At 40.9% G+C, this 71,732-nt stretch overlaps 2 protein-coding genes and 1 long non-coding RNA gene across 6 annotated transcripts in view; 2 read left to right on the forward strand and 1 right to left on the reverse strand.

Moving 5' to 3' along the window:
- Window positions 1-10,184: 10,184 nt before the first annotated feature.
- FAAP100 (FA core complex associated protein 100) lies at window positions 10,185-36,934 on the forward strand. Of its 3 annotated transcripts, XM_074224926.1 has the most exons (11): window positions 10,185-10,250; window positions 11,365-11,559; window positions 12,255-12,373; window positions 13,713-14,671; window positions 16,404-16,560; window positions 17,677-18,470; window positions 18,983-19,119; window positions 21,470-21,586; window positions 28,190-28,276; window positions 35,467-35,609; window positions 36,451-36,934. In XM_074224926.1, the coding sequence occupies exons 2-10, from the start codon at window positions 11,395-11,397 to the stop codon at window positions 35,596-35,598; spliced, it is 2,667 nt and encodes an 888-aa protein (XP_074081027.1). In that variant the 5' UTR covers window positions 10,185-10,250; window positions 11,365-11,394; the 3' UTR covers window positions 35,599-35,609; window positions 36,451-36,934. The 3 variants fall into 3 exon arrangements, with proteins under 3 accessions (XP_074081027.1, XP_074081028.1, XP_074081029.1); XM_074224927.1 differs by lacking the exons at window positions 10,185-10,250; window positions 35,467-35,609; window positions 36,451-36,934 and adding an exon at window positions 25,352-25,454 and having other exon boundaries at window positions 10,484-11,559; XM_074224928.1 differs by lacking the exons at window positions 10,185-10,250; window positions 28,190-28,276; window positions 35,467-35,609; window positions 36,451-36,934 and having other exon boundaries at window positions 10,484-11,559; window positions 18,983-19,130; window positions 21,470-21,562.
- Window positions 36,935-36,937: 3 nt separating this feature from the next.
- LOC141514260 (uncharacterized) lies at window positions 36,938-37,492 on the forward strand. Its single transcript, XR_012475976.1, has 2 exons — window positions 36,938-37,213; window positions 37,320-37,492. It is a non-coding gene; the product is annotated as an uncharacterized LOC141514260 (long non-coding RNA).
- Window positions 37,493-69,327: 31,835 nt separating this feature from the next.
- The window catches only part of FSCN2 (fascin actin-bundling protein 2, retinal), a 15,723-nt gene continuing 13,318 nt past the window's right edge, over window positions 69,328-71,732 (reverse strand). The window contains exons 3-5 of one of the 2 annotated variants that reach the window (XM_074220635.1): window positions 71,279-71,400; window positions 70,629-70,796; window positions 69,328-69,611 (exon numbers count right to left, since the gene is read on the reverse strand). In XM_074220635.1, coding sequence (XP_074076736.1) covers window positions 69,406-69,611; window positions 70,629-70,796; window positions 71,279-71,400 — 496 coding nt within the window. In that variant the 3' untranslated portion in view covers window positions 69,328-69,405. Of the gene's footprint in view, window positions 69,612-70,628; window positions 70,838-71,274; window positions 71,401-71,732 lie in introns of both variants that reach the window. The other variant, XM_074220634.1, reaches the window with a different exon arrangement.

Consider the following 71,732-nt stretch of genomic DNA (forward strand, 5'->3'; position numbering starts at 1 on the left):
TGCCAGTCTCAGAAGTTCTATTTGCTTAGGGGTCAGTGGCTGTACCCCTTCTTTTTCCCCCACCACCTTAGCTGTCTATCATAGGAATGGTCTCTACATCTCCATCTCAAAGATGCCTTTTCTGCTTATTAGCATTATTATGCCTCAGGCTTCTCTTCTTCTACTGGTCAAAGTTCTGCACCAGATTTTATTTTTTCTTCCTTTCTAAACAAGAGTGGATTGTTGGAAAGGAGAGAAAGCAGATCTTAGTTTGAAAAAAATTTTTTTTAATAAAAAAAATTCTGCCCCACTTTATCCTCCCCTTCCCTTTGATATGTACTGCTTCTTTTAGCCCATTGAAGATCAGTTCTTGTGTGCCATGGAATGCTTATTAGATGTTTCCTTTTATATTTCTCACTTAGGCAGCATTAAAAAGAGTTGTTTAGACAGCATGGGGTGGCTCTTCCTTTCCCCTCTCAACTTAAGATTCCCAGCCTTCATACTCAACTGAGTTAGGAGGAGTGATTTTGTAAAAATAATACCTCAGGGTATCTATGCCACCTGATAAAAGGAATTCTGAAAGCAGTTTTGGTTTTCGGTAAGGATGGTTATTGCCCTCAAGAAGCTTATAGTCTACTAGCTGAATAAAATGTTATATGCATATTTAAACTGGCTATAAATTAAATGGGTTTCTTTAATGGCATAAAATCTTTATTGGAGAATGACTAAATCCAAGAAGCAAATAGTGCCTTTAGACATTATACCAAACTCAAAATTCTAGGAATCACATAAGAGTACAAGGTATAAGTTGATAGGGGCAAAAGAGAAAGGTATGTATAAGCAGTTTTCAGAACTTCTTGGAATCTGTGAACTTGATTTTTAAAAATAATTGGATAGCTATATCTCAATTTAATTGATTTCCTTTGTAATACTGTATATTTTATTTTATACATTAGAAACATTCTGAGAAGTAGTTCAAAGATTTCAGCTACAGAAGGGATCCATGACCTAAAAATGGTTAAAGACCCCTAAATTAGTGCTTTGTAGGAAAACTTGAGGAAACTGAGATTATTTTTAGATAGGAAAAGTCAGGGAAGGCTTCATGGAGATAGCATCAGAATTATGTCTTAATGAAAGAGAGGATTTTAACAGGCAGAGATATGAAAAGCTAGCCTATACAAATTCACAGGGGCAAGAAAAAGAAGGATGAGCATGAGTAGAAATAATGTGAAAGAATACTTAAATACTCATTTATTAAATTTTTCAAAGTATCATCCATTTCAAGTATGATTAAGTACTCTTCTCAAATTTTTCTAAAAAATTTCATCTCAACTCTTTCTCTAAAAGTTACACTAGTCCCTACCCTATGGGTCACAACATACTATCCACAAACTTTTAATTCAATCAGTCAGACTACAGAGATTTATAAAGTGCCTTCTATATGCTAGTTTGCTTCAGTTTCTTCATCTGTAAAATGAACTGGAGAAAGAAATGGTAAACTACTTCAGTATCTCTGCCAAGAAAATCCCAAATAGAATCATGGAGAATTGAATATGATTGAAACTCAATAACATCAACAAAAATGACACATTTTAGGCACTATACTAAACACTAGGCTATAAAGAGAGGCAAAAGACAGTCCCTTCCTTCAAGTTGCTCACAATCTAATGGGGAAGACAACATGTGCAAACAAGATATATATACAGAATAAATAAGAAATGATTAAAAGAGAGAGGGCACTAGAATTCAGAAGCATTGGAAAGCTTCCTGTAGAAGGGATTTAAGATGATATTTGGAAACCACGAAAGTCAAGAAGCAGAAATGAGGAGGGAAGCATTCCTGACTTGGGGGACGGCCTGTGAAAATGCTTTGAGCTGAGAGAGAGAATTTTGTTTGTGGGACAGCCAGGAGGCCAATGTCACTGGATTGAAGAGTACCTGTCAAGGAGTAAGATGCAAGAAGACTAGGGGTGGAGATGGGAGTCAGGTGGGAAGAGGAGCTGCATGGAGCTAGGAAAGTTTTGAATGTATTGTATACTGGGGTTGACAGGGAACCACTAGAATTTATTTCATAGAGGAGAAACATGTCAGAACTTTGGTTTAGGAAAATCACTTTGGGGGTTAAATAGAAGATGTATTGGAGAGGGGTCAATGTGAAAGACTTGGAGTGGATAGACACACAAGGACCTAAACCTGAGTGTCATATTAATGTCATAGGAGAGAAGGAGGTATATTGGAAAGATGCTGCAAAGATGAAGTCAAAAGACCTTGGCAACAGATTGAATATGAGGGATGAGTCCTGGATGATTTCTAGGTTTTGAGTCTGAGGGACTGGGATGGCATTGCCCAGGTTAGAAATAGAGAAGGTAGTAGTGGAGAGTTGGATGTCTATGGAATATCCAATTGAAATATCTGAAAGGTGGTTGGAAATGTGAATTAGAAGGTAAGTATATCCTGTCTCAGACACTTAATAATTACCTAGCTGTGTGGCCTTGGGCAAGCCACTTAACCCTGTTTGCCTTGCAAAAAAACTAAAAAAAAAAAAAAGAAGGTAAGTATATTTGATTGTCCTTCATGTCATCAGGGGGGTGATGCCATGACAAGTATATATGAATTGGATTTGAGTGTGAGGATGCTGTGCTAAGTCACCAGCCTCACTTTCTTCCCCGGAGCCATCTGAGTCCAGGGGCCAGATATGAATAAAGACAACTGCAGATAGAGGTCAGTATGAGTAGAATTGAGAATCATCAACATAGAGATTCTATGAGAGCTGATGTAGGACTGTTTGGTGGGCAGCTGGATTGTCACCCCATTCTTGCTTCCTGCCCCATAACCCCTTGACCCCAAAATGAAGGAAGGAGTCATTATCTGGAATTCTCAAAGGTCAGTCCTTCTTTAGTCTGTCTTTGTCTTGTCTGGACACTCCCCTGGACTTCCTATCACCACCTGGTGACTGAAGATAAGCCCTGTGGACAAACCACCATCAAATCTTTGGAGCTCCTGAAAGACGTTATGTCTATATGGCCCCCATGGAAATTGGCATGAATGATGTAAAGAATGAGAAGAAGCAGGGGTGGCTAGGTGGTGCAGTGGATAAAACACTGGCCCTGGAGTCAGGAGTATCTCAGTTCAAATCCGGTCTCAGACACTTAATAATTACCTAGCTGTGTGGCCTTGGGCAAGCCACTTAACCCCATCTGCCTTGCAAAAAACCTAAAAAAAAAAAAAAAAAAAAGAATGAGAAGAAGCTTGGGGACTTGGAAACCTCTTGATGTATAGCCCAAACCTCCCTTTCTGGGTTTTAGGATCCTTACTTGTAAAGACGATAGGATCTTTTTGTTATTAATGTTTTATTTGTTTTCCAATTATATGCAATAGTAGTTTCTACCTATCATTTTCTGTAAAGTTTTGAATTTTATAATTTTTCGTCTACCCTCCCTTCCCTCCTTCCACCCCACCCCCCACAGAAGGCAGTCTGATAATCTTTACATTATTTCCATGCTATATATTGATCAAAATTGAATATGTTGGGAGAGAAATCATATCCTTGAGGAGAAAATAAAATATTAGAGATAGCAAAATTATGAAGTACATAAGACACTTTTTTAAAAATATTGAAGGTAATAGACTTTGGTCTTTGTTTAAACTCAACAGTTCTTTCTCTGGGTTCAAATGGTACTCTCCATCTCAGGAGCTCTGAAATTTGTCCCTGATTATTGCATTGATGGAATGAGCAGGTCCATTAAAGTTGATCATTACCCTCATGATGCTGTTAGGGGGTACAATATTCTTCTGGTTCTGCTCATCTCACTCAACATCAGTTCATGCAAGTCTTTCCAGGCTTCTCTGAAATCCCATCCCTCTTGGTTTCTACTAGAACAATAGTGTTCCATAACATACATATGCCACAATTTGTTCAACCATTGCCCAATTGATGGACATTCATTCAATTTCCAATTCTTTGCTACCACAAACAGGAATGCTATAAATATTTTTGTACAAGTGATGTTTTTACCCTTTTGGCAATAGGAGCTTGATGGCAGCAACAATAATGTTGGACTGGAAGCAAAACCAAGACTAGGCAAAATCTGAAAACTTTGCTTCCTATGTGTGAATAGCCACAGGAATCCTTGAGTCTTCACTGTTCCAATGCAACTCGACATCCCAAAGTAAAATAAATAAAACCATTCTACCATGTAGAGCATAATTTTGTGAAATTGAAAGCATGTTCACCTATGAAAAGTAATATTAATTATAGGTTGCATCCTACATAACTGCCTGTTATTTGGCCCAGTCCTGATTCTGCCTAGGGAGAAAAATGTGGCCCATAGCCTAATACAAATATAGCAGTTCCTCTGAAATTTGTCAGAGGAAAACTTGGTCATCTCTCTCCTCTTTTGTTCTCTTGTTCTCTTTCTCTGCTTGTTCTTTCCCTCTTGAGAGCCTTACAACTCCCACTCTAGGGGGGGACATCCTGTCTTCCAGTTCTGATCTTGTTAGCTTTCTCTCTTCTCATGCTAGGAAAGGAGTACAATTCCAGGGGGCTTTAGTAATTTAGGTGCCTCTTGAAAGATAAGCAGTCTAAATCTTCCTTTTAGAAGAAAAGATTGTTACATATAAATTCAGAGGCTTGAGATCTCTTTCACATAATCACTGAATTCGAGAATCAAAAGGTGCCTCCATGATCATCTAATCCAGTTCTCTAATCTATACATGGAATCCCTAATCTGTTATACCTGACAGGTAGTTATCCAACCTTTGCTTGAAGACCTCCAAGGATGAGAAACCTACTACTTTTTGTGACAGCCCATTCTATTTTTGGATATGCCTGCTAGAAATTTTTTTCTGACATTTAGCCAAAGTTTTCCTCTTTTTAACTTTAACCCACTGCTCCTAGTTCTGTTCTCATTTGGCAGCCCTTCAAATACTTGAACCCATCTGTCATGGTATTCTTGAGTCTTTCCTTCTTCAGCCTAAACATAGATAGGTAGATAGATAGATAGATAGATAGATAGATAGATAGATAGATAGATAGATGGTTAAATAGATGGTTAGATAGATAGATGGATGCTAAATGGATAGATAGATCAAAAGAGAGACAGATAACAGAAAGGCAAGAAAATAGAATATTAGGTATACAAAGAGTCATTTGTACCCTCAAGAAACTTATACTTTAATGGGAGAAGATGACAAATATGGAAAACCTAGAAGAGGGAAGGGAGTGGTCCAGCATGTTGTAGAGATGACTTGGTTGCAAAGAAGACTGGCTACAGTCAAGATAAATGAAATCTCCTCTGTTATAGTCAGTGACTAGGGGAGGAGATTGCTTGAGGGAGGGGAAGATGATGAAGTTATTGACAGTACTTGAAATGGTAGAGAAGTGTCATGAAAGAGGGTCTAGTTAAGATAAGGTGAAAGTTTATCTATCAGAGCCTGAAGACCCATGACTTCAAATGATTCCAATATAACATGGAGTCAAGGTCCTTAGCCATCCCAGACATTCTACAGCTTATGAATGAATGAATGAAAAATAATTATTTAGCACTTATGAACCAAGCAAAGTGATGTGTTGGGGATACAAAGACTATAAGTAAAGATAGTATCTGACCTCAAGGAGCTTATATATTTACTAGGAGAAGGCACCCCATAGGTGAGAATGGAGGGAATATTTTGATTTAGAAAGGAATGGTAAATGGAGCTGTGGGGATGGGGGAGGTAAATTGACCAACTGTTCCTAGGAACAATGATAATATTGATTTGATTACAGTTCCAGAACTGAAAACTGTGAGCAGGGGGAATGATGGTGGAGTACAGGGGAAATTTATTTTTGAACCCAAGTATAAGACTTTACATTTATCTTGACTGAGTTAAATCTTACTAAATTCAGTCCAGGACTCTAGAGCCTGTCAAGATGCTCTGTCATTCATTGGTAGCTCTGCCTCCCAGCTTGGTGTCATATGCAAATTTAATAAGCAAGCCACTTATTCTTTTATCCAAGACTTCGATAAAAATGTTAAACAGTGTTGAACCAAACACAAATCACTGAATTTCTTCAGTGGAGCCCTCCTGCCACATTGATATTGAGCCATTAACAAGTATTTTTTTTTTGAGTCCCTTCTTTATCTAATGGCATTATTGTCTAATCTACCATCTCTCTAATTGCTCCATAAGAATAGTGTGATATATTTCATCACAAGTTTTGCTACATCCAGGCAAACCATTGCATTTCACTCATCTATTGGTTTAGAAACCATATTTAAAAAGGAAATCAAGTTAGTCTGGCATGGCTTATTCTTGAAATTCATGACTTATTCATGAATCAAGCTGGCTCTTTGTAATCATCACTTCCCTTTCAAGATATTTGCCAACCATCTTTTTAATGATCTGTCCTAAAATTTTTCCAGGAATCAAAGTCACAATTCTGCATAATCTGTTCTCTTGTGTTTTTACTTTTTGGGGGAATCATTTGTCAATCTCCTTTCTTGTGGTACCTCTCCTGTTGTCCACAATCTTTCAGATATCACTGACAGTAGCTCAGCAGTCACATCTGCTAGTTCTTTCATTACCTAGGGGTATCATTCCTCTAGGCCAGGTGGCTTGAATTCATCAAGGGCAGCCAGTCATTCTCCTACTCTCTCTTTATCCTGAGTATCTACATCTTGTTGGTCATTTTTGTCCTGTCATTTCTAATGCAAAGATTATTTTTTCCACCAATAAATATTTTTTAAGTACTTACCATCCTTAGAACTCAACCCTTCTCCCTGGTGTGTGGACATTTCTGTCTGCCCCAATCCCTCAGCTCTCCTCCCTATTTCATTGTCCCCTGCCCCCTTCTTCTCATCACCCTCTCCCCTCATTCCCTAATGCACTCTTCATTTTCTGTGACTCCTGACTCAATAGATATTGCATATCAGGATCCCTTGTCCCTGCCTGACCCTGAATGTCCTTATATTTTACCTTCTTCCACTGGTAAGGCAGGGAATAGAATGACAACTCCACAGTAAGCTCAAAGTCTAAGCCCTTTTTCTTTGCCCCCACATTACTAAGTCTTGGTTATTGACAACCTATGAAGTTTGAGGGCATTCCTCTTCCTAACCTCATCATACCTTTCTGTAACTCCTGCAGATATCACAGTTAGAAAGACAGATTTCCCCTCAATATACCTCACTTACTCTTGGAAAAGATGGGAACCAAGAGAGGCAAGTAGAAAAGACATTTCAGGACCTAAATATCAGTACACTCACTTTCTATTCTAAGGTAATACTACTCACCATCTCCTTAAATTGTCCCTGAATTCTCCTGACTATACATTTACTGAGTTTATTCCTTCTATCTGGTATCTCTGCCACCCTTCTCTCTACCTTTTAAAATCTTTCCCTTTTTTTTGCCATTCTCCAATCTCCCAGTGTCCAAATATCAAGACAGCTCAGGTACTTGCCATTCCCCATCCCCACCCTATAAAACCTTCTCTGATTCCCATCCCAAGTTTGAAATGAACCCTCCCATTTATAGATCTTTCCCTTCCCCACACTTTACCTTGTATACTTAACTACATATTGTTCTAAATGTGATGAGAGATGGACCAATGAGGATCCAATCCTCAGAGCAGGTTCTAACTGTTGCCAACCACTATGGGGAGTTTGGGTAAGCTTCTTTCTGGAAGCATATGATGATATGGAGTGGAGGGTCCATGCTCCCAATTCAGAAGATGTATTTTTTTGCTGTGGTGGTTTCATGTCCCCTCATTCCCAATCATTTTGATTGGTTACTGAGCTAGAATTGAGTGTATATGCAAAACTTCAATAGAAAATTCAACCTTCTGTTCTACCATAACATGTAAGGTCCTTTGAACTCTGAAGGGGCATTGGAAATTTTCCCTTTCCCTCCCAATAGGCCAGTTCATGCATATCTGCCTAAGCGAGCTTGTGTCTGTAATGGAGCCTATTTGTGTCTTCCGTCCTTTGCCACAGAGACTTTTGAGAACTTGAAAGGTCAGAAGAGCCACCATTGACTGAGCTTGGAAAACAACTAACCCTGAGGAGTAATCAACCTGATCTAATCTAACAGTGAAACTACCTGGCTGCCAAGACACCTTGTCTGTTGGCTATGCAGCACCTGGAAATGAGCTTGATGGTGGAAGCACTGGTAGTCACCACTTTAAATTTGTGCCCACTCTCCCAGGAAGTAAGATGGTAGAGGGTAAAGTGTGCCATGAGCCATGGATGTGTTTGTACTTCTAGTCTTGCTGTATTCTCTTAGTTAATATCCCTTTGTAAAAGCTAATTGATATGAGGAGATATCAATTGATTAAATTGTTAGTTCATCTCTGGTTAGATAATACCTGGGATATTGGAGATAACTCACCAGAATGGGGACTTGAGCTGACAATATGAGAATTCCACTGTCCTTCATGGGTACTCCTGGTGAGGGGGTCAATGTAGCCAATCTTTTTTCTACAGACCCAGCCTCCTGATGTTATGTGTGGCACTCCTGTCATTAATATAGACAGATAGCATCAATAGTTCACTATGTTTCAGTTAGTGTGCTAAGCAGGGGAATTGGAATGCAAGCAAGCAAGACAGCCTGCACTCAGGGAACTGATTGTAATGGGGGAAGGCAATAGATACACTGGAGAGGGTGTGGGGTAGATGAATGAATGAAGTGTTTATTAAGCCATTGAATATATGTAAAGCACTGTGCTCTTCCCCAGGGTTCTTTGATGCTTTAGCCTAGATTTGTCTTGCCTACCCTGTAAATGGCAGCTGCTTGGGAGTTGGAGATGGATGATTCCCTCTCCACCATTACTTCTCTGGGTAATAAGGGAAGCATAATGGGTGGCGTGGGGAAGAGGGTGTATACTCCCAGGATAACCTGTACTTATTTGTCTGTTGTTGACAGTCGCTCAGCAATTGGTGGTGGTAGTGATAAGAAAGACTGGTCTTTTCTCCCTTCAATAAGGGTTGCATGCAAGATGAAATGATGTGGAGATAGCTGAAAAGTGAGGTGGAAGTTTGGTTTTGGGCAAGGTAAATCAAAACTCGATGCACCAAAGACAGAGCAATGTTTGGGAAGAGGTAGCCAAAGCAGCATTGCATGGAGATGGGTGGTTTTAACTTTTCATGCTGGTTTCATGAGTTACTATTGTTGGAAACAAAATCAAACCAATTCCAAATCCATGACCTGGTGGCCAACATACTGGTGATAATAAGCTTCTTTTTTTTTTAAGGTTTTTGCAAGGCAATTAAGTGACTTGCCCAAGGCCACACAGTTAGGTGATTATTAAGTATCTAAGGTCACATTCGAACTCAGGCACTCCTGACTCCAGGGCCAGTGCTCTATCCACTGCACCACCTAGCCTCCCCCGGATTATAATCTTGATGGGATCAAAGATTTGACTTTGAAAGAGATTTGGGGGGGATCATCTCTTCCAAGTTCCTTCAATTTACAAATAAGGAAACTGAGGCAAGGAAAAAACCCAGGCCTAGGATAAGCGATTTGCCTAAAGCTTAAGAGGCAGGATTAGAATTCAGACCTCACCGGTCAGAATACCTACACCACAAGAGACAGAATCTTACTCAAGCTCTTTATCTCCTCAGAGAATTTTGTGAATTAAATAATTAATGTTGTTGAATCATCTAGAACTGGGTTCGTCTACCGATTCCCTCATGTTGCAAATGAGGAAACTGAGGCCGAGGGAAGCCAAGGGTCTTGCTCGAAGGTCAGGCAAGTAGCTGGCAGAACTTGAACTCGGGTCCTCTGACTGGAGTGCGGCGTCCATTCAGAAGTCCATGCTGCCCCAAGCCTCCGGCGCAAGTCTCCCCCCGCCTCCGGCCCGGGCTCCCCCCGCCTCCGGCCCGGGCTCCCCCCGCCTCCGGGTCGGGCTCCCCCCGCCTCCGGGCCGGGCTCCCCCCGCCTCCGGGCCGGGCTCCCCCCGCCTCCGGCCGAGGCTCCCCCCGCCTCCGGCCGAGGCTCCCCCCGCCTCCGGCCCGGGCTCCCCCCGCCTCCGGGTCTCCCTTTCCTCTGGGTTCCCCTCCCCCACCTCGGGCTGCCCCACCTGGGCCGCGGGGCGGGGCTCCGGAGGGGCGGGGCTTGACGCCCCGCCCCTCCCCGCCCCCGCGCTTTACGGCCCGCTCTAACTCCCGCGAAAAAGCCTTGTCGTAAAGAGGCGCGTCCCTCGCCCCTCCCGCCCTCCCTCCTCCCCGCCGCCCCGCTCCGCCTGCGCGGCCCGCGGCTCCTCCTCCTCCTCCTCCTCCTCCTCCTCCTCCTCCTCAGGTAATGGCCCCGCTGCAGCCGGAGCCGGGCGGCCGGGGGGAGGGGCGGGGGCGCGCGGCCGGGGGGGGGGCGGGGGCGCGCGGCCGGGGGGGGGCCCGGGAGCCCGCCCCGCCCCGCCCCGCCCCGCCCCGCGCCCCCGGCCCGCTGCCGCCCCGCGCCCCGCAGCGCTCCTGCCCGCTCCTCGGCCCCCAAACTTCCCGGCCCAGACCTGCCTCCACGCCCCCTCCCCTCCCTCCCCACCCCGGCGCAGCCCCGGCCCAGCCCCGGCCCCTCACCCCCAGCCCCACTCGCCTCCACGCCCCCCACTTCACCCCCTCTCCACTCCTTCCCGAACCCCTCGCTCCCTAATCCTCCCACCCCTGCCCCTGCTCCTGTTTCTCTCCTCTTGTGCCCTTCCATTCCCCGAACCTCTCCCCTAATCCTCCCAGACCCCCCTTGTCCCCCTCCTCATTCTCCAGTCTGATTCCCTCCTTCTCTAATCTCCCTTTTCATGCCCCATCCCCCTTCCCTTATCTCCCCACTCTGTACCCTCGCCCCTTCCTCTGCCCCATCTAATCCCCTTCCTTATCTTTCAACCCATCCCTCTCTCGTGATCCCCTAATTCTTCTTCACCCCATTCCTTTCCCCCCATTCTTTTATCTCTTTCCTCCTGTCCCCCTTTCATCCCTATCTTTCTCCTTCATCCCTTAATCCCCCTTTCTTATTCTCTCATTTTCTAATTCCCCTTCCTCATCGCTCCCCATCCCTTCCCCTCACTCCTTCATCCCCGTTCTTCTCAACCTCTTTATCCATCCCTTCCCATTTCCCAATCCCCCCCAATCATTACCTCATCCTTACCCTTCATTTTTCCCTTTCCCTTCTTTGCGCCTCATACTGGCATCTATCTTTATTCATCTCCCTTTTACCTTTCCCTCTCCTCCTTTCACCCTTTTGCTCTTTCCCCCAAGCTCTCCAGCCCCAGCTCCCTCCTGGATAAGAAAAACTGGCTTTCTGAGCCGGGCAGTGCCTGAACAAAGCCCAACCCCAGAGCACTCGCCCCAGCAGCCACAACAGAGATAGGAGACAGCCTCCCCCGCCTCATGTCCCATGCTTGTGCTTTCCCTCCCTTCACTAGGTTAGTACCAGGCAGCTGTATGGCAGGAGGATGGCAGAGGACAACCAAAGGGTGGACTATCTGGCTGGGTTTTGCTGCCCAGTTGGTGGTCTGGCTGCAGGCAAACCCAGAGTACTGTGCCATGAATCAGAAATCTACCTCTCCAATGGGAGCGAATTCGTTTATATCTACAACCAAGAGGGAAAGCTGCTAAATGTAAGTATTCCAGGTGCTCTGATGTACCTCCAGGGTTGATATGTTCTTCTTAGGATCTTAGATTTAGATTAGAGGCCATTGAATCTAACTCACTGATTTTACAGATGAGGAAACTAAGGCCTAGAGAGGGTCATACAGCTAATCAGTGCCAGAAGCACCCAGTTTTTTTGGCTCATATCTAGTGTTCTTTTCCATGGTACCCTGCTGTCTTTCAGTGGTCTTGAGAAATATGAGTAGAGTTTCCATATTTATAAAATAGCATAAAGATGAATATCTTTCTTGGTAATTACTGGATTCATATCCTTCTAGTGAATCACAGAACTAGCTCCCCTTTTGTCCCTAGTGAACCTCTCTGTACTCATGACCTCCAGCCATGCATTGAATGCATGTTCTGTGTTCTTAGTCAAGCATATGTTTAATCTTAAACATTTTTGCTCTTAATTCTTTCAAAAAAAATTTTAAGTAGGTTGTTTGTTTTATGGAAGAGAAAATTTTAGTCTTGTATCAAAATACCATGTTAGAAAAATGACTTAACCTAATCTCTTGCCCAAGTGGATAGCAACAGGGAGTGATATTGAACTTCGGGGTTATAGTAAGATAGATTTTTCTATGAGACTGATATGAAAAGACCAATCTAGAATTTTAAATCAGGTTATTTGTACATTGTCTAATGGGCTCATTGTCTTCACATCTAGGCTGTATATAGATTTCCTGATCAAGTCTGGCATCTGGAGCTCCTTGCCTTACGTAGGGAGCTCTATGTCCTCTGCGCTCGAAATGGCATTTACTGTTTGTCATTGGACTCTCAAAACAGGTGAGGTACAAGTATATCCTGGGAGTTGTAATGGTTCTGATGTGGCCAAAGAATTTACTTGGAAAAGTAGCAACTGCCTTTCTGATTCACACTTTTTATCATATATGAAATGGCATCACTCACTCAGCTGAGATGTTATTTGACTGCACTTTCCAACATGATTAAAGGTAGTCGACTACCAGTGAACTCCATACTAGATCTACTCTGACTTCCTTAACTCCATCCTTTTGCAAATATTCTGCCTCTCCTCAAACTATGGCTCAAAATAAAGAGCTACAATGGTCAATTAGGAAAACTTATTCTTTACTCTTGGGCACTGATCCAAATCTAAAGTGTTCTGTCTGACTAATTGAACCTATTTATGTAGATCTTTTCCCATTTCCACTTTCTGGGCCACCTGTGACAAGGGCAGCTCTCTTGGTTTTCCAAGACACCTTTGCTGTACCCAAGTTTAGGAAGTGTCATTCAGATCAGTAGAGTCTAGAGAAGGCAAACTACTTTGTGGCTGACATCAGATTTCTGTAACTGTGGCCTTGATGGTTCCTTTACTAATCTGGTTTTGGTTTGATAACTGTGAGATGTGTCTCCAGTAAAAAGGGATAGGCAATCCAAAACAGTTGCTCATAACTCCTTGTATTTTTGTATTAAGGTAAGTCTTATCTGTGAAAACTGAGGACCTGACATGGCAAGGTAGACCATTGACTTTTTTTTCATTGACTCTTTAATACCTGAATCATTGCTTGAGAAGACAGGTGTGATAACCAATCTGCCATCTATAGGATAAATTATTCTCTAAGGAAACAAATTGGACAATGGAGATACTTTCTTGTTGCCATAGCTAATCAATATGCTTGGGATTTTTATGACTGTTAGTCCAACATTTTCTTTGCTGGTACATGTTTTTGCATACTTGATTATCATCAGAGAAAATGGAGCAAGAGCCTCTTTCTTTTGAATAAATAGGTAAGCTGTCATTGACATCAAAGGTTAGTTGTGGATTCAGTTTCTGGAATATTTGCCCACCTATATGTAATGTTTCCAATCATGAGGCCCATAGTTCCTGTGATTTCAGGGAGAAGTGGGAAGATAGTCTGAAAAAGCTGCCCAAGGGGCTACTTCATGGTTGCACTTCCACAAAGAGTTACAATGTTGTCATTCCACCTGAAAATCACATTCAGAAAGGTTGACTATATATAGAGTCATATATATATATATATATATAAAATTGATAAGGTTCTTGTAAGCACCATCCTTTCTTCTTTAATTTGTTAAGAGAGTATGCAGGCTGCACACTCTGGGCCTTTGTCTTGACTGAAAGCTTTTCCCTGTTTGCTTGAAGGTTGGTGAACCAGACTGATGGCGAGGGCAAAGAAGGTGATTTCCCTTCAAGCGTGTTTCCCGTGGACTCAGACTCCTGTGTCTTTCCTGATGCTACTCTGTGTGCTTTCACGGTGCTGAATGACATCATCATCACCCTGGCTCAGGGCCCATCCAAATGGAGGATGAGACTGTTTGAGCAGCCCCAAGGGTCAGATGAGGACCCCAAGCCAGGGAGACAGTTCAGTGAGGTGGAGTTCTCTACCTGTATTTTGCCATCAGGGAGCAATGGGAAACCTCTGGCCTCTCGCTTCCTCCCAGTCCTGTGCTGTGCATCCCCTCCAGGCATCAGTGTTCCTCACACACCTTGGTGTAGTTCTGGAGGTTTTGTGCTGGAGGAGACCCTCTTTGATTTGCTCTTTGGAGTAGATGCTGCCCTTCTGCAGTCTCCCATGATCCTTTGTGGTTTTCCAGATGGTCAGCTGTGCTGTGTGCCTTTGAAGGCCCTATTATCTCCTGAGGTGACTCTTGTTGGCCCAGAAACCCCTGTCAAGATTCTGCATCACTTAGAAGAGCCTGTGGTTTTCATTGGAGCTTTAAGAACAGAGCCAAGGATCCTAGAAGACATGGATGAGAAACCACTAAATGAAGACACAAGCTGTGACTGTATGGTAGCTGTTGGTCACTATGGCAAAATGATGGCCATTAAGTCCAGTCGGGAAGAAGGAGGAAACTTGGTGCCAGACCTTAGAGAATACTACATTAGGGGACCTATCCTCTGTGCTGCTTGTGGTGTGGGAAGCCGCATGTATTACAGCACCCATTCTGAGCTTTCTGTTGTTGACCTGGCTTGTAACAGCAGCCCCTCAGACCCAGAGAAGATAGATAATGTCCATGGGGTCCTTCCTTCAGTTCTGTCTCCAGCCAGTTTAAGTATCTGTAGCGTTGTGACCCTTTCTGTGTCTTCTAGGGCACCTAAAGGTACCAACAACTATTTAAAGATAAACCAAAGATCTTGGTGCCTAATGCACAGTTTTACTATCTCGGTGAAGTTGTTTGTAAATGACCTTCTCATTATGTTCCATCCCTTCTGTAGTTTCAGTTTTGCCACCTCTTTCACACCCTTGTTGTTAAATCAGTTTTCTTATCTCAGGCAGCACTGACAGGATAAAAGAAAGGGTTGATTGTATTAAGTATGGAAGTTGAATAGCATTAAGCATCCCTGCAAAATTTATTGGGAGAAGGAATTTGCTTGATTTTGTCTTTTGTCTTTTTGATAGATTATTCTCTTAGATCCTATTGGAGTCGTGTCATGTGCAAAAAAAATTGAGGATAAATTCAGATTGACCTCCGAGATTTTTAGTTTTCTTTTGAAGGTTGAAGAAGCAACTGGTTGTCATCAAATGATCTGCCAGTAAACCACTCTGAAGTAGACTATGGAAATGAGGGGCTCCACTTTTGTGGATATGTTTTCCACTAGTCAAAGCCAGAGAAGGTTTGAACTGTGCTTTCCTAATGTGAGGGGGGGAGGGAAGGAATGTAGTAATCATTTCCATTGCCACATTTTTCATTAAGGTACCTTGTGAGTGTGCTAATAAATTCTACCCTGGAAAGCATTTTATATGAAGAATACTCCTTTAAAGGTAAAAGCCAAAATTGTTTCCACTACAGGGAGAGGAAAATGAATGACCAGAGAAAAGAATACCAAACAAGTGGAGATATATATATTTGTAACCTATTAGTATACCTTTTTAACAATGAAAAATAAGGCTACTTAAGATGTTGACAGCAAAACAGCCTCACTATATAATATGCTATTTGCTTGAGGAAATGTGCAAAATGTTATTTATGAACTGAAAGCTTAAATATACAAAGGGATACTCTTTGGAAAACTCTGAAAAATCATCTATTTGAAAATGTCTTCCTGTAGACTTCTTGAGGAAGTCTCCATCAAAAGTTGCCTATTCCCTTTGACCTTCTTAGGTGGCTAGCTTCCTTGACCTTTCTGTGTCTATATTCAGTCCATCAAATGAAATTTGGGGCTTGAAAATGGAACAAGGGCTAGAGGACCAGCAATTTCTTCAAAAGAAACAAGATCTTGTTTGCCCCAAAGCATCCCTGACAGACAGTAAAAGAGATTGGAAAGGAAACAGAGCTATAGTAAAGAGACAGAGCAGCTTTCAGAAAGTCACCTGCCCTTGACTACAAAGGCTGATGAAAGGCTCTCAGCAGGACTCCCTGCTGTGTCTTCTGTTTCTCTTTGGAAATGCTGCAACATTGTTCTCTATAGCCTGTCTTACATTGCATAGCACTGTCACTATGTTGTGTTGTTTGTATTTATTGTTTTCCTTGTGACTTTTCTTACCTTTTTTTTCTGTTCATTGTAGTCAGATTAACATCCTTTATTTCCATTTCTCTATCAAAGTGACCTTACTTTTCTTGGGATGTACAGAAATTTCTCTGAATTTCATTTCAGAAAAAGTTGTCTGTATAACAGAAATATATACTTAGTATTCTGCCTGGGGGTGGGAAATTTTTCTTCCTGGTCTCTGGGTAAAATATCCTTTGTTCCAGAAGGATGACTTTCCTTCCTTGAAAGCTTATTGGTCTTTTGCTAGCATGTATCCTGATGGTCAAGAGAGAATGCTGAATGTCTGAAATGTTACCTCCTGTCTGCTTATCAGGTCCTAACCATGTGCATGTCATATGTCAGGTGAAGCAGAGCTATTGGCCCTGTCTGCCAAAGGCCGACTAATGACCTGCAGCCTGGATCTGGGTTCTGAGGATTCTCAACCAGTAAGGATGACCACAGGAAAAGTGGGTCAAAAAATTAAGGAATTACTCTCTGGAATTGGCAATGTCTCTGAGAGGTAAATATGCTGTCTTCTTAGGTACTGGTGTAAATATGAATGTTAGTGTATTAAAATATCCTATCACTCATTTTCATCATTTAGGTCTAATTTAATGCATATTGGTTTTGCCTCTGGCTTAGTGTTTGGAACACTGAGCATTGCCATTGGCTGGACAAAACGCTGCATAAATTTGAAGTTTGAGCAGTTGAGGAGCCAGGTTATCTCAGGAAGACAAAGGAATCCTCTCTTTCATAAATAACAGCTACACATCCTTCTTCTGGTAGAAGAGAAGAGGATACCCTTAAGCCCAGTTAGTCCTTCCTATCAGTTCTATCATTTGGCTTGGAGGTGACATGTTAAGGAATATGTGCTTTAGAGTTAAGATGAATTCACAGCTATAAGTGTTCGCATATTTCTCTGATTTTAGTAGGGTATTATAAAGTCCATCTGAATCACAGATGCAATTGTTTTGAATTATTTCTGTAGCTTCCCACTGCTTTCTTTTAAAATTTTTTTCTTTTTTTATAATGAACTTAAACAACCACAAATATGAACATTTCTGTCTACAGAAAAAAAAAACCAGAAAGTGATTTATATTATATATGAAACAACTTCTGTTATGTACGATTTGGTTTTTTCCTTCTACTACATACATCTTGCTGGTTTTTTGGTATATTCATATTTAACATAGTAATTCCAATACTGCCCTGCTTGTCTGTTTCTGTTTCTGAACTTTCTTCCCACTACTTTCAGTGTTGCTACTTGAATAGCTTCAAAAAGTAAATTGGGCCAATTGGGAACATTTTGGTGAACATCAGGGTGGAGGATGAAACATAATTTCAGTCCCATTGAAGGTGTTAATTAACATCAGAGTTGCTAGTTAACTGGCCATATATGGGGGTGGTGGTGGGGGTGTGTGTAAAATTTGAACTCAGCAGATCTGGCAGTAGGTGCTGAATAGTTAGAGTAAAAACACCAGGCTCTTTGGTTCTTGTTTTCATTTATGTTTAGTATGGGGACTTGCACTATCCCTGGCTTAGAAGATGGGACATCTTGTGTGGGAGTTTAGAGCTTTTTTTGGTAAATTGATTAGAAAGACTTTGTGTAACAAACTAAGTATTCTTCTTTCTACAGAGTGTCTTTCCTGAAGAAGGCAGTTGATCAGCGGAACCGTGCCCTGACGTGCCTCAATGAAGCCATGAATGTGAGCTGTGCCCTTCTGTCCAATCGGGAAGGACCAAAGCCCATTAATTGTACCACTACCACTGCCTGGAGCCGCTTTCAACTCCGGGATGTGCTGACAGCCACTTGTTTGCTTGAGAATAGTAGTGACTATAGTCTAGACCAGGGGTGGACCTTTTGCATTCAGGTGTTTACTAGTTCCTGTGCCTTAGAAGTGGACTCTGTTGGCTCTGCCATCACTTACACCATTCCAGTTGATCAGCTCACTCCTGGAAGTAAAAGGGAAGTGACATTACCACTTGGCTCCAATGAAAATGGCAAACTAGACCTACCTGTGACCATATCCTGTGCACTATTTTACAGCCTAAAAGAGATTCTGGGCAGTGCTCTAACTTCTTCAGATTCTCTAGATGCCCCTTTTTTTGATGACTGCCCCCCTGACATCCTACCTGACCGGGATGGTATCTTTCTGCCCCTGGGTGAATACACTGTGGACATGCTGCAGTGCCTTCGTTTCCCTAGCCTTGCAGTGGCTGAAGTGCAAGTTCCAGGCCTTCCCAGCCCTACCATTGATCCTGTGAAAACTTTTTTAGAAGCCTCCAGGGGGCAAATAGAGCCTGAACATATGAAAAACATTGAGCCAATGGGACCAGACTTCCTTAGAGCCAAGTACCTTCCACCATCAGTGGCCTCAGTCAAAGTGTCATCTGAGTTGCTCAAAAATTCCCTGAAGGAATATTGTTCAGGTGGGTAATAATGGCTGGTAGGTAGTTCTCTCCCTGACCCTGAAAGGACTTCAGAGCTTAGGAACATTAGATCCATTCAATCTGTCATCTTTCCTTCCCACCTCATCATTTTTTATTGCAGCAGTTGCTATTTCCTCCTCTGATGTGATTAGGGATGCTGCAGATTATTATATCTAAGCCCCTTTCTCCTTTAGATGTATGTCTTACAGATAAAACTTCATGCCTTCTCTTCCCCATCCTGAAAACACCCAATCTTAAAACTCTTTTCAAAGAATATTGGGCTACTTAAGTACTGTCTTCCCTTTTGAAGGAATTAAGCTTTTTGAACTTTTAACATTTTTCCAATAGGACAGTAGCAAAGGGAAATTATCCTTGGTAGATATTGGCCACTAAAGGAATGGGGAGAGAGGGAGAGGGAGAGGGGGAGAGAGAGAGAGAGAGAGAGAGGTGTGTGTATGTGTGTGTGTGTATCCTTCCTTGAAATAATAGATATTCTTGTTCTGCCTTTCCAGAAGTCCCTCTGTGTTGTGCTACTCTCCAGTGGCTATTGGCTGAGAATTCCATAATGGACATAGTGAAGACACAGGTGCTGACAGAAGTCCAGGGAATGGCCCCAGATGGAAACGACATCCACCTCCTAGTCCGAGAGGCAAGGAATGGGTTAGCTCACTGTTTCTGCAGGGAAACCTCTACCAGACCCTCATCCTTAACCCTGTTCCATTCTATTTTTTCCCCAAAATCTCTTAATCAGGTTGTAGAAACTCTATCACATGTAGGACCCAGAGTCAGCAGCTCATGTCTTGACTTACGTGTGAGGCATGGTGCTAAGTCTTGTGGATACAAAGATAGTGTGAGAACCACAATCACATGCTACTTTAGTTCATGGACCACTTTGATATGAATTCTCTACCTCAAATACATCCACTTGCCAACATGGAAAAACCCTCTTTGGCAGAAATGGTGTTTGTCATGAAAAACCAGTGACATACTATCTGGTTTTTTAAATTATAAGTTAACTTATAAGTTAATGCCAGATAGGCCTCTTTTTATTAGAAGAGGCAAAATCCTTAGAACCTCCTAGAAGGCTCTTATCAACTATCCTTTGAGGAGACATCCTTTGTTTTTTCACTTACTTTCTGATGCCATTCTGATTCCCAAAGCTGGAAATATGATGTCAAGTTCCACAGCTTTCTCTTGGGAACTTCTAGCAAACATCATGAGAAATAAAAGGCTGACAGTGCTTTTGTACAGTTGGTCTTACTTTCCTCATTCTTTCCCAACTTGGAGTGCTGTTTACAGAAAGACAAAAGAGCAAAAACTATTTGTGTTCTTTCCTTATCCCCTTTACTTTTCTTCTTGGGAAAGGCAAATTATATGAATTCAGTTCACTTGGCCTGAACTCTGATGTAGAGGACTTCTAGGAGACTGTAGTAGTTTTGAAATGCTGATAAAAGATTTACCTATGGAGCAGCTAGGTGGTACAGTGGATAGGCCCTGGAGTCAGGAGGACCTGAGTTCAAATTTGACCTCAGACACTTAATAATTGCCTAGCTGTGACCTTGGGCAAGTCACTCTTAACTCACTACCTTAAATACATTTTTAAAAAATTTTACCTGTTATCAAGGAGACCTCAGAGGCCAACCTCAACTAATTCAGTCTCTTGGAAATCTTCTGAAATCCTCAGATAATTTCAGATCAAAGCAAACTCTTGAGACCAGACCAAAAGCAGCTTCTAGGTACTGTTGTGGTATTAGGAATTTACAGAAACAAATGGTGATAATAGTTCAAACAGAGCCATTAGTCACTTTGATGTCCAGCACTTTGCATTTCCCATAAGATCCAGTAGAAGGAGCTAATAACCCCAGAAGGAGCAAAATTCTAATTAAAATTCCTGTCTTGGAGGGTGGCCTGTCCTGTATGCTAATTACAAAGGTTAAGTTAGACTTCTCTGGCTTTCTGATTTTTCCCCTTCTTCAAGGTACAAAAGGAAAGTCATAGCTACTTCTACTTGCATTCTTTTTTTTTTACAAGATACTCCACAGTTTTACAAGCACCCCAGTTTTAAAGGAAGGCATGCTATTTCATTTTAGTTTTTTTTAACAAGGCAATGGGGTTAAGTGACTTGTCCAAAGTCACACACTTAGGTAATTATTATGTGTCTGAGGCCAAATTTGAACTCGGGTCCTTCTGACTCCAGGGCTGGTGCTCTATCCACTGCGACACCTAGCTGCCCCCTCTACTTGCATTCTTGACAAGGTTGAAACTTCCTGGAGAGAAGACCAGCTAATCAGAAGATACAACCTGCCTTCAGTCTTTCATGCTGAAAACTCTTAATATGTGATTATTGACAACTTTAGTTCAATCAAGGACTCTATTGGTGTAGCTTTGGGCCTGCTGTTGAGTTTTGGGATACAGTTCTATCTCATTGACATGCTTTTGGTGGCAGGGGGCTGACAAGGTTGGAGATTTGTGGTTTCCATAAAGGCATGATTAAGCTAGTTACCCCATATTCTTTTGTTGGAGATAGATCTGGCTTGAGGCCCTGGAGAGAGAGTTTAGCAGGTCTTGATTTTAAGGGCACAAGTGTTCAACGTTATCAAATTCATTCTATATTGTTGGGTCCCACTGGAAACATCTGTTTAGAAAATAACTAGCTTGATTTTTGACAGATAGCAGTTCTGTCAGGCTTAGAACTAATGTTGATAGTACAGTTGCTTATGCCACAATGATTATCTTTTATGTTCAAGCACTTGCTACCTTCTAGCAAATAAATACCATGGTGACGTTAAGCTAGGTGATGTGGGAACCCCTGCCATGTACATGGCTTTTGGTTCATGCCAAAAAGATTTCAGCAGAGATAAACTCAGTGAAAGAGGAGTTACTACATCAGAGATTTTAAAGAAGGGGTGAGTGGAGTCCCTACTTCCCCTTTAATGAAATTCAGCTATACGCAAAGTTTGCAGTAAGGATCTCTTTTTTTTTTTCTTTTTTGGTTGCAGGTGGCCGTGACTGAGCTGTGCCCTGCAGGGCCCATCCAGGCTGTGGAAATCCAGATGGAGAGCCCCTCTCTGGCTAACATGTGCAGGGTGCATCATGCAGTGATCAGACGCATCCAGGTATTTAAAAACTCATCAGTGAGGCAGTGAGACCCATTAATCTATGAGGCATTCTGCTGAGAGCCCCACCAGCATAGCCCCAAACAGAAAGGCGCAGGAGTGGTTTTAAATAGCTTTATGGGGTCCCTATGTGTTCAGTTTAGTTGCTTGTAGCAAGAGCTACAAGATATCATGCCAGAATGTTGCAGGAAAATCTATCTCAGTCTTGTCTGTTCTGCTTCTAAATGCATCTGAAACAGTGCTAAGTTTCTCTGCAGCCAAAAGGAGTCTGGTATTGTGTGCTCTTGTTTACCATGGAAACAGCCATCTCTCACAGCAAGCAGCTGGGCCTCTTTCCTTTCAAATGCCATTCTTTCCCAGTGTTTGTCCTTGAGCTACCTCTGTAGGGTCATATGGGTGTTGGGAACAGTATCTAAATTCCTTATGGCTTTCAGATAAAAGCATTAAATGTATTAGTCATACCAAATATGCATGAAGGTTCTTAAGCTCACCTACCATAGAGTTTAAGTTCCCATATTTTTGCTGCTTCCCCATCTTAGCCCTGCTAGTTCCCACTCCAAACATGCAGTGAGCTCCTGATCTTTAGTATTTAATATACCATTGAGTACATTAAGGTATTGACCCAGAAAATTTCAAGTGGAACAGGAAGGAGAAGTCCAATGGTTTGCATATATTTAAGTTAAAATTAGTTGGTGATTCTGAACTGGATATTAGAATTCCTAATACTTTATGGGAAGCTTCCTCAACTTACTGTTTCCATAAAATCTCTTTAGATCATGCATATTAGAGTAAGAATAATACAATACAATACAAGGGAAAAAACATTGGCCCCGAAGTCAGATGACCTGGATTTAAATTTTGCTTCTTACACAGCTGCCTTTGTGACCTTTGGCAAGCCATTTAACCTCCCAGGGCCTTACCCTCTCAAAGTCTAGCCCATCATACATGTTCTGGATTGGGGAACGGGTGCTACAGCAATGTGAACGCTGTGAAGGCCTGTCAGGAACCCTTGAAATTCTTTTCATTTAGGAACTGGTATATACTGTGGATTGGATTAGCACCCTGACTAGTCTAATACTGCTCCTATGAATTTAAGAAATAAACATAGGATGTCTGGTCTGGCACTACTTAAGATTCATCAGGATGATCCGTTTGGCATAAAAGGCAGCAGAAGCAGTTGCATTCCTTCATGTTCTGGTATCACAAGAAAGCAAAATACACAAAGCAAAAATTCTTTGATGCAGCTGATACTGATTCTGAAAGCAAGCAAATATTCAATGTGCCTGAAATGGACTAAAGACATAAATACTTTTATTATACAGCAGTACTCATAGCATAGCAAAATTGGAAACAGATCTCAATAGTTGTAGGCAAGGATTTTAACCTTCATTTTTTTTTTAGAAAGATTTTATTTATTTTGAGTTTTACAATTTTCCCCTCATTCTTGCTTCCCTCTCCCCACCCCCCACAGAAGGCATTCTGTTAGTCTTTACATTGTTTCCATGGTATACATTGATCCCAGTTGAATGTGATGAGAGAGAAAGCATATCCTTAAGGAAGAAAAATAAAATATGAGATAGCAAAATTATATAATAAGATAATATTAACCTTTATTTTTAATGATACCTTCAGTTCCATGTCACCAAACAATATATTGCTGACCAGTGCAAAGGTAGGTTATCACAAAAAAAAAAGGCTTTGTCATTTAAGCCTTCATTAGACAAAATAAGAGATGAAATTGAGAGGCTACTAAAATCTGAAGAGGGAAAGTTGATGACATTAAAGACATTGAAAACTTGTACTTTATACAGGCTAGAAATTATATCTAAAACAAATGATAAAGCATCCTACCTGCCTCTTGACTGAGAAGTGATGGTCCTAGGGTTGTAGAATGAACCCTAGATATAGTCATTGTGAGAATTTGTTTTGCTTGAGTATGCATATTTTTTACAAGAGTTTTGTGGGGGGGGTTTCAAAGTGGAATATAAGAGGTTAAAAGGAAAAAGTAGTTAAGGTATTGTCAGAAGTCTTCTTAATGTATGGGGATGGTCACTGTTCCTTCCATGCTCAAAAACCTTCAGTGATTTCCCCGAGGCCATTATTGATGTTCTTCAAAGGGATTCTGTATCATCAGTACAAAGGTTCTGAGAAGGAGCGGCTAGGTGGCGCAGTGGATAGAACACCGGCCCTGGAGTCAGGAGTACCTGAGTTCAAAGCCGGCCTCAAACCCTTAAAAATTACCTAGCTGTGTGGCCTTGGGCAAGCCACTTAATGCCATTTGCCTTGCAAAATTCAAAAAAAAAAAGGTTCTGAGAAAACACCAATTTGTTCATAAAATATATACTATATGAAATAAGAAAAATGTATGCAAAAATAGAACAATAAAGATCAAACATTTTAATTTTATTAATGGTACAAAACTTTTCCCTCTTAAAAGTTATTGATATTTCTTCAAACTTTGTTATTTAATATGCTTCATTTAATTTTTATTTATTTTTTAAAATTATTATTTAAAGCAATGAGGTCTGAGTGACTTGCTCAAGGTCACATAGATCTAGGCAATTATTAAGTGTCTGAGGTCAAATTTGAACTCGGGTTCTCCTGACTCCAGGGCTGGTGCTCTATCTGTTGTGCCAACTAGCTGCCCTAATATGCTTCCTTAAAAAAAAAAAAATCTTGGTTTTGCACTTTGTGCTATTGCAATTCCAGTTCAATTCTAAGTTCAATTTATTTTGATGTTCAATCTTACAGGCTTATTACAGCTGGTAAAGATCTCACAAAGACATGTAGATTCAATTGGAAAAAATGCATCATATCCTTACTAAATCATGATTCATATTTTTCAATCCCTTCCACCAATTAAGCAAAGGTTTTTGTACTGTCTTGGGTAGTAAATTCCCATCTTTGCTGCAGCCATTCAATTATTCTTGTGAACTAATTGGAAAGGGTTGCCTTTTTACAGTTTTAACAAAGGGGTTTATAATCCACTAAAATTCTTTGGAATATTTTTAGACAGGTTAGAAACTTTTGTTTCTAAGTTACTTAAGGGTATGTTTGTGAGAGTACTTAAGGGTGACATGCATAGTTTTCAACAGAAAAACTTATTTTTTAAAATGCCTTGACAATAATCATAATGCCTTCATATTTTCATCAGCTAATATTTCTGGGTGCAGTGTTAACCATAATGGATAAAAAATTATTTCAAATGATCTTGACAATTTCAGATTTTTTGACCTACCTCATGTTAGATTAGATTAGATTATCACTATTTATGCCTATAACGTAGCTGAAGAAGTACTTGTGAAGGGTGGAAACATCATCCCTATTTTCTTGTTTGGTTATACAGCATTATTAGTATTATTTTTAATGCATGGTTTCTTTGCAGGAATCTTTTTAAGCCATTTTACCATTTTAAGGTCAAGTTTAATTTTTAGTTTAAATTTTAGTTTAATTAAAACTAAATAACATAATCTATAAATCCATTTAAGAAGGTAGGCACAGACTGTAATACTTGGAAATTTGCTGAAAGTGAACAAATGAATGAGAGTGGCATTGTCAGCCCCTCCATGCTGTGTGGAACATCTAGTTCTCAGGATACCTCATGTTCCATATCACACTTCAACATTTCACATATGGACCAAGTAATGAGGGCAGTAGCATCAGTTATATATTAAATAATAGTGAAGCCCAATTTCTTTTTTATTTTTACATAAAAATAAATATAAAAAGAAGTTCTAAGATTTTCTTCCTGTACTTTCACCCCAGTGGATCTTCTTGTATATCCCTTGTGGGGCATTTTGGAGACAACTGACCTATAGGATAAAATACAAAGCCCTTTTCTGCTGTATGAAAATGTGTGTTCTTTGAGGTAAGGGATTATCTTTGTTTTTGTATTTATTTTTCTCAGTGCTTAGCACAGGGCTTGGCATATAGTTAATACTTAATAAAAATGCTTTTTCATTCATTCGGTCATTCAAGGCCCTCCCAAGTCTGGCTTCAACCTACCATTGGAGCTTTATTTTGCACTTCTGTTTTTCATCTGCTCTATTTGAGAAAAATATGACTACTAACTTTTGAGTGCTTACTTCTTCAAGCCTAGTGGTTGTCTTATGCCTGGAAAATACTACCTCCACATCTGCCTGTTGACATTCCTCCCTTCCTTCAGGGTCTAGCTCAGGTGCCACCTCCTTTGTGGTCCTTCTCACAACCACCACCTCAAAATCAATTAAGCAATCAATAAGCATTTGTTAAGTACTTATTATATGCCAACCATTGTGCTAGGCCTTGGGAATTGAAACACAAAAACAAAATAATTCCTATTCACAAAGAATTTATGTTTTAATGGGGAAGACATTACAAAAGTGAGTGTTTCTGTGTGATAAATATAAAGAGAATCAACTTTCACATTCATTGTCAAATATAAAATCCTTTCTTTGGCATTCAAAGCCCTTTATAACTTTTATTCTCCCTCTTCACAACCCCCCTCCCCCCAACCTTTCTAGTCTTGCACCTTATACCCCATCCATACCCCCATCTATTCTGATTCAATGACATTGGCTTTCTGGATGCTCCTTTTCATTTCCTGACCTAGATTTTTTCCTGCCTAATGCCCATTCTGGAATTCTTTCCCTCCTCATTTCTACCTCCTGGCTTCCCAGACTTCCTTCAGGTCCTAACTAAAACTCCATACTCAACATAAAGCCTTTTATGATTCCCCTTTAGTTTGTTTGTACACAGTTGTTTGCATGTTGTGTCTCCTTGTGAGCTCCTTGAGTGAAGGGACCATCTTTGGCAATTCTTTATATTCCCAGTGCTTAACACAATGCCTGGCACATAGGACATGCTGATTGGCTATTTAAATACAGTCAAATACCAAAGCAGGTAGTTTCAGTAGAAGAACACTAGTACTTGGTAGGATCAAGAAAGGATATATGTGTAGAAGATATTATCTGGTGGAGGTGAGAAGAGATCTTACCTTTCCCAATCCTTTCATGCTTCTCTGGCCTTTTATATGCTCTTAGCACATTCTAATCTGCAGAACAGTTATGTTTTACATCTTAATAATCTATTTCCAAGGCTGAACACACTGCTTTGCCTTTAGTAAACACTTAATACATGCTTGTTGAAATTGAAGTGAACACCATATGTATGTGGATTTGCTTGAAGGTGTTTCTTTCTGACTCTCTTCCTCTCTTTCCATTCTTTTTTTTTTTAAGTTTTTGCAAGGCAATGGGGCCCATGGTCACACAGCTAGGTAATCATTAAGTGTCTGAGGCCAGATTTGAACTCAGGTCCTCCTGACTCCAGGGTCAGTGCTCTATGCACTGCACCACCTAGCTTCCCTTCTTACTCTCCTTATATACACATTCACACTCAAATATAGAAAATAAAGAATAGGGAAATGGAAGATGGTTCTCAAAGTGTCTAAATTGATTTGGGTAGCTGTGCTTCATAGATCTTCTGCTCATCCAGCTGTAGACCTAGCTGATGAGTCCTGATGAGTCTCCCTAGATCTCTTTGGATTCACATCATAGGAGAGCAGATTGGAGTTTTGTAGTAAGACTTTCAGAAAGCATGAAGACTGGGAAGTTTTTTTGTTTGCTTTTTACAATGCAACCATAAATTAGACTAATTGGAGTGAATAAATGGGATACTTCATTGGAGGCCCTCTGCATGAGACAACTTCAGGAGATTGAAGGCAGGAACAGGTCTCACCAGTGTCCTTACTTTGAAGGCCATGAGATTAGAGTTGCTCAGTTGGGGAAAGTCAGGGCATCTAAAACTTAATTAAGTCTAATGATAAGAATAGGAGGAGAAAAAAAGAATGAATGGAAAAGATGAGTTAGAGATGTAGCCTGAATTTCTTGGAGGAGATGGGAAGATTAGTGGATAAGAAAGGACAAATTGAAATTTGTTTCAGTCAGTAACCATCACCCTCTAGGTTTCCATGTAAGGACATCAGCAAGAGCCCTAACCATACTAGGAATAGAGAAAATAGTTCATGTGGATGAACAGGAAAGTAGAAAGAGCAGTGAAGAGTGAGTTGGAGAGAGGCCTGAGAGAGGCATAAAACAGCAGGCACTACAGAGACCTGGGAAGATTACAGAATGGAATTAATAGAGTGTAAAAAGTAGGGAGGGAGGCAGTAAAGATGAAGATCTAAAAGAAGATTGCGGAAGATAAAAGGAAAAATGTCAAGCTCACATCTAGGGAGAGGCAGTGAAAAGATGAGTTTGAACAGGTTCATTTTTACATTCTAAGAAGGGGATGGGTAACAGATGCCAGAAATGAATCTGTGGTCCCTCCAGGAAGAAATACACCATCCCCAAGGATTTTAGGTATATGTCAGGACTGGTGTTGGAGAAATAATCATGGCTGCTGACCGTCCGTGCACCAGGCTGAGGCTAGCACAAGTTCAGAACAGAAAAGGAAACAAGCCACAGTGCCTAAGCAAGCAGCTCTTTTAGAATACAAGGAGTAAAGTTCTTTAGAAGTCTTCTTCCATATGTTACCCTAGAAGGAGGTAATGGAACTTGTCTAATGACTTTTAATCCTTTTTGTTTTTCATTTCCTCTTCTACTTTGCTCTGTAACTCCTGTGTAGGTAATGGTCATGGACCAGGCTGCTCAGGGTTCTAACCCACCTGATCTCCGTGTACAGTATCTTCGTCAGATCCATGCCAATCATGAGGTGAGTGATGCCTGCATCCTTCCTTCTAGAAAACCTGCTGTTGTGCTAGACTCTTAACTAGCTTGGGAGGGAAGGAGTAATTTAGGATCTGTATCACATTCTTGTCTATGTAACTAATAAATTTCTCTATGTTACCCTTATAACAGGAATGCTAGTGAGTGATCTTACATACATAATCATTATATAAACACATAACTGAAAGAGAAAAAGGGTTTGTAGTTATCCCTTTATAGATGTTGCCTAGTATTATTCCAAGAACTGCTCAATGCTAATGCTTATTCCAGTGAAACAGTCTTCTCCACTCTTGGAGTTAAGGTCTGCTTGATGTCTGACATCTTTGTGAATCAGGCACAAACTTTCAAGCCAGGTGGGAGCTATTTATTCTAAACAGTTTAAGGTATGACCGGAATTGGAAGGAGCAGGTTGACTGATTGCATATGGGCATAATATCAGTGACAACAGGTAACAAGAGAAGTTCAAAAGGTGATATGGTCCCAGAAGTATATGGTCCTAGAAGTATAACTTCAGGAACAATAGTGAAGAAAGTTAAAGATACTGAAAAAGGTGTTTTGGGGGGAAAAGACCAAAGAAAGAGGTAATTAAGAAGTAATGGTGAACCAATGGAAACAATCCAGAGTTATTTATAAAGTCTTTACTTTGTTTCTGTTTTCTGTATCAAGGAGAATAAATCATTGAACTGGAGGGAACAATGAAAATGGCTAATTAAGTTGACAAACTAAAAACTAAATAGGAATACATTATTAATTAGGGACATAGTAAAAATTACCTGATTGCAACCCCAATCAAGTTTAAGTAACTAAATTCAAATAAACTATATAGTTCTGTGGACCACACTGATAAATTGTAAAATGTCCAGAAGAGGATAATCAGATTGATGGAGGGATCTGAGATCATGCTATTTTAGGATCAAGTAAAAGAAAATGGGGAGGAGTATTCTGGATGAGAAGATTTAAGGTGAAAATGATTCAGATATTTGAAAGACTTTCACAGGAAAGAGGTATTTAACTTTTTTCTGCCTAGCCTCAAAGGGCAGAGAACTGGAAAAATGAGTAGAAATTACATAAAGACAATTTAAGCTTGATATAAGAAAAAACTTCCTAATAGTTATCCAAAAGTAGAATAAACTACTTGGGGGGGGTAGTAGGTTAGCCCTTCTGAAAAATCTTTAGGCAAAGACTGGAAGATAATTTATCTGATATGGGAGATTCTTCTTCCTGAATGTCTTGGACTAGATGGCCTTTAGAGGTCCTTTCCTACTATGAGATTTTATGAGCATGGGTTTCAATTCTAGTCTGGGACAGTTAGTTTCACTGAGAAATTGTTCCATGGCCATGTACTGCTACCCCTGCCTCCAGCTAGCCTTTTTTCCAGGTGGTAATAAGAATGATCAGGTGAGTGTGTAAAGATATCACCAATACTTGGAAAACAACTTGCAAGTGCTTGCCCTTCTGATAGGGGTAGGAGTATCAGGCTTTCTCTTATCTGGTATTTTTGCTTCTGTGCTCCTTCTCTTCTTATACTTCTTGGCTCAAAAGACAAACCAAGCTCTTGTTCCTGCTGTGTACTTATTCTGCCTCTGTTACATTGGGAGAATGTTATGTTCCCAAAACTTTCCTTTGGGAAATCAATGTTCCCTCTTCTTCAGGATATACTTGAGGCTTATCTCTGTCATGAAGCTTTTCCAGACTGCCCCTGCCTGCCTTTCAGCCTTCTAATCACTCACCATTCCTAACAAAAACAACTGGTGTTTTTACAAAGGATTTTATAACCTACAAAGAGCTTTTCTTACTTGTTCAACCCTTTGTCCTGCTGTTATGAATTGTAATATTTATTTTAATTGCATCTGTGTAATGATGCTTGGCCCACTATTCCTGTTTAACTTAAAGTTTTAGTTCGTAGACCATTTCTAAAAAGATAATTGTCCTACTATATTCTACCCTGATTATTCAATCAATAAATATTTATTAAAGGGCTATTATGTGCCAGGCACAGTGCAAAGACATTGGGGATTCAAAAGACAACATGCAGACAACTATATACAGACAAGCTATGTGGAAGATAAAATAGTAGAGGGAAGGCATTAGTATTAAGGAGGACCAGGAAAACCTCACAGAAGATAGTATTTTATCTCAGCTTTGAAAGAAGTCAGGGTAGTAGTCAGGAGAAAGATGAAGAGGGACAGCCAGTGAATATACTGATGCTCTGGAGATGGAGTATCTTATTTAAGGAATAGCAAGGAAGTCAGTGTCACTAAATTGAGGATTATTCAGTAGGGAAGTAGGATAAGAAAATTGGAAAGGTGGGGGGGTGGCTAGGTGGCGCAGTGGCTAGAGCACTGGCCCTGGAGTCAGGAGTACCTGAGTTCAAATCTGGCCTCAGATACTTAATAATGACCTAGATGTGTGGCCTTGGGCAAGCTACTTAACTCCACTGCCTTGCAAAACCCTAAAAATAAAAAAAAAAGGAAAGGTAGGAGGGGACTGGGTGAAAGGCTATGAATGTTAAACAGAAGATTTTTCTATTTGATCTTGGAGTTGGTTAAATAATGAGGGTGACATGATTAGATCTTCATTTAGAAGATGAATTTATGGGGCAGCTAGGTGGCCCAGTGCATGGAGCATTGGCCCTGGGGTCAGGAAGACCTGAGTTCAAATCCAGTCTCAGACACTTAATAATTTCCTAGCTGTGTGACCTTGGGCAAGTCACTTAATTCCATTACCTTGCAAAAAAAAGATGATAAATTTACAACTGAGTATAAGATGGAATGGAGTAGGGAGAAATTTGAGCCTAGAAGCTCAACCAGCAAGCTGTTACAGTAGTCTAAGTTAGAGATGATGAGGGCTTGTAGAGGGTGATGCCAATGTTAAAAGAGAGAAGGGGGCATATATTAGAGAAGTTATAAGGTAAAATTGACAGGACTTCACACCAAACTGGAAATGAAAGGCGAGAAGTTAAGGTATTTGAGCTTGGATAGCTTGGAGGATGCTGATACCCTCAACAGTAAAAGGGAAGTTAGGAAGTAGAGAGGATTTGGGGAGAATGATAACAAGTTCAGTTTCAATGTGATATATCTAATAGACAGTTAAAAATGTGACTGGAGGTTAGAAGAGAGGTTAGGATTGGATAAATAGATCTGAGAATCTTCAGCATAGAAATGATCCTTGAATCCTTGGGAGTTGAAAAGATAGACTAGTGAAATAGTGTAGAGGGAGATAAGAGATCTCAAAACAGAACCCTGGGGCATATCCAAGGTCAGTAGACAGGATCTGGATGAAGATCTTTCTAAGGTCCTGAGAAGGAATAGTCATACAGGAAGAGAACCAGGATACAACTATATCAAAGAAACTTAGAAGAGGATATGGGGGAAGAGGGTGATTGACATTATAAGAAGGCTTATAGTGAGGTCAGGAAGGATGAGGATTAAAAAAGACCATTAAATATGGCTATTATGAGATTATTAATTTTTGGAGAGAGCAGTTTTAGATTAAATACAAGATTCTAAAAGGTTAAGAAGAGAGGAAAGGAATTGGAGCTACTGAGTATAAAGAACCTTCTCAAGGAATTTTGTCACAAAAAGGAGGAGATATGTGATAATAGATATTAGAGATGAATGGATCAAGGGAGGGTTTTTTAAGGATGGGAAAGACATGGCCATATTTGTAGGCAGTGGGGAAGAAGCCAGTGAGATTAAAAATAAGTGAGAATGGGTATGATAGAAAGGGCTGTCTTTTGGAGAAGACAAGATGGAATGGTGTCATTTGTGCATGTGGAAAGGGATTTTCCTTGATAAGGAAAAGGGCTACTTCATGTGAGATGGGAGTGAAGGAGGAGATAGTAGCAGAAAGCATTTGAATGATAAGAGGTGAGGAGGAAGAAGGGCCTCATTTTTTTTTTCCTGGGAAATAAGTAAGGTTCTCGGATGAGAGGGAGGAAGAGGGGGAGTGGTGTTCATGTCTAGGCACCACATTTAGGAATGACATTGAGATGAGTAAGCATGTGATATGGCAAACAAAAACACTATCTTGGGCTGAATTCAGAGACATAGCTTCCAAGAATGAGGATGTGGTAGTCCCACTGTACTTTGCCTCAGCCTGGAGTATTTTTCAGTTCTGGAAGCCACAATTCAAGGAGGAATTCAAGGAGGACATTGGTAAACTGGAGATTGTCCAGAAGATGGCAAATAGGATGGTGAATTTCCTTGAGTCTATGTCATATGAAGATCATTAGAAGAAACTAGAGATATTTTACCTGAAGAAGACAAGACTCTGGGAGTGAAGGTGGGAGTAGTGCATGTGATGGATTAGATAAAAAAATTTTTTTAAGTTTGGAAGAGGGATTAGATTTATTCCAAAGTAATGGATGGAAGTTGCAAAGAGGCAATTAGACTTGATGTCAGGAAAAAAAAAACTTTCTGTGATAAAGAATGAAAATGAAAAATGCTATCTATGTCCAGAAAAAGAACTGATTAAAGACTGAATGCAGATGGAAGAATTTTTTTAATTTTATTGTTTGTGGTGGTGGGAGTTTGAAAAGTAATCTGGCACACAGAATAGGGAGGTATTAGACTTGTCCTCCTTAACCTCAAAGGACAGAACAAGTAGATGGGATAGAAGTTGCAAAGGGATCAATTTAGGCTTGAACAAAGGAAAAACTTTTTTTTTAAGGCTTTTTTCGAGGCAAATGGGGTTAAGTGGCTTGCCCAAGGCCACACAGCTAGGTAATTATTAAGTGTCTGAGACCGGATTTGAACCCAGGTACTCCTGACTCCAGGGCTGGTGCTCTATCTACTGCGCCACCTAGCCGCCCCCATGAAAAACTTCTTACCAGAGCTCTCTGAAAATGAGATGAATGATCATGAAGGGATGGTAGATTTTCAAGCAAAAAGTAGCATGTTGTAGTGGGAAGTGGGAAGCAGTAATTTGGGAAGCAGAGGACTTGAGCCTACATACTAGTTTATTTACCTGCATGACTTTGAGCGAATTCTGAGGGGAATTGGTGATCTTGCAGCTCTTAACTCTTAGGATTCAGTAAAATTACATGATTTGTAATCATTCTGATTCCCTTCCTTTCCTTTGAGATGAGAGAACTCCATGGTAACATTTGCAAAAGGCAGCCATCCCTTTTTTCCCTCAGGAACCAACATTACTTTTAAAATTACTGATATTTGGGGTGGCTAGGTGGCGTAGTGGATAAAGCACCAGCCCTGGAGTCAGGAATACCTGGGTTCAAATCCGGTCTCAGACACTTAATAATTACCTAGCTGTGGGGCCTTGGGCAAGCCACTTAACCCTATTTGCCTTGCAAAAAAAAAAAAAACACCCCTAAAAAAAATTACTGATATCTTTTGTTTTCACCTTCATTTCAATTTCCAAATATATTCCCTTCCTCTACCCCCAAGCGATTAAAGTAGTAAAGAAAGAGGGAGAAAATGCAGTTCAGTAAAACTAAACAGTAAAGGGGTGGCTAGGTGGCACAGTGGATAGAGCACTGACCCTGGAGTCAGGAGTACCTAAGTTCAAATCTGGCCTCACACACTGAATAATTACCTAGCTGTGTGGCCTTGGGCAAGCCACTTAACCCCACTGCCTTGCAAAAAAAAAAAAAATCTACAATCCTAAAAAAAAAAAGAAAAAACTAACCAGTAGAATCTGGCAGCCCTAATCCCAAAGGAAGAAAGGAAAGTATATTTTCTTATTCTTTTTCCCTAGAGCCAAACTTGGTCATTATAATTACCTCATAAGGTCCATATGTACAAAACAACTCATTACCTTTACCCTCAGACATGTCCTTCTTTCCAAACTTCCCAAACCTATTACTGTTAAGGATATTACAATTTTCTTGGTCACCCAGGCTTGCAAATGTAGTATCATCCTTAACTCCTTACTTGCACTCATCCCACAAATCCAGTCTGCTGTCAGATTTTGTCATTTCTACTTTGATAACATTTGTCATATATAACCCTTCTCTTCATCCATACATCTTTCATCCACACTATTACCATAGTCTCATTAGTCTTCTTACCTCAAGTCTCTCTTCTCTCTCTCTCTCTCTCTCTCTCTCTCTAACTCTACCTCCCAATAAATTCTAGTTGTTCTTTCTAACTACCAGAATCTTTGTAAAGGTACTTAAAACCCTGCCCTTCCTTTTTTAATCTACTTTTCAATCTGCCTTTTCTCTTTTATGCATCCTACAATCAAGATCCACTGACCTGCTGGCTGCCTCTCAGACACAACACTTCCATCTGCCAATGCCCTCTAAGCCTTCACACTTTCTTTCATTCCTCTTCACAGTTTCCACTTTCTTCAGCAGGCGTACTATCTATCCCCTCCTAGTTGGGGCCTTCCTTCTGAGATTATATTCTGTATATATCTTATATATCATAGTTATTTACATATTGCTTCCCCTAATAGAATGTAGAGCCCCTTGAGGACAGGGATAGTGTTTTTAACCTTTTTTTAACATGTCCAACACTTAGCATAGTACTTAGCACATAGTAAATGTTTAATAAATGCTTTTTGACTGACTGAGCATAGTATAAATTACTCTTCTTTTTTAAATTTAATTTTAATTTTCCTATTGATAAAAATCTACCTTTTTTCCCCCCTCCCACTTCTCTTTGGAAAAAATAAATAATAACTGACATTCATACAGCCATTTAAGGTTTGCAAAGCACTTTACACATATCTGATTTTATCTTCACATCAGCCCTGAGAGATAGGTTTCTACAGACAGGGAAACTGGACCCAGAGAATTTTAAGTGAGTTGTCCTGTGAGTCACACAGCTGGTAAGTTTCTGAGGTTGGATTTGAATTCAGATAATGAGTTCTGTTTCTGTTTCAGTCTTTTGCTCTATCCATTGTGCTCACCAGCTGCCTCAGTGGTAGCTAACTGATAGCATTGATGTAGTGCTTTTAAGGTTTACGAAGAATTACTTAGGTTAAATCATTTGAGTTTGAAAAAGAAAGAAAAGCAAAACCTCTTAACAAATATGCAAAGTGAAACAAAACAAATTCTTTTACTGACCAGAAAAATATTTATCTGAGTCTTCCCCTCTGAGGCCTGTCCTCTCAGGAGGTGAGCATCATATTTAATCATGATTCTTCTGAAATTTGGCTTGTTACTGTGGAGTAATACATGTCTTTCCACTTTCCCATTTACTACCCATGTAGACACTACTCAAGGAGGTACAGTTGCTGAGAGATCGTTTGTGTGTTGAGGATGATGCCAGCGCCAGCGCTGCTGCAGAGAAACTGCTACAGGTCTACAAGCAGCTGCGCAATCCAAGCCTCATCCTTCTGTGACCATGGCACTGGTAGGATGCCTTACACCAGAGGTTCCCCTCTTAGGGAAAAGAGCTCTGCCCTGATTCTGGGTTCCTCTAGAGAAGGACAAATGAAGTCACCTTATCTTTCTGAGGTGGTTTCATTTGTCAGCTGTTCTTTAAGGACTGATGTGTTGGCAGCATCCTACTGCCATTTAGTCCATTAGTACCATATATACTGTATTTTTATTTTCCCTAGGTATAATCCAGTGAAAATAAGGGTCTCTAGTTCAGATTGCTGCCTAATAGTATATATATATAATGGAGATGAAACTTGCTCTCAGGATGCTTGTGTACCTCACTTGGCATACCTTGAAAAGTAATGTATAAATTAAATCATTTTGAATGTACTAGGAAAGCTGGTTATTTAAAAACAAGTAGATTGTGCATGTGTGCCTGCCTGTGCACATGCACTTGGATGCACACTTGATAAAGGGTGTCTCACTTTAGGAAATATGTTTATATTTAAATATTAACTTCAAATGAGCTATGATTTCATCCTTCCAATGACTTAAAACCCAACCTCTCTATGCCTTAGCATATGGCCAAAAAAATTGCCTCCTGGTAGCAGCCTTCTGGTGATAAGCCTTTGCAAATTAAATGAGCTAGTCTTCTATCAGCAGGCTAGCAGTCCATCACTGGGCTGTACTTAAAGCCTTTCAGCTTGGTGTAGGATCTTACTGAGATTGCACTCTACCAGAATAGCCCTTCTTGGCATAACCTAGGGAACCTAGGCTCAATTCCATGGGAACTGAAGGAGGGAGACATTGAAGGAGGACTTCAATATAAGTTTGTGTATGTGTGTTTATTTTTTTTTCCTTTCTTCTTACAGCTTCTTCTGTTAAGCAGCTCTGACATTTCACCTCTTGACTACTAGAAAATCTTCCAAATGATCCCTAATGGTGGGATTGAAGATACCCTCTCCTTTGAGAAGCCACGCAGTGTGCAGTAATAGAGGCTGTGGAAATCTTCTGACACCCCCCCCCCCCCCAGGATGGGGACATCTAAGCCTGATGTGGCCCTTTCATGCCAGAGAAAGGTTTCAAGGGGTGGATCTGTTTTTAACTTTTTTGCTATTACACAGCACCAGAGAGTCAGCTAGCCTCTCCTGAACAGGAACATCTAACCCTGCCTAGAGCAGAACTCATCCCCATTCCGACTCATACCTCCCATTCCCTGCCCATTTGCTTCCCCTTTGGGTAATTGAGGCTGAAGAGTGGTGAGTGTTTTTGTCATTCTTAGAATAAGTGCCCCATGCATGAATGGTTCTTGAGCCTTGTACCCCTGGCATGATGAGAATAGGTGATGTATATTTTGTGTTTCACAGTGGAAAGAATCTGTCATTTCAACCCACGTTCACAGTTCCCCGTAACAGTGGCCAGAATACTAAATAACTCCATATTTAGTGATGTAGAAACTTAGGTCTCTAGCACTGAGTCATTTTTCTGGGGGTGCTCTAGGGGTAGTACTCTGGCCAAATGAATGACTGCCAGTCTCCCCTGCCTCCCCTGTACTTTCTCTCTATTTGCCTCAGGCAGAGATACGTGCCTGCTATTTTCACTAATCCTACACATCTCCAGGGTTCCAGGTTTGGGGTAGGTTTTTGGTTTTATTTAATTAATTACTTAAAACAGAAGGGAGAAATAGGAGGGGGAAAAATCCAGTGTATTACTTACCTGAATTTTTTGCATCTTTCTCTAGTGATGGTTTCAGTTGGATTCATTTCCTTCCTGTTTAAAGTGCCATCTGTAACAAGAAAATTGCTGTGGCTGTTAACCCATGATCTGTCATGAGAATGATTCTCTTCCATTGAGTGTCTTCAGATCTTCCTTGCCTTTCCACCTTGCTCTTCCCTTCCCCCTCCCCCACCCCCATTCCAGTATTTGACAGCTCACCCTGAATTTCTACTTTCTACCCTCCTTCCTTTTCTCTTAGGCTTCCCCCTTGAGTTCTGTGTGCCTCACAATTAAAGTACTGACTGCCTGAAAAGTTACCACTCTGCATGAATAATTGAGCCCCTTTGCTCTGTTCTCAGTGGCCCTGGGGGCCATTAGGGGGCCTCTAGCACTTAGGGATGAAGCCTAGGCAGAGGAAGCAGTCATTCCAGTGCCCTCATTGTATTGTGCATTTCATGCCCATAACCATAAATCTTAGTGCTGAATTGCTTGCCTTCCAAAATAGCCAGTCCTTGGGGCCCAGGCAGGTTAATTTAACACACTTGCCTGCACCCCACAACTCTGAGAGCATTAGGGGGAACAGAAGAGTTTGAAGGATGATCTTTGCTCTTAGATCCAAACTGGGGTGGGAATCATCTCTCATCTCTGTCTTACCCAGGTTGGCTTGTGCAAGAGTAAAGGTGCACCTTCTTACCAATCTCCCTGGTTAGGCTCTCCTTCAAAAACTTTCTCTGTTCCAAAAATGTTTTGGGAGTCTGTGAGTAGATATCTGCACTGTCCTCAATTATCTATGTGGTAGTTTAGCATTACAGGAGAAGGGGAAGAGGGGAACTGGTCCAACTGGAAAGAGACTGGAGTCGTCATTCTGAAACAGATGAAATTACAGAATAGCCTGGGCCTTCTGATAACTCCCTTATCCACATGTTTGCTTTGGAGACTGCAACTGGCAAAGTAGGATTTCCCACAGGCAGAGCCCTCCCTATTTGTTCGAATTCACCATGTTGAGCCAGACTCAACTGCCAGCACTGACTGTTACAGGGGCCAGTTTTTATTTGAACTGTGGAGATACTGTCTTCCCTCCAAGAGATTGGGGCCACCCATTTCCATTCTGGATCTGAGTCAGGGCTTCCTCTATGTCAGCTCAGGTCTCCTGACACACACACACACACACACACCCTCATATCTGACCATAACAGAAATTTTGCTAGACCTTTTTTAATGTTGTAGACTCCATTGAGATTATAAAAAAGCCTATGGATTCCTTCTCAGAATCATGTTTTTAATTCAGAAAATAAAATTCCTAAGATTAAAGGAAACTGATCACACTGAAAATATGGTTATAAAAGGTTTAAAAAGCAAGTTCACAGACCCCCAGGTCAATTAACTCACAAAGTGAGGAGCAAGGAGCAGTCAGGGAGAATTCCAGTAGGAACTCTAAATGGGTCAGGGGTCTCAAAAACCTCCAGGGGCCTTGGGCATCCCACATCTGAAAAAGGTTAAAATTTGGGGCACTACTGAATCTGTTTGTGAGACTTATCTACCCCACTGCATTTGGTCTCTTCATGATGTGTCTCCATTTGCCAATTCAAGCAGTTTTGAATCCCAGAGCTGACAAATCTAGGTCTCTGGGTCTTTTCAATCACCCTGCAGGGCTAACCTAATTGGATTTCAGCCAACTGCCAGACAGATCGGAGCTCAAGAGCCTGAGGAGAGACAAGTTACATGGAGCTGCCTAAGATATAATTTGCTGGTGCCTACTGTATGTAAAGTGTTCTGTATCCTTACAAATGGGCTTTGCTCTCCTTGTTAGCTACAGCAGCACACTCCCTTATTGACTAGGAGAACATCACACTATGCCCATCAGCAAACTGCAATGCTAATGAAATGCTCAACACTATATAGGAGACAGAGAGGAGGAGGGAGACAATAGGATGTGTGAATCATTTTAAGTGTTACATTCTAACCAGAGCAAGGTCCAAAAGGTGATTTCCAGCTAGCCTCTGATAATTGCCAGACATCCTGGATTTGAGAGGAGGGAGGGACTTCCCCAGGATGTAGCTGCGCACAGTGAGTGAGACAAGAAGTAGAGCACAGATGGGAACTAGATGGCTTCCTTTTGAGCCTTTCCTTGGAGCCTGCCTCCTAACTTCATGGGCCTTCTAGCCTTCCTACTCCTGCTGAGCTGGAACTGGGAGCTTGCCTGCCAGCTGTTGGCCAACTGTTATGGCAGGATACGTCCAAAGACAAATGAAATTAAGAATGATTTACCTTTCAGCTCCTGGCTGCCAGGGAAATCTGAGTTCAAGTCTTGCTTCTGACATGCTGACAGTGTGACTTTTAGCAACTTATTTATATTAGTGCTCTGGGTAACTTAATTAAGATTCCAAAGCTGTAGAAAAATTGTTGATGTGTACTAGTAAAGACAATTTCCGAGCCTGGGGGTTCCCTTTGATTCAGTGAAATTGCAAGTCTAGGCTCTGTTCTTATACATGTACTTAACATATTAATTCTTATGTACATTGTAAAACTTAGGGATAAAAGAGACTTTTAAAAAGGATGAACTGCAGATGAAATGATATTTAATTTTAGAGTCAATAGGAAACCACTGAACTTTGAATAGGGGAGGTGACAGTCTAACTTGTACTTTAGGAAAACCACTGGCAGCTATGGAGCTGACTGAAGAAGGAAAAAAATTAGGTAGCAAGATGGATTAGGAGGACACTTGCACACATCCAGGTGAGAAGTGATGAGGGGGAGACCTGAGAAGAATATGGAGGTGAACATGGTTTTTGTTCCACTCCTGAGATACATAGGTGAAGGAGAATGAAATTGAGGATAACACTTTGCTTTTGAGCTTGGGTACCCTCTTCAGTCATAAGGAAATTCAGAAGGGAGGTTGACTGGGGGCAAGATAAAATGAGATCTGGGATACAGCCTGCTCACACCAGCAACCCATTGAAAATGGAAGAATTGAGGAAAAGGGAGAGCCTAGCAGCTGTGACTACTTTGGGAGGTAATCAAAGAGGTGAGGTCTTAAGGGAATGGGAGTGGGGAAGTGTGCCTTTACAGCTGTCAAGAATACCCGGGGCCCAGTTAGGTTCTAAGTGCCTGAAAGGTCAATGCTCCTGGGAACCAGCAATGTGACAAGCCTGGTGGAGGAGGGAAATATTGAGTGATAATGAGTAAAGGGCTGGTGTAGAAACTGGTCCATGATTGGCTATCACTGGCAGGACTGGCTTATACTCAGCTACCCACATTCTAATTATCATACTCTTTGAAGTAATGCCAACAAACCCATTTTGGAGGCCAATCTTAGAGGAAAACAAAAATCCAGTGTCTGCAAGGAATGTCATTACAGGATTGATGAAGCCTGAACCCCACCAGTACCCCTGGAGCACACGTGCCTCCCCCCTACCAAAGCCCACCTAAAGGAAGTTAGCTTTGCTGGCCTCAGAGGGGCAGAAAGCTCCAGAATGAATGATCCCTTTGTGTAGATAACTGTTTGATCCTGGCAACAATCTTTTGAGTTATATTCCAAAGACATTCCCCACCCTCCACACCAAAAGAAAAAAAACCCTATAATATCTTATTTTAACTTTCACGGACAAATGCAATTATTCAAAAATGCAAATGAGCAAAAGAAACTGACACCCTCAAGTGATTGTAAAGGAAGGATAGTAACACAAGTGTCCTGTTTGTTTCCATGTTTTCCACTAGGATATTGTCTTTATTAACAGAACCAGGGTGTCTAGATAGCTGGGTTTTGGTGTTTTTTAAAATTCTACTTCATTCTGCTATCATTTCATGTGTCTTCTCATTTCTATATTTTTATCCTACAGTAATTCCTTTCACAGATTCTGATCAACTTATTGGCAATTTAGGATTCTAAATTCATCAGATCTATAAGGAACTTTGGAGATCATGAAGTCTTACCCCCTCATTTTACAGATGAGGACTTATTTGATTTGTCAGGGTTACCTAGGTATTAGAGCTGATAGTTTAAGAGTTTTTTGAGAGCACTGAAAATTTGTGGCATGCCTATGGTCACATAGGGTCTTCCTGACTTCCAGGTTTACTAAGCCAAGCTGCCACTTTTCATATTTCTTGTATTATTCCTATTTGTCATTTCTTGTTGTGCATTATCTATTATATTCATATATCATAATTTGTTCAATTGTTCCCTGTTGGTAGATAGTTTGAATGTGGTACTATTGCCATTAAAAATGTTTGAGATAATTTTGTACAGATAGTTTGGGGGAAAGGTGTTATACCTTTAATTTATATGTATAGGTTTCTGTCTGTATTAGGAACTATATCATAGTACAGTGAAAAATGTACTAGACTCATTAATATGATGTCTGATGCTACTTGTCCAATCTTCAGCAAGATACTTAACCTCTCTGGGTTCTCATTTTCCTCATCTCTAAATTGAGGGGTTTTGACTAGATAACTTCTGAGTTTCCTTTCTGCCATAAAGATATGATCCTATGACTTTAGAGTATTAAAACTTAAATTATACAAAAGGCATTTCTCTCAACAATCTTATTAGGTAAGTAGTGCCTGTCCACTTTCATAGACTCCTAGACATCAAGCTAGAAACCACTATCCAGGTCATTTTGCATGGAGAGCTTCTTCTGAGCTCTTGTTTATCTTTTTTTTTCCAAAGAAGACCATGACATCAGGGAGGTGATGCCAAGACTTGAAAGTGAATTGGATTTAAGTGAGACAGACCTGTGCAAAGTCACCAGCTTCGCTTTCTCTTCCAGAGTCATCCTGAATCCAGTGACCAGATATGGACTGGGTCAACAGAAAATGGCCTCATATACAGGGGAGAGCTTGGCCATTAAACTAAGGTCTTTCCCAGGTCTCAGTTTGACTGAGGCAGTGCCCATTTAGTAATTAACACTAGATAAGAAAAAAGGCAAAGAATGGCCTTTTTTATTTGGTCTCACAAAAAACAAAAATATCAGTCTAGGAGAGAAAGACCCTCAGGGTTTCTGGCCAAAACAGACAGTTATTTACACTCACTCTGAGCCATTAGAATCCAAACATTAAGACTTGAGAGAAGAAGGTATTGGAAGGGTTGTGTGGTTCCCCTTCTTCCCCAACCTCTAGACATTCCTCCTATGGGGAAAAAAGCCTTTATATATGGCCTTATTATATCATTACTTATTCCTCCAAGCACTCAAAGGTTGGAAGGCAAACTGCATTACTCCCAGTTGAAAATACTCTTGTGGACCCAAACATAGCTCAGATCATCACCCATGCACTTAACTCTTAATAGTTAACTCATAGACACAATTAGCTCAAAACAGTCATTTACTGAGATAATATCTGGAGAAAAAAAGTAACAAACCATTCCTGCCATTAAAGCTTGCCCACAGCTACTTTAGTGACAGTGGGATGAATAGGTACACACAAAGTATACTAATAAAAAAACACATGTGGCTATCAAAAAACATGTTTTAAGGGGTGGCTAGGTGGCACAGCAGATAGAGCACGGGTCCTGGAGTCAGAAGTACCTGAGTTCAAATTCAGGCTCAGACACTTAATAGTGACCTAGCAGTGTGGCCTTGGGCAAGCCACTTAACCCCACTGCCTTGCAAAAAACCTAAAAAATAAAAATATTTAGAAAAAACATGTTTTAGATCCTGTAGGAGATGATATACTTTCTCCCAGGGTGGGGCATCTCTACTGGCCTTGCTCAGTGCTGATGCAGTGTCTCCTATTGGCTACATAACTTAGAGAAATTGCCCACTCATCTAAAAGCCTTTCCAAGAATTGGCTTTCTTCCAGAGCCAGCTCTCTTCTCCTGCCAGAATCCACATCTCTCTTTTTTGCCTACAATACCCTTACCAGGTTCCCTCAACAAACTTTGTCTTACTTTTAAAAAGTTCTGTAGGAGGGTGTCAGGTTTGGGTCAGAATTTCATTTGCATTTCATTTAAGACCCAAATACCTTGTTTTCTCTGTCAACTTGTTCCTTCTGGGATTTCATCAACTGTACTGGAGAGAAACCATTTGTTCAGGAGTACTCCGACCAGTTCCCCCCACCCTCATGAGAATCAAGTTTACAATGTATCAGACACTGAACTGAATGATGAAAGCAAAAACAGCCCCTGGCTTCAAGAATTCTGAGCTATTTACAGATGAACTGAGGCCCATTGATGTTAATAAATAGTAAAGTAGCAGAACTACTTTTTATAGATTTTATATATGAGAAATTTGTGGATTTAATTTTTAGAGAGATCCTGAATTACTTGGCAGCAGGTTTTGTGAGTCAAGTGGATAATCCTAACCAAATAGGTGATTAGAAAGTAATGAGACTAATTTTTTTGCGTATTGATGTGAATAAAATAAACACGACTAGGATAAGAAAGAGTGATTTCTTTTTGGAGGGGGGGAATCTTTAAATATCCCTGGTGAGGGTCTGATATCCATGATAGAGAATTATCACAAATATATGATGAGGAACTACAGCAGTTTGGGCAGAGGACAGTGAAACACTAAGCTACTCTTGCTGTCCATCTCCTAACCTTCCAACTCAGTGGCTTTACCATCCTGTGTCTGTCTGTCTCTCTCTTCACTCTAATCTGATGGGAAAGTAACTTGTCCTTTTCCTTTCCAAGGCTCTCTTCATGAAACTGATTCCCTTTCTTTGTGTTCTCCAGCAGATTATACTCCTTTCTGCAATTGTCTGTCTTTCCATAACTACTGAATTCTTCCCCAGATCCTTGCCTGTAAACATATACAAGTTTCCCATTCTTAATCCTCATTAGCTCTACCATCTCAAGTTACCCACCATCTAGTCTTGCTTTCTTAGCTAAATTTTCTGAAGAAACTACTTACCCTACTTCCTCTTTTATTTTATTTTTATCTTTTTAGAAAGATTTTATTTTGAGTTTTACAATGTTTCCCCTATTCTTGCTTCCCTCCCCCCAACCCCCACAGAAGGCAGTCTGTTAGTCTTTACACTATTTCCATGGTATACATTGATCTTAGTTGAATGTGATGAGAGAAAAATCATTTCCTTAAGGAAGAAAAATAAAGTATGAGATAGCAAAATTTCCATCATAAGATAACTTTTTTTTTTCTAATTTATAGGTAATAGCCTTTGGTCTTTGTTCAAACTCCACAATTCTTTCTCTGGATGCAGATGGTATTCTCCACTGCAGACAGCCCAAAATTATCCCTGGTTGTTGCACTGATGGAATGAGCAAGTCCATCAAAGTTGATCATCACCCCCATGTTGCTGTTAGCATTTACAATGTTTTTTTCTGGTTCTGCTCATCTCACTCAGCATCAGTTCATGCAGATCCTTCCAGGCTTCCCTGAATTCCCATCCCTCCTGGTTTCCAATAGAACAATAGTGTTCCATGACATACATATACCAGTTTGTTAAGCCATTCCCCAATTGAAGAACATTCACTTAATGTCCAATTCTTTGCCACTACAAACAGGGCTTCCATGAATATTTTTGTACAAGTGATGTTTTTACCCTTTTTCATAATCTCTTCAGGGTACAGACCCAGTAGTGGTCCTACTTCCTCTTTTAGTTCTCACTTCACACAACTGAAACTGTTGCCTCCGACATTACCAATATACCAAAATTACTAATCTCTTAATTGCCTCAATCCTCATTTTTCTTGACCTTTGTGGTTTATGACCTTGTTTACCACTCTAGGTGGCATTTTTTTTCTCTAAAAACTAATAAAGAGATTGTACCCAGACCAGTTATACTGTTCCAGGTATTATATAACAAGAATGGAGTACTGCATGACTTCTCACCTCTCTTCTTCTGGACAGTGTGTTTCTATTGGTGTATCTTTTAGCTTAAGGTCATAACTTTTGGGGGCTGCATCACACTGTTGATTAAGCTCAGAGTTCACCTGAATTTAAAATTTCCCCATCTTGGTGGTTGTAATCTAGTTTCCAGAGCAATTTTCCTACTTTTTCTTAAAGAATTCAGGACCTAGATCTGTCTCTGTCCTTCCCAGATGCTGCATTTTTATGTGTTGATGTTTCCTCAAATATCTGGGAATAGTCACAGTCTAGATCTTACCATCACCCATTTCTCTATCTGATCATAATCTTTTTTTTTTTTTTTAGTTTTTGCAAGGCAATGGGGTTAAGTGGCTTGCCCAAGGCCACAAGACTTAAGTGTCTGAGGCTGAACTCCTGACTCCAAGGTCAGTGCTCTATCCACTGCGCCACCTAGCCGCCCCTGATCATAATCTTTCAATCAATCTCTTCCCAAGCCTCACTCCTAAATTTATTCTATTTTCAAGATTTGTAAACTTGCCACTCCTTAGTACTTTCCCAGATCATCATCTCCTTTTGGCATCACTTCCCTTCTTTCCCTATTAACCAGCTCAGGCCTCTGCTTTTGAATCCATTTTTCCTATGTGCTTGAAACTTCAACTCAGCATTTCTCTCCCCAACTTCTACTTTCTAGTCAAACTGGAGAGTCACTCCTCTGTGCTGATTGTACCCTCACTACAGTAGGACAATTATTGTAGTCATTTCTAATTACCTCTCTACCCCAAATCCTAGGGTAGCAATTTCAGACCTTTTTTATACCTATACCCCCACCAATCCTTCCCCCTGCCCTCCCCCCACAGTGGATGATCTCACCTTATACTTTACTGAGAAAATCAGGGCTATATGATTAAGTGAACTTTTCCCTTACTGAAGCCAACCCCTTATATTATTCATATTTTCTTCACCATTAAACAGTCAACAGAACAATAAATCAAGTCCTGATTTGTATCATTTGCAGATTTCCAAGATGTAAATGCTTACACTGAAAATTTAACTCTACTCTCATGGACCTCTCTTTCCTGGGTATTCTCTTCTCTAGGTTTTCTGCTCTTAAGTTTTTACTCCCTACTAATCTGACTGTTCTTTCTGTCTCCTTTACTGGCTCATCATCCATATCACACTCTAACTGCATGTATCAAAAAATTCTGTCCTAGACCCTCCTTTCTTTCTACACTTTTGGTTCCCATCCTTTCCCTGAAAACTCATTTCTTTAGAACCCTGTAGACCTTGGACCCCTACACTCCCTCCCTCTGATTGGAAATGGGGGTGGGCAGTCATTGGAGAGCTCCTGCTAGATCTACTCCATCTAAGGAAGGGGTCCAGTGAAGAAAAGTCATCATTTCCTACCTTACTGCAGGTCATCATGCCCCCAAGCTGGGTACCATGCCCCCCCCAATTTTTCATCTTTTTACATGGTATGTTTCTCCTTTAGATTGTGAGCTCCAGGAGAGTAGGTACTGTCCTTTGCATTTCCAGCACTCAGCACTTAATAAATTTCATTGATTGACTGACAATGATTATCTCTATGCAGATACACTCATTTTCCTTTTTCCTGCACTCCAGTTCTTCATCACAAAATTCCTATTGGATATTTCAAGCTGGTATTTCCAACTCTATTTGTATACACAGAACTCCCACAATCTAATTATCAACCAAACTTCTCTATTTCTTTTGAAGTCACCATTGTCCTTCTAGTTGTCTAAGTTCAGTACCTTGATGACATCCTCAGTTTCTCATTAGCACTCATCCCATACTTCCAAATAGTTGCCCAGTCTTGGCATGTTTCCACAACATCTCTATTCACATAGCTCCCACCTATGTTGGGTCCTCATCCCCTCTCAGGAAATGTCAGTGGCTCCCTATTGTCTCTAGAATCAGATATAAAGTCCTGTATTTGGCATGTAAAGCCTTTTACAACCCAACTTCGTCATACTTTTCCAACCTATATTAAACCTGGCTTCCCTTCCCATATACCCGTCCTGCCAAACTTCCCTCTCTTCCTTATACACAGCCCTGCATGTTCTGTTTCTGTGCTTTTGTACATACTGTCCCTAAACCTGGAATATCTTCCTATCTTAACCCTCTAGTAGAATCCTGCTTTCCTTTAGGGCTTTCCTTACATGGCTTTTCCTAATCCCCTGCAGCATCCTTTCCCCTTCCCCCCAAAAAATTAAATTTAGGGGGTAAAAGGGAGTAAGCAATTATATAATGCCAATGACGTTACAAGTATTTCATCTGATATCTCATCACAAAACCCTTTGTGACAATACTACTATTATTCCCATCTTAGGAAACTGAGGCAAACTGGTTAAATGACTTGCCCAGGTCATACAATAGGTGTCTGAAACTGAATTTGAACTCAGATTTTCCTGACTCCAAGCCCTTATCTTGGGCCACCTAGCTGCCATCCGCCATTATAGGGACATGAATTTATGATACTCTAATCCTTTTTGATTCTTACATTTTTCTGGCCAACTGGCTTTGTTCCTGAAGAATACACCTTTGTTTCCACCAATACCTCCTGGAATTCAATGCCCTTTAGTATTTAGGTCCAGCCCATGTTTTCAGTTGTCTCTTATAATATTGCTACTAAACATCAGAAAAAAAGTACACATTGACTTAAGTTTGATTTCAGGTGTACTGCCTTGAGTGAGGGAGTGGCCAGACCCTTTCTGCTTGTGGGAGTTGGGGAGATATGCAATCCCGGAGAGATGCAACAAAGCACATGGGTGGGATCCCTGGGGTGAGACAAGTGGTTGCCTTGGGGGAAGACTTTCTCTCCTCTCACTTTGCAGTCCTCTGACAAAGTCCTGTTGGTTCCATGCTTTTTAATCTAAAATTCCCTACATTCCAGTCAAACTAGTTGACTCCATTCCTAGAATAGATTTGATTGATTTCCCAATTCATTGTCTTTGTTTATGCTGTTTCCTCCACCTAGAATTTCTTCACCTTCCTCCAGACAAAACTCTACCCTGCCTCCTTTAGGCCCACCTTCAAAGTCACCTGCTTTGTGAAAACACTCTACCCGTTCTCCAGAAATGATCTTGTTTTGTTTGTGTTTCTTGTGGTATTTATATCAATTTTATCTAGGGTTAGAGGTGTGTTTGTCTTATTCTAACTACCAAAATGCAGAGCAAGAGAGGAAAGCTGGGGCAACTGTCCTGGCTACTTACTCCCTTGTCTAGCTCCTCCATTACTATGACCACTCTCTTCTACCAAGGTCATCTTCCCCACATGGCAACCTGCCTGGTCCAAGTACTGCCGCCATGTGGAATAACCAGGATCCACAGCAAAGGCAACTCTTGATTGTCCCTGGATCAGCTCCAGGCCTCCCCTGGCTCTATCCTAGAGCTAGTGGGGAACAATACAGAGAATGCTAGATTTTGAGGGGTCAGGATGACCTGGGTTCAAATTCTGACTCTGATAGTGATTAGTTGAGTAACCTTAAGCAAGTGATTTAAAGACTTCAAATTTCTGAGGATTATTATGAGACTCAAATGCATCAGTGTTTGTGAAGCACTTTGAGAACTTCAGAATGAGTGAAAAAGTCTTCATTACTAAACTGTTTACTATGTATGATTTAAGAACTTGGGATAATAATAGAAGAGCAAGGGGCAGTTAGGTAGTGTGATGGATGTGATGGGTAGAGCACCAGCCCTGGAGTCAGGAGGACCTGAGTTCAAATTTGATCTCAGACACTTAATAATTGCCTAGCTGTGTGACCTTGGGCAAGTCATTTAATCCCATTGCCATAAATAAATTTTAAAAAATAGAAAAACAAGGCAGTCTGCTTCTCCAAGGTGTTCTCATTCTGGAATAAAACATATAGAGAAGATTTTAGCTGAGAGTCAAATGGAAAAGCCCTGGAATACTGGACTGCAATGGCAAAGCAGTATCTTCCATTAATTTCCATTAATAAATAATTATGGATTCTAATGTTGAATCCTTTGACAATGACAAGGACTTGGGTGGTTGAGAACTTTCTTTTTTCAGTTCTTTACTTCTTTCTGTTGAAGCTGAGGAGGCAAGAGCTATAGGATCTGCAGAGAACATAACCATAAGACTAAAGTGAAGTCCTTGGATGTAGCTGGTAGAGGAATGCTGACAGTACTCTTAAGGATGGTTGTGCACCTTCTCCAAAAGTACTTTCTCTCTTTGCCAAATGGTTACAAGGACTAAACTGGAAATGGAGCCACCTAAGAAGCATTGCTGGTTCCTCTGGGTCTTGGGCTCAGGGTTATTCACACTGTAAATTTTACATTGGCTCTCTTGAGCTAGTTTTCTCTGGTTCCAGGAAGGCCTTGGTTAAATCTGCTTTTTTCCTTTGCATGATGTCCTCTGGAATCCTTCTCATTCCTCCCACCTAGCTTTCTCTGGAGGATATCAACATCTCTTGACACCCTCTCTAAAGTCTCTTCTCTCTTGTTCACCTCTAAAGCAGTCAGCACAATATAATTTATCACTATGAATTCGGAAACAGAGATTGTGAAGTGACAGAGTCACAAGGCTGCTAGAAATATTAGAAGAAAGGCTTTTTTTTTAAACCAAGACTTTTACCTCCCCTAGATCACAATTGTAGATCATTTTGACCAAACTGCCCATAGCCTCTATCTTCCCTTGACTTGTCAATGATCACCCTACCCCTTCTAGTTTATTCCCTTCCATATCAGCTTCCTTCTTTCCCTAGCTTCTGTCCCTCTATTCTGTATGAATACAGCAGATGGATTAAATCTTGTTATTGTTTTAGCAATAAGTTCTCTGAAAATGTATGATACTTTTAAGTTTAGTCGGCAACATTAATATTTTCTCCATCCCTTTTATAGGTTTAGACAATCAACAGCACAATAAATGCTGCCCTGATTTGTCATATTTGCCAATTTTTAAGGTACAAATGTTAAAATTTCCCATTGAAAAGAGAGCAATCAGCTCTCCTTGTCCCCATCTAGTCCCTGATTTACAACTCCACTCCTGCTCTTCTTGCTATCACCTAACCATCTTTGGATGGCTTTTCCAAGGCTCAAGGCGAGGAGAATAATCATCCTTAAGACAATTTCTGTCCTTGGAACCCTGCAGTAAAGAGGATCTTGAGAGTTGTCTTGAGCCTCAGCTGTAACCAGGTGGCCAGCAGGGGGAGATGCATCCTCACAGTGTCAGCCACCTGGCAAGAAGGCAAAGGTAACAGCTCCCTCTCCTCCCCATCTCCCAATGCATATTTTGGAATTGGACCTGACTCCACACTTGGCCTCTACTGTCTGCACACTGTCTTTGTGGATGCTCCTCTTTGCTCTCCTCCTCATAGACCAGTGTGTGCTCTCTTTGCCCTTCCTTCCCTCTGGACCCTTTCATCCTCCATAATTTTAACTTGCAGAAAAGAAGTAACTGGGCTACATATCTGGTAGCTTCCAGGTGGTTGGGATTTCTTTTTGGAGAAAGGGAATGACCTAGGTAGCATTTGAAGGCTCTTGCTAATTTTTCTGCCCTATTCTTGCTCCTCAATCCCCATCCTCATCTCCTAGTATTAGTAAGAACTCATCTTTATAATTTTCAGAGCACTTTGTCTGTCACTGGGCTCTGTCACATATGCAGACCCCATCAGCTTGGTTGGCTGATACAACTTCCGTGCAGAGGCTGCTGGGGACATTTCTTCTGGCAGAATTATGATGAAGTGTAAGGAAAGTACCTTGGAGAACCCGTGAAGGAAATATAAACATTCTGTAACTGTTCTTGTCTGGGAATGGGAAGGTTTTTTGACTGCCTGCATAGGCATTCAAACAAGCCTTCCTCTTTTTCTACTCATGCTCTTGGGCAGAGAGGGAGGAAGGTTGGACATGTCAGTAACTCATTCATGATGTGTGATGAAGAGAGTGGAGTTCCTGATCTCAGGAATTTTGAAAGGTCAGAAGAGCCAGCCACAGGAATTCAGGAGTCAGAGTTCAAGCTGAGTTCTATGGCATCAGTGCCAGGTAGAATAACCTTTGGGATTCAGTTCAGTGGAAAGTGAAAAGAGGTCATCTCCAAAAATCCTGCATTAAATTGGTGGGACCAAGATATGTTGGTATTGAGATAAGTTATAAACTCTCTCTCCTTGCCAGAAGTAAAATGGTATTTAGGAGAGTATGCATCCCAAGGAGTTGGGGCGGGGGGGAGAGAATTTATATGATTGTTTCTGATGTGCTTTGGAAGTAAATAGCTATTTTTAAAAGTCAAGTGATAATAATTAAATGGTTAAATGAAATTGAGATGTTAGTCACTGTCCCCAACATTTTTTTTTAGGTTTTTGCAAGGCAAATGGGGTTAAGTGGCTTGCCCAAGACCACACAGCTAGGTCATTATTAAGTGTCTGAGACTGGATTTGAACTCAGGTACTCCTGACTCCAGGGCTGGTGTTCTATCCACTGCACCATCTAGCTGCCCACTGGAGGGAACATATTAGTGAAGACTTGAGCCAAGAACATTGGAGAAGAAACAATCCTATAAAGCCCTCAAGATTGTAGATGTAGCCTGCTGGCTGCAAGCACACTAATCATGATCCCAAACTAATGACTTCCTAATAGCTGGTAGGGATAGAGGCCATAACATGCACATCCTTAATATCCCATCTCATTTGATCTTTCTGATAATCTTATGAGGAATCAGGATCCTAGACCTGTCATATTTTGTTGTGATTCTAGAAAACTGGACATTACTCCAAACCTGTGGGTAGATTAGGCATTGCTAAACTGAAGAATCTATGGAAAAATACTTTTTGAGGCAGGAAAATGGAAAAAGTCCACTAAGCTGGAAGTACATATTCATAGAATATTTCAGTCATGACTGAAGTCCCTGTGCCCCACTAATTATACCTTTCTAGCAAGAAGAACCACTACTGGGACACCTCAGGATCTGGGTACTGAATCCCTCTGCCCCCCTTTAAGTTCTGGGAAAACCTTTCTTTACAAGAGGGATTAGGGGAAGAGGGTAGGGAAAAGAGATTAAGAATTTACATAGCACTTTCTTCATTGTGGTAAGTGCTTTCTATGAATATTATCCCAATTCCTTTTTTCACAATTATTGACTTATTAAGTCTTCTCTCATTCCCACCCTCCTAAAGAAAAATTACTTAAGTTTTGGTTTAGGGTCTTGCCAAAGGGAAGAATTAAAGTTATATTAAAGATAGATGTAATTTATCTTCTACCCAAAGGAATGCTAAACACAACACTCACAAGAACACATTAATGAAAGTAGACTTAAAAGAAGATTCAGTAACATAAACACTGTTAAAATATGCAGAGAAGTCAGTATGTTAACCCCATCTAAACATAAAGCTATACATATATATATAATATATATATGTATATATATATATATATATATATATTACTGCTTATTAGGTAATTTTACACTTCACCTTGACTGGAAACTGTTCTTAGGCCTCTGCTAATAAAATGGCCAGACTTGGATAAATCCTCTAGTTGGTGGCTGACTTCTCCAAGTCAGTTAGTGGCTGAGCTTCCCCTATAAGCAGTCAGCTTCAACCAGAGAGGACTCAAAGCTGCCTTACCTCTTCAACTCACAGTTCCTTCCAAGCCTGGTCATGTTCAAACTGGAGAAAATAAATACAAGAGAGGCAAAAGATTCCAAGGAACAGGTCTAAGGAGGACATGTGCCTATAACTGTATGCAGGCCCGGTGATTGTGAGGGGTAATCAACTCTTCCCTCACTTTAACTCTTAAGAAACAACTCAAAAGAGCCCTCACACCTTCAACCCAGGGAAAGGAAGAGAGTGGTAGAGAAATGGATTAGTCTTTTATTTTAGGTCCACTGAGTCATCTGTCCTTCTGGCTCAGCAACTAATTAAGAGACTATTGGAATTGCCCAGGAGTGAGAGGGTAAAGCATTTTCCCTTACCTGCACTTTTTGCTTCCTCTGGCTTCCTTCAAGACAGCTCAAATCACACCTTCTGTAGGAAGCCTTTGCTGATCCTCTCTATTGCTAGGCTGTTCCCTCAAAGATTATCCTCTTACTACTGTGTAGATCTTGAATGTACATGGTTGGTTGAATGTTTGGTTTCCCTATTCAATTAATGTGTTGAGGGCAGAGGGCTATCTTTTGTCCTTTCTTGGTATCCTCGGTACTTAACACAATGCTCCATCAATGCTTGCTGACTGAGTAGAAATGGTGGTAAAATTACAATTATCCAAGTTTGTAGCCATGGCTCTTGCCTGTCTGAAAGCTACAATGTGTTCCAAGCATTTTAGAATTTTAGAAAGTATTATAAGGCCATGCAGTGAATTCTTGGGAATGATGCCTATGGTGCATATATAATATGAAGGGATTAAACTTTCTTTGATCTTAATGTTATTATTACTTAAATATTTATTTGGGAGATATATCATTCCCTCTGTCTGACTTAAAAATGTATAAACCCTGGTAAGTCAAGAGTTAATTTGGTTTTGCTGAATAGTACAAGAGGCCTTAAGAAGTAGAGAAAAAATTTAAATGCAATTAAATATGCAGCAGGCACACTAATCATGATCCCAAACTAGTGACTCCTTAACAGCTGGTAGAACAAATGTGACTTTATAGGGAATGAATTAGATAAAAGACAGCTCTCAGGAGGCAGAAGCAGCTTTATGAATTTTAAGCCTCCAAATAAATTGACATTAGAAATGAATGGACATTCTGAGGTCCTCTGAACATGGTAATTAAAGAATTAGACTTAACCATGAATTAATTAAGGAAAAAGCTGCACACAGTTTATAAATTACTTTATATATATATATATATATATATATATATATATATATATATGTATGTATAAACATGGCATGAAGATCTAGTCTAAAAGTATCTGGTCTCTGGGCTATATTATGAATAAGACCCTCCATCTCTTAGTTCTGGGTCTTCTCTATGACTGTCCCCTATGCCTGGAATGATCTCCCTTATCCAACATGACTTTTAACTTCTATAGTTTCCTCTAAACCCCAATTAAAATCCCTTCTTCTTTAGAAAGCCTTCTCTAATCCCCTCTTAATTCCAATATTTTCCTTCTTTTAACTATTTCCTATTTATCCTGCATGTAGCTTTTGTGATTGTTGTTTAGTCATTTTTAGCCAAGTCTGAATCTTGGTGACCCCTTTTGGGGTTTTCTTGTCAAAGATACAGGGGTGGCTTTCCATTTCCTTCTCCTGCTCATTTTTGCAAGTGAGGAAACTGAGGCAAAGAGGTTTAAGTGACTTGCCCAGGATCACATTGATAATAATTGCTTGAGGTCAGATTTGAATTCAGGTTTTCTTGACTCCCAGCATGTCACTCTATTTACTGAGTCACTTAGCTGCCATCATATATAGCTTCTTTATAGTTCATGTATAAGAAATTTATTAAAGAACTATTTGGGGGTGGCTAGGTGGCATAGTGGATAAAGCACCAGCCCTGGAGTCAGGAGTACTTGGGCTCAAATCCGGTCTCAGACACTTAATAACTACCTAGCTGTGTGGCCTTGGGCAAGCCACTTAACCTTGCAAAAACCTTAAAAAAAAAAAGAACTGTTTGGTACTGTACCACTTTAAGACTATAAAGAAACCCTAGAGTTCACAAGAACTTATAATATTTGGAATGTTATTGAAATGTTAAACAGACTGCCTATACTATATTTAAGTAATAAATTTGTTTCCTGGGAACTTGAACATGTATTGTGCTACATTTTAAACAAACCCCTATCTACTGCTATTGAATGTAAACTGAAAAAGAGAATTGCATCTGCTTGAGCAAGCTTTCCATATTAGTTGTCTTCACTTTCCTCTCTCTTCTCAACTCCCTACAATCTGGTTTGTGACCTAATCATCCAAATGAAACTGTTAAACTCCCAAGTTACCTGTAACCACTTAAAAAAAGTTTTTATTGATATCTTTTTTCCCAAACATCATCATAAATTTCCCCTAGAATCCCACTCTTGTCCCCCCCCAATCCATTCCATATAAAGACAAAAAAGAAGGAAAAATCAGCATGATTGATAAATATATTGAAGATCTGAACATATCGATGATGTACATTTGTGGATTTTCCAGGCAAATGAGAGTGTCTTCTCATTTCTTTCCTTGCAAACCTTGCTTGTTCTTTATAATTTTGCTTTATTCATCTCTGGCTTTTTTGAGGTTGAGTCTTCTATTTACATTGTTGTAGGCATTATGTATGTTGTTCTCTTGACTCTCCTTACTACATTGTATCATTTCATGAAGATTTTTCCATGTATTCTTCATATTCTCTGTATTCATCATATTCATGACATTTGTCTTTTCTTCTAGAACAGTAATAATATTCATATAGACATGATATTCATATAGCACAATTTGTTGAGCCATTCTTTAATTGAAGGGCATTAAATAATAGCAAATCTTTATTATCACTAAAAGTGCTACTATACATTTTTAATTTATTTATATGAAGTCTATCTTTCCATCAATGACTTCTTTACCAAATCTAATGACAGTTTCTCATCCTTCTTCACCTCTTTGCAATCTTTGACACTTTTGATCATCCTCTTCTGGAGAGTCCCCTCTAGATTTCATGGCATTCCTCTCCCCTGCTTCTTCTCTTACCTGTCTGACCTCTTCTTCTTTGTTTTCTTTGCTTTGTCTTCATCCAGATCATACCTACAAATCATATGTGAACCTCTAGAAACTTTGGAGATTCTTTTCTTTTTCAATTGGTGATCTTATAATTTTCCATGGATTCAATGATCATTTCTATGTTGATGACTAAAATCTATCCTAGGCAGTTAGGTAGGCATCTACCCAGAAACTTATTCTCCCCACACCCCAAAAGCTTCCCCTCTTGCTAATTTTCCTTTTACTGTCCAAGGCACCACAGTCCTTCTAGTCATCCAGTCTCAAAACCTTGATGTTATTCTTAATCCATTGCTCTCACCATCCCACATCTCCAGGACACTGTCAAATCTCATCATTTCTCATTTCACAACATTTTTTATATTTATCCCCTTCTCTGTACACAGAATGCCACAACCCTTATACAGGCCCTCCATCACCCCTTGCCTGGACTATTGCAAAGGACTTCTTCTTCTATTTTTTTTGCAAAAGACTTCTTTTTTTCTTTTCCAAGGCAAATGGGGTTAAGTGACTTGCCCAAGGCCATACAGCTAGGTAGTTATTAAGTGTCTGAGTCTGGATTTGAACCCAGGTACTCCTGACTCCAGGGCTGTTGCTTTATCCACTGCACCACCTAGCTGCCCCTTGCAAAAGACTTCTAAAAGATTTTCCTCTTTCAAGTTTCTTCCCAATCCAAACCATCCTCTGTTCAAGCTGACAAAATGATCTTAAGTGTCTGAGATGAGATTTGAACCTATGTCTTCCTGATCTAAGGTCAGCACCCTCTCAACCTCATACTCCCTCCACAGACACAGATCCCAAATATGCATTCTAAATCAGAGTAATCAATGATGGTACATTAGCTAAAATCTCAAGACACAATATACTTATTGTTAATAATAATAATGTAAACTTTTTCAAATAATCTTTCTGATAATTTTGAACTTTTTGGAGGTCAGCTAGTCAAGACCTGAATAAATCATTGTTTTTAATCCTATAATGTGACTGACAAAGAGCTTGTACTAGTAGAAGGGTCAGGCCTATCATTTTTCTCATCTGTTTATACTGGCAATATCTCTAGTCATCATTTTCTTTGCAATCAACTAGTCGATAAGCCTTATTAAGCATTTACTGTGTAGTAGGAATTTTGCTAAGTTCTGGGGATTCAAAGAAAGGCAAAAATAGTCCCTGCCCTTAAGGAACCCACAGTCTAATGCAAGACCAACATTCAAACAACTATATAAAAACAAGATTTCAATCATTTTTTTAGTTATATCCAACTCTTCATGACCCCATTTGGGATTTTCTTATCAAAGATACTAGAGTGGTCTAATTTATTTCTCTGACTGGTTGACTGCAAAGAAAGTGATGACAAGAGATAATGCCAGCATAAACAGATGAGAAAATGAGCTTATTTTATACATGAGGAAACTGAGGCAGACAGGGATAAGTGCCTTGCCCAGGGAAGTTCACCTAGCTAGGAAGTATCTGAGGCCAGATCTGAACTCAGGAAAATGAGTCTTCCTGACTCCAGGCCCAGCACTCTATCCACTTTGCCATATATCTACCCCACAAATAAGATATATACCAGATAAATTGGAGATAGTCCCAGAGGGAAGGCACTAAGATTAAGGGGGGTCTGGAAAGGCTTCTTGCAGATGGTGGGATGTTAGCCAAAACTTAAATGAATTTAGGGAAGCTAGAAGGAATCTTTTTAAGCCATTTGTCCATTTTATGAGGGTTAGTGTAAAACAGGATCATATAATCTGTAACTTCACCAAACTAGGCAATATGTCATGTACACTGCAATATGTCATAATATGCAGAAAACAAAAGTGAGAGCAACATTGTCAATACCTTTCTATTATGGAATTCACACAGGATACCTTTAAATACCATATGTGACATTTGAACATCTTATATCTGGACTTGACAATGCCAGTGTCAATTTGTAAATTAAATATTAGTAAAGCTTATGTTTTTCCTTCTCTGAGAGAAAATTACATAAAAATAGAAGTTCCAATATTTTCATCCTGTATGTTAACACCTTATTGTGCTTTGGAGAATGCTAGCTTGGCACAAAACCTTTTGCAGGTTCATAACCACCCCATTTTACAGATGAGGAAACTGAGACTCAGAAATATTGTACCTTTCCTAGGATTGTAAAGTTAGTATCTGGAGTAGAATCTGAACCCAAATCCTCCAGCCTTCAAGTTCAGAACTCTTGCCACTTACTCTACAACCCATCCAAACTCTTTACTCCCAGCTCCTAGAAGGGATCTCAGAATCCAATTTCAGAGCTTTCTAGATAAAGTAAGTGTCCTTTCGTTCTATTGAACAGGTGTGGGGAAAATAATATCTAAAGGCTGTAACCTAGGCAGGTTAGGCTACTTTTTCCTTGTATTGGCCTTGTATTTAGTTGATTCATGGAATTTAATAGTCTTGATCACCTAAGGAAACAAGGACAATAACAATAAACCAACCAAGACATTTGGAGGGACTGGAATCCTTCCCTCATCTTCAGGCAACTTAGCAGTAGCATAACCACCAGAAACCGTGTCAGCCTTTTCTTGATCTGATTATCTTTCCCCTGTTATTAGTTATTAGATTCTTAGAAATAAGGACTATTCTTTCCAAACCTGAGGCACCCAGCTGGCCTACTCAAGGTCTTAGATAAGCCTGGTCAGCCCTGGCCTGCAACAAGAGTTTGGAAAAAGGGCTCACTGTAACATTCTTTTAGAGAAACTTGAAGTGACAATGGAAGAGAACTCTGCTAGATCAGCTGCATACTTGGGAAAAGATCTATTAGAGTGTGTGTTCCTTAACTTTGCATCTGAGATGCAAAGGCCAGACCTCTGTACCACAATGCTATTTGGGGTAAGGGATGTAGGGGAGAGAGAGCATAATGTATTGAACCTTTTGGATCTGGACAATTTTATTTGTGGAAATGGGCAGAAATAGAAACAGTTCTAGAGAATCTCTGAGAAAGAAGTCCCTCAAAGAAAAGTATGTAGGGAGAATATATAAGTCTGAGAAAAGGAAAAAATGTTTCTTGAAACCCAAACTGGTCGAAACATCTTGTTCCCCAGCAGGTAATTTACACATGACTTCTATGAGGATTTTGACTTTGATAATTGGAAGACTTTGATAAGATTTGGGGGTAAATATAGGACAATTGCATAAGAAGCATATCTACAGAAAAGAAGAATTATGATTTCTTGCTCTAAGAGAAAGGTGAGTCACTTCACACAAGGAGACCCTACACAATGGAGAAGTCAAGAAAGAAACAGCAAAATCAGAGCAGAGACTATCCCAGAGGCTTAAAGGGAGCTAAGCTCCACTAAACAGAAGCCTCAGGAATGAGATTTCCCCTTGCTACTTGAAAGGAACTGAATCCAACTGAGTTCAATAGAATGACTTATTAATAAAAAAAGATATATATTGACTAGATTGCCGAAAGAAGAGTCTAAAGACCCTTTCCACCCCCAGCTCCTTGACTGACAGAAGTCTGTTGTTGGGAACTGAGATGATTATGGAGGAAAAGCTAGGTTACTGAGAGCAGGTAAGAAATGTTTTCTGTTGGTTTATCAGAGCTAGCTAGGGAAAAAAGAGACTTCCATGCCCTTTACTATGATGAATCCCTAAGAGCCCAACTAAGACATGAATAGTTGTAAAGATCTTTTTTTTGTTGTTGTTTTTCCAAAGCAATGGGGATAAGTGACTTGCTCAAGGTCACATAGCTAAGTAAGTATTAAGTGTCTGAGGCTGGATTTGAACTCAGGTCCTTTTGTCTCTGGGGCTGGTGCTCTATTCACTGTGCCACCAAGCTGCTCCTCTAAAGATCTTTTTGCTAAAAATTTGTAACTGCCTTAAAGACATAATTGAGGAATAGTTTGAATGGAACAACAGTGGAGAATCAGTCTACCTAGAAGGCAATTTGTGGTGCAAACTATTTTCTGAGTAGAAAAAGGATATAAAGACCTGTAGTCCAGACACATGCGTTTCCCTGCTCATATGTCTCCCTTCTAGTTTTTCCATTGAGTGTGCCTACACTATGCATTGGTGAGAGAATGTAACCTATGTTTACTGACAATTATGTTGTGGTTTTTTTCTTTGCATTTTGTTTAGTAAATGTTTCATGAATAAGATTTATTGTTGTCACCTTAGCTAATTTGTTTAAATGGGAAGCATATCAGTGGGCAGTCAGGAGCTAAGCTGTTAGCAGTAGATATACAGCTTCTCTGTACTAGGGCTATCCCCCCCCCCCCAGAATCCTGTGTGGTACCAGTATAGCCGCCTCCTCTGGAGTTGGAACTACCATCTGCCACTGTGAGTGTAGGCTGGGTGATGGAGCCAACCCAGTACAGAGGGAAGAAAGAATTGTGGAGGGAAGTGTCATTCTCACACTATCATACTTTATAGGGACTCTTCTGGATTTATTGGAATGTCATTTGTATTAGCAGCAACCCACTGGAGAATGCCTTTTCTAGATTTCTTCTTGGATACCCTGGTTTCATAGTGATAAAAAATCTGCAAATTTTTTATTATCATTTCCCCCAAAGTATTTCCCTTATAAAAGCAGTTTCTGTGATATAATTTTTGACCTTTGGGATTATTTAAATAATAATACTTACTGGAAGAGAGGGTGGAGTTAGTGAGTATAGTTTGTAAAAATGTGTAAATACCTAAAGACTTGGTATTTAGCAATGCGAAATAAAACCATAAAGAGGACCTTTGGATAAGGGAGTACTATCTGTTTAGGGCCATCTCCAGTTATTCTGATCTGTATCTTGCCACTGGACCCAGGATGACTCCCAAGGAAAAAGTGAAGTTGGTGACTTTGCCCAGCCCTTCCTCACTTAAATCCAATTCACTTGTATGACATGGTATCATGAATGAATGACTAACAACAAGAAACACACCCGACTTAAGATATAATGATATAGAGTTTTGTAGAGCTGCTAATGATAATTTAGGGAGATGTGAAATACCAGAGATATGAGAAGGATAAAGACTTACAATTTCCTTGTAAGATAGGAATTTCAGAAAGTAATTGGAACCTTATCACCTAGCTTTATACAGAGGAAGAGAAGATATTTCTGAATTAAAATGATGTTTAAGGGAGTTTCTGAACCACCTATGCCTCAATTTCCTCATCTATAAAATGAAAGGATGGGACTCAACTGATCCTAAGAAGTCCCTTTCAGTTCTAAATCTACAATCCTATGAACCTCCAGTAACAACTACAGAAGCTAATAGACTTTCCCATTCAATATTCCCCAGTTGTTAAATGGTCAGAGGATATGAAGACAATTTCTAGAAGAAATCCAAACTATAGTCACATAAAAATGCTCAGTCACTATTGATTAGAGAAATGCAAATTAAAACAATTTCGAGGTACCACCTCACACCTATCATATTGGCTAATATGACAGAAAAGGAACATGATAAATGTTGGAAGGGTATATGAAAAATTGGGACACTAAGGCCCTGTTGGTACAGTTGTGAACTTATCCAACCATCTGGAGAGCAATTTGGAACTATGACCAAAGGACTATAAAATTCCCAAAGAGAGATCAAAGAAAAAAGAAAAGAACCTATTTATATCAAAATATTTATAGCTGTTCTTTTGTGGTGACCATTGTACTTTGAAGGGACTGAACATTAGTTAAGGAATGGCTGAATAAGTTGTGATGTATAATTGTGATGGAATACTGTTGTGTTATAAGAAATGATGATCAGAATGCCTTTGGGGAAACCTAGGAAGACTTGCATGAAGTAGTGCAAAGTGAAGTGAGCAGAATCAGGAGAACATTGTACACAGAAACAGAAATACTATATGATGATGTCTGTGAATGACTTAGCTATTCTCACTGATGGAGTCTGAATGCAGATAGAAGCATGTTGTTGAATTGTTTCTGGCTGTGTCCAACTCTTTGTAATCCCATTGGGGATTTTCTTGGCAAAGATACTAGAATGGCTATGCCATTTCCTTCACCAGCTCATTTTATAGTTGAAGAAATAGAGGAAAATAAGGTTAATGACTTTCCCGGAGTCACACAGGTAGAACCATTGTGCCACCTAGTTACCCAAATGGAAGCACACTTTTAAAATTTTCTTTTTTTTTCCCCTTTGTTGGTCTTTTTTGGAGGGGCAGGTGTCTGTGTATTCTTTTGCAACATGGCTTATATGAAAATGTTTTACATGGCTGCACATGTATAATCATTATCAAATTGTTTGCTTTCTCAGGTAGGGAGAGAATTCGGAACTCAAAATGTTAAAAAAAAAAAAAACACGGGGCAGCTAGGTGGCACAGTGGATAGAGCACTGGCCTTGGAGTCAGGAGTACCTGGATTCAAATCCGGTCTCAGACACTTAATAATTACCTAGCTGTGTGGCCTTGGGCAAGCCACTTAGCCCCATTGCCTAGCAAAAAAACAAAAAAAAACAAAAAGTACATTAAAAATTATTTTTACACGTAATTGAGAAAAAAGACAGAAACACACACATACACACACACACACACACACACACACACACACACACACACACAGAGTGAAGAAACACAACCTAGTATTTTCCTTTTCTTTAGTCTCTCCCACCAAATGAGAATGATGAAGGTTGCCAGTGAGTGGCAGATATATCTTACATTCTGTCACTTTATTATAGCCTAATTTCTTTCAAATTGCATCCACTGAGGGGCAGAGGATAAGGCTGCATCCAGGATGCTGGGGTTAAGTTTTCCCCTGGGGTGCAGATTGCTGAGGCCAAGACAGCTGTTTGCTTCAGGCTGGATTTGGCAAGGCAGATGGTCATATGTCTCCCTGGCTCATCCCTATTCTCCTCCACACCCAGGCCCAGTCCTTGGGATGCTGGTCCTGACTCCCCACTCTCTCCCTTCAGAACCCCCACACACAGACTGAGGATAACTTCGATGGCTGAGGATATATGATCTGCCTTCTACCTACTGCCATGGGGATTCCGTCCCCCCCCCCCCCCCCCAGCCCAGCATCTTTGGAGGCCAAGGGGAATCATCCCAACCCCCCCCCCCCATTCTGACTGAGCATCAATAAACCTTCGAAATCATTTTAAATTTCTTCTCCTGGTTCCTCCTACTGGTCCAGGAAACCATTAAACTAGTTCCAAGGACCAACTCCTGCCCCAGTCCCATTCAAACCATTAGCAAATGTGACTGCAGTTGAACCCAGGATCCCATTAGCTTTCCCCCTCACCCTCCTGTCGGCCCTCCAGGATGTTAAACTGTAGGTCCAAGTGGACCCCTTCGATTTTCCTCTTCATCCAAAGTTGAAACTGGGCTTCTACATTTTCTGGTTCAGCTTCAGTGAAGGAAGCCCTACATCTCCATGCCTTGGTTTCTCGAGGAAAAGTTCTAAGAGAGCAGGTTTCTTCCTTTGTTTCCCCAGACATCCTCTAACACCGGTATTAGAGTCATAGCTAGGGCTGTCTCAGCTGTTGATGACAGATTTGTATCCTGTTGGATGACTCAGAACTGGTTCAAGGGAGGACCCAGGGACCTTTGACTCTCCAGAGGATGTAGCCCTAGAGCAGTAACCTAATTTCAGACTTGACAAAGGAGTAAGATGGGTGCCTCTTCACATTGGGAAAGCCAAGCTGTGGCATTGTGACATCTGAGACAGGAAGACTTTGGGCGAGTCATTTCACTGAATTGTTCAATGAACAAATGAGATATCCCTTCCATCTCTGATATTCTATTGTTCTGTGGCTATGGGGCTAAGCTGGAGAAGTCCTCCTCAGCATTCAGTGACACAAGGATAGAGGGGGATGGGGGTGCAACATGTGACTCCTCTCCTGCAGCAGCTTCTCCCCACCCTCATACTCAAGAAAAGGATGGGTTCTTAGTTTCTTGAACCAAAACTCTGAGGGATGGGGCTAAGCATTTATATCATATGTGGCAAGCAAGCACTGTGCCAAGGTGATTTATTCCTCATTTGAGGAACCTGAGGCAGACAAAAGTTTATCCAGTTAATATAGAAATATATTCTGCATAATTTCATATGTATAATTGATTGTCTTCTCTATATGGGAGGCAGTAAGGGAGGGAAATAATTTGAAACACAAAATTTAAAAAAAAGTAAAAAATTTATTAATATTTTAGAAAGAAATTGATTTGCCCAGGGACACATAGCTAGAAATTATCTAAAGCAGAATTTGAAACTTGGTCTTCCAGATTTCAGGTTCAATGCTCTATCCAATGTACCACTTTATTATTGTTCAGTCATGTCTGACTCCTCCTGATCTTGTATGGGTTTTTTTGTTTTTTGGGCAGATACTGTAATGGTTTGTTATTTCCTTCTCCTGTGGATTAAGGTTAAGTAACTTGTCCAAGGTCACACAAGTAGTCTGAGATCAGATTTGAACCCAGGTCTTCCTGACTCCAGTTCCCCACTGCACCACTTAGATGTACCCAAATAGAAATTGCTTGCTAGCAGAAAAGGGCTCAGTTTACCAGGGATTAAACTTCACAGATGCCAGAAGATTGTATTTGGGGGAATGTAGATCTAAGGATTCTTGAGTTCATTGATTAAGTTTAAGCCACCCCAGAACGTGGACCACAAGGGAAATTTAAGCTAAGGATCATTGCTCCCTCCTAGTGGAAAAATAGGTAATTTATGTTGGCATGAAATTTGAGGGTCCCTTTACTACCTTTTACAGGTAGTAAAATTGAGATAGTTACTAGGGTAGAAACACTGGAATCCAGCTGGCATAATGAACACCCATTTATTAGAATAATTATTTAATTTAGTTGACTAGATCCCTGGCTGAGGGTTCCAGTGTTTCTGGCCTTGTTCTCAGGTGCTAACAACCCCAGATACTTGAAACCCAGAAAGGAAAGTTCTGGCCACCAAAGTCCTTGGCACTGTCAAATAGTTCAACATCAGAAATTGATATGATTTTATCAGTGGAAATGACATTTAAAAAGAAGCATTAGCACCTGTTTTGCCACAGCACCCTAAGGACCATGGGACTTTTCCACCTGCCCTGAAGCTGAAATCTTCCGAAGATATTCTTCCCCATAAGAATGAGGACTCCTTGAGGGCAGGGATTGTCTTACTTTTCTGTTTGTATCCCTAGAACTTTGCAAAATGCTTTGCACACAGTAAGCATAAAATGTATGCTTCATTTGTTCATTCATTCATTCACGCATTCAGTCATTCACTCACTCATTCATTCATTCATTTACTCCTTCTTGGTGTCTTGGACCCTTCTGGCAGATTGGGAAAACTCATAAACTCTTCCTCAGATTAATATTTTTTTAAAAGGCAGGAAATGCTAAATTTCAGTCAGTGAAATTGAAATTAAATTTTAGTTAGTGAAAATAAAATTTTTTCCTCTATACAAGATCATGAACTCTGAAATCTATTCATGGACCTGTGAATCCCAAGTAAAGAACCCTACTTTTAGAATACAGTCAACTGGATCCTTCATTCCCTGAAACATCTGTAGTTTCCCTTGTGGCAGGTAGTGATAAGAAACACTTCTCTGGTCCAAGCATATGGAGTCCAGGCAACAATGAGATTTAGTACAAGGAGAGAACTTAAATATCATCTTCTCTATGTTGACAGATGGGAAAATAGGCCTCAAAAGGTGGATTTGTCACTTAGAAATACCTAAATACAGAGGCAAAGTATCATGGCTGATAAAGCTCTGGACTTGATTTGGGAGAAAGATCTGGTTTGGAAAAGACGGTCTCAAGACATTGAGGGTAAATGGTTTTATCTGCCTGAGCTTCCATTCCCTCAGTGGTAAAATAGGAATAATAATAGGAGAAAGGATCCAGTGTATAATTTGGAAAGGAACTTTGTAAGTCTTAAAGTGTTATGAATCCATTTTTATTATTATTACTGACCCTATTGACTTCATTAACAGAGGTAAGAACTATCGCTACACATGCAGACCTGGACCTTCTCTTCAGTGTATGGTTTAAGAAGTTGCCTTGGGCACTACAAGGTTAAACTGACAGATCCTGGGTCATATAGTCAGGAAGTGCAAGATAATTATTCTTTCTAATGATTACAAATAGCAGAGGCAGAATTCAAACCCTGGTTTTGTGACTCTGACATAGGAAGATTCTTTAGATTGCATTCCTGATTCTTCTTCAGACTTTCCTTCCATACCATAGAGATCCCTTCACCCTGGAAGCTGATTTCACACACTGGAAGTACCCTTCACTCTTCCAACCTTGCCCTCTCTTTGTCTGGTTCCTTCCAGAGCCTCCATTTCAAGGAAGATGCCAGAAAAGCTGTGTCTTTTTCTTTTCCCTCCAGCCTGCACTCCTGACTCTTCAGGCTTCATCTTCTTCTACCGTGCTCCTGCACTGGGTACCATCTTTTTCTCCCTCCACTTTTCAGATTCCTTTTATGAATTGCCTTTTGCTATTAGAATATAATATCCTGTGATAAAAACAAATGGACAACCCCTCATAGGAACAGAGCCTATGAAAAGAGGAGCTTGGCCAGAGCCAGGGTCAGGGTTGGACCAATCAATTAAGTATATTCCACTGGCCTAAGTATCGCCTCTCCAGTTTCCTCATTTACATCCTCTTCTCTCCTCTCATACTATGGCTTCATCCTACCATGACAGTTAAAGCCCTGGACTTGATTTGGGAGAAAGATCTGGTTTGGGAAAGACACTGAGGGTAAATGGTTTCATCTGCCTGAGCTTCCATTCCCTCAATGATAAAATAGTAATAATAATAATAATAATAGGAGAAATTTGGAAAGGAACTTGTAAGTCTTAAATATTTCTCATTCATGTCCTCTTCTCTCCTCTCATACTATGGCCACTCTGGTGCAGGTTCACATCATTTGAGACCCTCATCATCTCAGGGCTAGATTACTGTAATAGCCTACTGGTTACTCTACCCTCCTCTCAGCTGCCAAAGTAATTTTCCTTAAAACACAGGTCTAACCATGTCACTCTCCTACTCAGCAAACTTCAGTGGCTCCCACTTACCTGTAATATAAATATAGAATTTTTGTTTGACTTTCAGAATTTTTCATGGCCAGGTTCCTTCCTACTTTTCCAGTCTCTTTACATTTTATACCCTTCTATGTATTCTACTGCCCAGTCACACTGATCTTTTTGACCTTGAACTGCCTTTTCACTGGTTGTTCCCTATGACTAGAATGTTCTCCCTCCTCCTCTTCATCTCCTGATCTCCCTGACATCCTTCAACATTCCACTCAGATCCCACCTTCTGCAATCCTCTTCCCCTAGTACTTCACTATGTTTTTTAGTCATTTTTCAGCCTTGTCCAAATCTTTATAACTTCCCTTTGGAGTTTTCTTGGTAAAGATGCTGAAATGGTTTGCCATTTCTTTTTCCATCTCATTTTACAAATGAGGAAACTGAGGCAAAGAGGTTAAGTGATTTGTCCAAAGTCACACAACTAGTAAGAAGCTGAATCTGAACTCATGAAAATGATTCTTTCCCATTCCAGGCCCAGCACTCTATCCACTGCTCCCTTGACCCTTGTAATTGCCTCCCATTTCTCTGTATCTTGTGTATATGTAGTTTGCATATTGTCTCTCCCATTGTGAGCAGGGATCCTGTTTCTTGCCTTTCTTTGCATCCCTAGTGCTCCTCACTGAGTAAGTGCCTAATAATTACCAGTTGACTGTTTGACTAGCTCTCCACCCCTCCTTCCCTCCTTCCCTCTCCCAGAGCCCAGGAATGACTCAAAATGTATTTTTCCTCAAATTTCTATCCAGGGAATTCTGAATTCAGCCTTCTCCTCTTCTCCTGGCTCTCCCATATCTCTGTGGATCACAGTACAGCTGGTTACCCTGGAGATAATCAGAGAGGCGAAGGCAAGTTGGGACTCTGAGCAGACTGCGAAGGGAGGGGTTGGGAGCTACAGCACCTTCCCACCCAACCCACCCACAGTCAAGTCTTGTCCTAGACGCCCCACACAAATTACCCTGTTAAAGCTTTACTTCAGACCAATTCCAACCAAATATTCCCAAATGCTTTCTGAGAAAGAGCTCTCCTCAATCTGCATTCTGGAGGTCCAGGCAGCAGTTTGGAAGGCTGATCTGACTCCAATACTGGAATGAGCCTAGACAGATTATTTAATTTCTCACTTGTAAAACAAGGTGGGGGGAGGTTGGATTGGATGACCCTTAGTTTCATGAGGGCTAAAATCAGACACAAGATGGACCCAACACACCATGAAGCTAGTGACTACACCCATGGTGGTGGGTGCATGCATGGGTGGGCAACCTCAAAGCCAGAGCCGGCATGTCTTTGATAAGTCCCTCTGGACTGACCGCAGCCTGTGTGATCTGCAGTCAAATGGGAGGGATTCAGGCTTCTGAGGGTGTAGGGGAGGGGCTGGAGAATAGGGAAATCACATCAGGAGTGAGTTTGCCTTCTGACAGAGAAAATTTTTCTTCCTAAGACACTCTTGAAATGTGTTTTTTAGTACTAGTGCCAGCTGGTATCACAATGGGGAGATCTTGTGAGGCTGCCATTCAGAATCCCAGGAAAAGAAGAGCCAGGCTCTCTTTGTCTTCCCCAAGTCCTCAGAGACTAGGAGTTCGTTGGTGGGGGGGTGGGGGTGGAGATGGTCGTGGCCCTGACTCAGTCCTCTGAAGTTGAAATGCGGGTCCAAGGGGACCAGACCTCAGGGTTCCTTAGCAAAGTAGGCAACTGAGAAATGAGGGCTCTGGCCAGATGAAGGAGCAGGATAGGGAGAGAAGGAAAACTGCGGAAGGGATGGAATAAGGAAACTGGATAGGAGATACTTAGGCCAGTGGAATGTACTTAATTGGCTGGTCCAGCCCTGACCCTGGCTCTGGCCAAGCTCCTCTTTTCATAGGCTCTGTTCCGACAAGGGGTTGTCCATTTGTTTTTATCCCAGGAATTTTAACAGGCTCAGTTTTCCCTGTATTCCTCCTTCCTCCCCCTTCTCCTCCTAGTTTAGTTTTAGTCTCTTCTCAGGTTTTTCCTTTATCCTGAGGTTACCTTGATGAGCAGAAGGGGATTCTGGGAAGATGCAGCCCCTTAGAGTTCTCCAGGTTCATCACAGAAAATAGGGTAGAAATTCTCCTGGAGCATAATGGAACCATTCCTGTGGGAGAGCCATCTGTAAGCCAACCTCGGCTATGTTTATTTTTCCTGGGAGCGGAGAGGAAGGGACCAGTAATAACCTGAACCTTGGACACTGTGATGGCAGTCATCACAGGAAGGCCCAGCAGCCTTTTCCCAGAATTTGTCTAACTTGCTTTGGAAAGATTGTCTCATTGCCTTTTGTGGCATGGGATATGAGACACCAGACAGGTGGATGTTGAATGTCAAGAAACCAAAGTGGGGCAGCTAGGTGGTGTAGTGGATAAAGCACCAGCCCTGGAGTCAGGAGTACCTGGGTTCAAATCCGGTCTCAGACACTTAATAATTACCTAACTGTGTGGCCTTGGGCAAGCCACTTAACCCCCCAAAAAAAAGAAACCAAAGAAAGCTGAAACTCAGACAGAATTTTTATGTAGGGGAAGGGGGAAGTTATGATCATGCAATGTCTGCTGTGGTCAGAAGAGGGGGGAACCCCCCCCAACTCCACTCCACTCAGGGAGTTCCCAGGCTCCTTCCCTGTTTCTTCTATTCCTCTTCTATCTTCCTGCTTCTTTCCTGGGAGGTTCTGGAAGCAGATCATCCAGGTAGATGGGAGTCAGTACTCCCAGAGGGTGGCACAGGCAAGGGAGTCCCCATCAGCCTTCAACATGCCCGAGGAGGCTCCCCGCAGATATTTGCCATTTTTGCCTCTGATGGCCACTCGACCCCGCTCCCGAAACTCAAAGAAGAAATCTTCTGACCTCTCGCCATCACTGCACACGTTGCCATTGCTGGCTATATACCAGAACTTACCGCCTCTGCCTAGGGAAGGAGCAGGGGGCAAGTGGGTCAGAATGGAACAGATTGCAGGAGGTTCTACCCCTGCTTTTGATGGGGTTCTACCCCATTTTCTCTCCCCCCCTAGACTTTATCCTTCCCTTCCTCTTCCTTCCCAATCTGACTCTTCTCATCCCCACCTCCCTCAAAGTTGCCTTCTCCTTCTGTAATGGAATGGGAGCTGTCTGGGATAAGAAAGTATGTATAAGGTGACATTGAGGATGGTGAACCTCTCTGCTTGCACAGATCTCCATTGCCCCCTCCTCTCATCCCATTCCTAATGCTTGGTGTAGTGGCTTTTGGGGAGGAAGGTGATGCAGGTGGAAGTTTGGGAGTGGGGGAGAAAGGGTTGTATGATTCCTTTCTGTTGCAGGAAGAAGGCCAGCCCCATCTTACCGGGGTCTGACCAGGTAGGTCATTCACAGCTGGCTCATCCTGTCCATTCCTGTCTCAGTCCCAGCCCCAGCCTCTTTTCCTTCCCAGATTTTAGGAACCTAGCCCTAGTCCTACCGGGGTAGGACTGTAACTTCATATTAACAAGAATCCCAGAAATAGTTAGGAGAAGAAACAGAACTCCCTATATCTGCCTTCCAGTATCACTGACTAGGTAAGCTTTCCTTCAGCAATTGGTAGTTCTGATTTGAAGCAGCATCATATTTGACAGGCCAGATGTGTATAGACAGCTCATTCAGCCAGTGATCAGTGATACAAGACCAAAAGGTGTGTTCTCTATTTGTCATTCCTTTCTCACTCATACCTTGGGGGACAGGGCAAGAGCACCTATCTGACTATGATTTCCTAAGAATGCCAGAATAATAGCAGATACAACTACAGATTCTTCAGACTCTCCCTCCCCATCTTGTCAGGATAGAATGGAGAATGGGGCCAGGGATGGGAATGAGAGGGGAGAGGTAGGGAGACTCACAACTAACACCAGACTTCCCAAGGTGGTCTCAATTCCTATTCTGATTCCTACCCCTGCTCCCCACCCCAAGGCTGCACCTCGGATCTGGTAGGCGCCATCGCTGAAACTGATGTGGAAGACGTCATAGACAGATCGATTTGTATCAAGCAGATTGGAGTTTCGATGGTGGCAGACAAAACCATCATTGCCCCTTAACACCAAGATGGGTCGGTTGATGAGTTTGATGATAAATTCTTCATCCTCACCTGGGCCAAGAAGAGAAGGACTACTATGGGGACTGGGTTGCCTTATCTTGCACTCCCCTTTTCATTCATCTGAACTTGTGTGTGTGTTGGGGAGGGGTCTTTGGTGAGGTGTGTGTCTTGGTGGAGATTAATAGGGAAGGGAAGGGGAGGCCTTTTATATATCAGACACTGTCCTGAATGCTTATAACTACCCTGGGAAGTGAGTACTATTATTATTCTGCATTGCACTCACTGCAAAGTGAGGTTGAGTAACTTGCTTAGGGTCACACAGCTAGTGTCTGAGTCTGGATTTGAATGCAGGTCTTCCTGTCTTCACCACCCAGCTGCCTCTAAGTAGGTAGGGGCTCTTTTCTTCTTTCCAGTTCCAACCGCTTCCCTATCATCTATCAGTTCTTGAACCTGGAACTAAGTATTTCTAGGGATTCCAAAATCAGTGGACTTTCAGACACCTGCCTAGACCTCCTGGCCTGGCAGGCACTCACCAATAAAGTCACTAATGGCTGCGAGATGCCCATTCTTCTTTGTACAGATGTAGCGCCCGTTGCTTGCCTTGAGTGCTATTCGTCGGCCGCGCCATTCGATCTCAAACATGGTTTTGGCAGCACTAGGAAGGAGAAGGGGGACAGTCAGTGTCTTTGGGGAGGAGGGGGTCTGATAGCTTCTCACCCCATCACCCATCTGGTTCTGTTTTGATTGGGATCACCCAGAAGGTCTGTTTCATCCCAGGAAAATGAAAGAAGATCCAAACTAACTCAGGGATTTGAAATCCCTGTATCAGGTGGAAATGGGGGAATGCCTCCCTAAATCAAAGATTCTTAACCTTGTTTGTGTCATGGTTCCCTTTGGTAGTCTGGCAAAGCCCATGGATATCTTAGAATATAATTTTAAAATTCAAAAGATAAAATATAGAGTGTAATAGAGGAAACCAATCATGTT

This window comes from Macrotis lagotis, chromosome 2, assembly GCF_037893015.1.
Source record: "Macrotis lagotis isolate mMagLag1 chromosome 2, bilby.v1.9.chrom.fasta, whole genome shotgun sequence".
NCBI classification, from domain to species: Eukaryota; Metazoa; Chordata; class Mammalia; order Peramelemorphia; family Peramelidae; genus Macrotis; species Macrotis lagotis.

What these genes read in the sequence shown, in the direction of transcription:
- FAAP100 (XM_074224926.1), top strand. Translation starts at nt 11,395, where the DNA reads ATGGCAGAGGACAACCAAAGGGTGGACTATCTGGCTGGGTTTTGCTGC. An exon ending in GTCTTCTAGGGCACCTAAAG is followed by an intron (nt 14,672 to 16,403) that starts GTACCAACAACT and finishes GTCATATGTCAG; the next exon opens with GTGAAGCAGAGCTATTGGCC. An exon ending in ATTGGCAATGTCTCTGAGAG is followed by an intron (nt 16,561 to 17,676) that starts GTAAATATGCTG and finishes TTCTTTCTACAG; the next exon opens with AGTGTCTTTCCTGAAGAAGG.